Consider the following 72,089-nt stretch of genomic DNA (forward strand, 5'->3'; position numbering starts at 1 on the left):
GGATCTTTCAGCCTCATCCCGAGTGCCAGTGCCCACTTCCAATTTTAAACTGCACTTGGACACAGAGGGCTGTGGGCGGAAGTGGGGCTGTGTGGTGGCAGCTGGCATAGGCCAGACGATGCACGCACTGCCCGCTCACCCCAGCCACAAATACACCTCATCAACACTCACTAACACTATATTGGAGCAGGCGGAGGGAGACTAGGGGTCTTAGCACACCTCTGTTGTCACTTGGCTTCCAGGGGGGCTTGGGGGCAGGGGCTTTTCTGGTTACAATCTCCCTGGGGTCCCTGTGTTCTGGGGCAGCTCCTGAATCTCTAGAACTTGGAGCTCCCTCCATCTTCTACACATCTTTGGGGGCAGATCTGTGGCCCCTCACACTCTCTATCAGACGCTCCCATAGAGAAACCTTACATATACAAGCATGTGTATACACACAGGAGCTCACATGGTGCTCTCATAAGTATGGACTTGGGCATTTTCAACACATGTCTTAAGGCTGTGGTTGGCACTAAATGCACTATGATTTATTATTGTGTGATTGTTCAGTTAAACAATGTTGATTTTATATTTCCTCATCAGGTTGACACAGTGATAGCTTGCTCCTGTTGTATTGTTGTTGTGTCCCTTTTTTTGTTTGTTTTTCTCTTTTCGCAGGTCTAGAAGACGACTCTTGTTTATCATTGATTATTTATTTTGTGCTTCAGCCATTTTTTTTTACTTCAGCCCCTCTATTATTTTGGGTGGATTTATTATTATTATTAATATAAGTATTCCCCCTCCCCAGTTAAAACTTTTTTTTAAATGGACCAAGAAAAGCCAGGAAAGGTGGAGCAGAAAAGGGGAGATCGAAATAGAAGAAAGCTTTGTCCACAGATGTTTGTGCAGTTTGGCCTGTTTGTGATGATGTTGGGAGAACCGGTTTAAGGCGGAGTTTTTGGGCCAGTTGAATAATCGTGCAACGGACAATCGGTGTGCTGGGTTTTTTTTGGGGGGGGGGGGGGGGGGAGAAACAAGCAGCTGCCAGGAACTGATCATAATGGTCAGGTGCTGATTATTAATTTATCAGACTCATATCCTTTAGGGACAGGGAGCAGTGTTACGCAGCGGCACTATACTAATGCCACTTCTAATTATACCCTTTCAGCATACCGGCAATTTTTCCAGGGTACAGTGCATACCGGTAAATTTTCCAGGTTTTCAGTGGTCAAAATCTCTGAGATTTCTTTAAAATATCTGTTTGTTCTCAAACAGCAGTCATCCACAGTCTGGCATACATTCCAGGAAGGGCCACATTTTGCGCAAAAGGCGCATCACAGCTGCGAGGCGCACCGTGCGTCACCAACAGCTTTGGCAGAGGAGAGAAAAAATGGGGAAGCGTTTTCTGACACCGGGCGCATTCCTGCAATGACTGACAGCAGCAGCAGCTGACGCTCCGACAGACAGGTAGATCATGGAGGAGGAGAGGCAAACGGAATATTTTGAGCAAACAAGAAATAAAACGTCAAAAGAGGAGTGCTTCACTTGAAAGTGGGCATGATGCTGGAAAAAATTAACACATTTGTGAGCATAAACATCCAGCTGCTTGTTATTGTTTATCAGTATGTTTACCAATAACCCATTTCCTGATCAAAGAGAAAAGGAGAGACACATTAAGCAACAAGTCAACCAGTTATAACTGTGGCATATGCACGAGGCAAAATGCCCCGAACATCTGGTCACAGACTTTATTTAAACAAAAAGATAAGAAATGGGAGTGACAGCGAGAGAGAGATTGTGTGTGTGTGTGTGTGTGTGTGTGTGTGTGTGTGTGTGTGTGTGTGTGTGTGTGTGTGTGTGGAGTCAACCCTAACCCCATGTCTAATGTCATATGATAACAACATAATGGAAAAGAAAAAAAAACATGGTAACCTAGGAATCCATCTATCTGCAATAGATAATGTTTTTGATGATATTGGGTAATCTCTAATGATATTAGGTTATTTAAGAATCTGCTGGAGAGAGCGAACCAGGTCATTCATCGATGACAATTTAAAAAGGCACAATCAGTACTTTTGAAAGTCTAGGACATCACACATTATCGCTTATGTGCTAATGATAAGGTAAGTCAGAATCATAAAACAAAACATTTATCATCACTCCTAAATTTGACATCTCAACCCTGTTCACTTAATCTCCTAACAGGGTTTACACTCCGCTTAATATTATTTTTGTTTACTCTCATAATCAAGTTTTATTGTTATTTAACAGACGCACAAGCGTCAGATGGTAGCAGATTATTTACAGCAATCAGCTAAATATTTTACTCGGAGAAATGTCAGGCCACACTCTGTGCGTGGATAGTTCAGCGCAGCCTGTCCGTTGTTTGGGTTAAGATAAGGAAACAGTGAGGTTTTGGCACTCGGTCACAGGAAAAAACAACTGAATCTTCAACATTTAAATTCCAAAAATGATACTAAGAAATGGCCGAAACACTCAGTAAGGCCAAATGAACATTCATCATCTAAATCCCATTTATGTAATAAATTTAGGTGTGTAACAAAGACTTTTTAGACTCTATCGTGTTTTCTGGAATCCCCCCATAAATGAATCAAATATTTGGGCATTGACAAAAATTCACTATTTGATGTGTTCAGCAATAAGTCAGAAACTACATAACTTTATTTCTCCAGATTCTAAAGTGTACAAGGTTGAACAAGCTGTGTCAACATTAGCCTAATTTCATCTGGTCCTAAAACATGGGCAAATGTTTATATTCCAGAGAGGACAGGTGAACACAATCAACCGTTCATGTTGGTCCTGAAAGACCAAGACAGGTTCAGAGCGATTGGAGAAAAAGATGTTTGCTTCTGAGTTGATGTTGGAGTCAAAAAACCAGTCAAAATAAGATTCACCGCTGCAGAGGGAGACCACACAGCTCTCATGCAAGGTTTGCCTACTTGCTTCAGCAGCTGCCAGAAGTGTTCTGATTTCTCAGTTTGAAACGGCTAGATTTATTCACTCAAGCAGGGAGGGGACACGTATGTGTACAAGGTTAAATTTGAACAATCCTCTAAACAGCAGACTTGCAGCCTTGAGATATAATTACACAGGATGGGCTACTATCTCAACAGAAAACAAGAACCTATTCAGTTTGAGCCATCTTCTGAATAGCAGACTTGTAGCCTTGAGATGCAGGATGGGCTACTATCTCAACACAAAACAGGATCCTATTCTCACGCTGTGTGCAGAGAAACAACATCCGAGAGGAGGGGTGAGCAGCAGATAACAGGGACATCTGGAGTTTCTGATGAACTGCAGAGTCAGATTCTCATCACACACATTACCAATGATTATATGTTCTCTTGTGTTCATTTAATAGTAACTATTATTAACATTCAGTAGCTTCATACTAAATTTCAAGGTGTGCAAACCCCATTTTTAAATTAAAACAGCAACTTTTTAATGTTTTTTGTATTTTCCTTCAGCAGTTATTTCTCAAAGCCTTTCTGTTTTCTGCTTCAGCTTCTTGGCTGATTGAATAGGATGTGTATGTTTTTCTGATACAACCTTGCTGTTTAACCCGGACACAGAGGAGCGTAAAATTCTGTGTCAAAGCATTTCAAAGTTGCCAATCTGGGAATACATGAAGAAATAAAACAGTTAAAACTTTTTAAATGAAAATTCCCTACGACAGCTTTAATCAACTGTCTCATTTTAATTTCACTTTCAGACAGTTTCTCCCCTTGTTCTGATCACAATTTTCGCTAATCGGAGATCTGAACAAGTTCCTATATTTGACAGACACCAGGAGATTCAGTTCATGACAACTGATATTTTTGGAGTGCTCAAAATAGTTTTCGACTTCAACAGGTGCTGCATACTAAATTTGCTGTTGCCCGGGCTCGATTGTCATTCACTGAGAATTCCCTTGTCTTATTTAAATGTCAGTGTAAGGCAGTGACTAGAATAAGTCACAAGGTGTCGCTGTTGAGCTGGATATATATTGTAGATTTTAGCAATTTTGACCATTTGTCCTCTGCAGGACACCGTAGTTCAGTTTTATCGTTCGCGCGGGCGCCATTTTGGGTTCAGTGTTTACTGTGATTTGTAAAGGCCAGCAGCGGAGTCAGAGTGGTGTTTGCCCCATCATCTAAATAAAGAAAAAAAACGACTGGTCTCTCTATTGTGCACCCCAATCCATTACAAAATTGCACAACGCAGAGTCCGGGGTGTAGGGAGGCCCCTGCACGGGTTGGGTTACATCAGAAACAAAGATTTAAAACAAACAACAACAATAAGGAGATAAAATGCAATTTTACAATAGTCATCAGTTTTTTGTTGGTCTGGAATTACTGTTAAATCACACAGTTAATTTCTCAGTCCAAGAGGTTTCAACCAAATACCTACCTACTTAGACTGTTTTTCCCTAGAAGTACTGTTAAACAATCAATTTCTCAAATCGAGGGATTCCCCTAAACCCCTCCCTTTCAGCCACTAAAAGTGACACAGTCCAGAGTTCAAATTATATTTGTCACCAAAATACCAGGAATTCAATATTTGATCAGTGCTTAACCCCTTTGACGCATGAATTATGAAATCTTCAACCATGATTTTTTAACAAATACTTTCATTCATTTTTCATCTTTGGGTGTGAATGAAACAAATTTCAACAATATTGTTTGTAACATTTAATAATTTGCAAATAATTTATTACATGCCCATTTCCGTGGACAGCGTGCATTCTGAACATGAAATATGTTGGCTGGACTTACTGAAGTCCACATGGAGGGGCTCAAATGCAATAAAGTCTTCAACAGCTGTGCTTAATAGCAAAAACAAATAAATAAACTACAATTCTGAGAACCTGTCCACTGTAATGACCACTTTGCATCAAGGAGTTAATTTCTCATTTTTATGTTCTAGTTTGTTACCTTTGAGGCCTCAACTGATAAGACCTTGTATTAGCTCAGAGCACAGCAGCTGTTGTTTTGGTTATTTTGAGCCTGGCTGTGCTCTCTCGGTTTCACATCTTCAACTCTTTTGTCTCTCCACTGCTCTGTGCTTCCTCGTAAACATAATACATTTGTGACACGTCAGCGGTTATCAAAAACATGTTTTCCATCAATCCTCTGATCATTTTCAGATCGTTCCCACATTTCCTGGATTGACATTTCCATCAATGTTCATTATTTACTCAAAAGGTATTTTGTGAGGTTTATTCCCCATTTTAAATGTCACACCGTCTTTCTTCGGTATGAGATCAGATTTAGGCTCCCGGATTTGCCCATCAACTGTGATCTAACACAGCGAGATCCGATTTACGGCGTGTCCGCCAACTTGTTTAAAAATCTGACCCACCGATACGTCAGACAGATGTTTAAATGAGTTGCAATATCCTTCTTTCTACAAGGATAAGGCAAGTCCAGTCACTCTCTCAGTCATTCGAACAACAGTTTAAGCAGACAACATCTAAGACCAACAAACAACAACAACCGATAACTAGAGTTGCGTTTCTATTCAAGGCAAAACGCTCAAAGGCCAGCCCAAAACCAATTTAACCTCTTAGTTATCACACCGGTCCATTCATTTATCATTTATAACTCTATCACACCAGAGTTGCATTTATAATTTTTGCTAAAATGCTCAAAAAAACAAGCCAATACAGCCTTCGCGGAATCTGTTTAACAGATTTTTCACTCAGTTTTCTGTAAGATAAATCTCAATAGTTATCATGCTGATTTATCAAAACTAGAGTAGCGTAACCAAGCCAATACAGCTTTCCAGGAATCTGTTTACACATCCAAAACAGAGTTGTGTTCATATTTTTGGCCAAACGCTCAAAAGCCAATTTAACCTCTGGTCACCTAGGATTTTCTCTCGGTACCACAAGACAAAACAACAAACAACAAACTTGTCTCACCAAATCTCTCCACTCAGGTCTTGAGTAGTTCATGGATCCGCATTTCCTCCCAGCGATGTCAAGACCCTCACACCGACCCCCCAGCAAAACTCAGCGCTGGAGGAGATTTAGGGAGTCGTCAGTTCTTGGCGCCGCGAGGTGACGGGACCCCGGTTCCAAGGACCAAATTATGTTATGGATTTTATCAGTATGTTTACCAATTACCCATTTCCTGATCGAAGAGAAAAGGAGAGACACATTAAGCAACAAGTCAGCCAGTTATAACTGTGGCATATGCACGAGGCAAAATGCCCCGAACATCTGGTCACAGACTTTATTTAAACAAAAAGATAAGAAAGAAATGGGAGTGAGAGCGAGAGAGAAAAAGTGGTTTTCGTTGAAATTACTGCTTAAAAACCATAACTGCCTTTTTAAGAAAAACACCTGGTGTTATCCTGTGCCTGTCCTCCCGTCTCAACATTTTGACCATGACCTTCCTCAGATCATGCTGTTCTGTGTTATCGGATATACTGCCATGAGAAACAGGATGTTGACTGAAAGCAGCTGGGTTTGTATGAAGGAAATGTGACGTTGTTTTCACTCCCTATGTTAAACAGCTTTCCACCTGACAGAGTCGTTTTGGAATGTGATGTGTGTGCGTTGTTTGTGTCTGTAACTCTGTAACTCGAGAAGGCTCTGCCTTCTTCGTCCTGTCTTTTCAGTAAAACTTACTGTGGGACAAGGAGGGGCAGAGAAGTATGGCGGAGACCCGGAGGGGTTTTTGCCATGTCTTCCCTCCGCTGCTCTGGCCATACAGCGTAAAATGACCTCCCTCCCTCTGTCTTATATTGTCTTTGATTCATAGCCTCTCTCAATCCTTAGTAATATTATTGGAGTGCATTGGTATCCATACATACTTGTCTACGACTGTCTGTTTAGTGATATATACAGCATGTATATATTTACTGTATATATATATACATACATTTATATATACATACATATATATGTTCTGTTCACCGTAAGAGCACGGAGGGCCAAAGGGTTTCACATCCCTCCCCGCTGTCTCCGAGGTGTCGAAGCGACAACCCTCAAAAAACGCGTAGACATCACATCCACCGGATGGAAGTCAATGAAGTCCTAATACGGATAGGAATAAGGTGTGTGTGTGTGTGTGTGTGTGTGTGTGTGCATGCGCACGTCTGTGCGTGTGTGTGTGTGTGTGTGTGTGTGCGCGCGCGCATCTGTGTAGGCCCTACTTGTCTTTGTGGGTTTCAGTGGGCAAATTTTAACCTGTGCTGTGTGAACAGAATTTTTTTTGAAGCAGGGGAACAGGAAAGATGTAAAAACTACCGTTATTAAAGGAAATGTGTGTTAACTTTGAAAATGTGGGTGCAATTTTAATTATTTGTCAAAAGCTGCTTTTCTCTGTGACTTGTTCTGACACCAAAGGTGATGCATGTGCGCATTTAAGTGGGCCTAGCGGAGGAGGGGGAGGAGGGACGTTTGAGGAGGGACCTTGGTACTTTTCAAAAGTTTCTCTCTCACTCCAATACTTTGGAGAGATATATTAAGTACCTGGGTGCTCACCTCAACAGTAAACTGAACTGGTCCAACAACACAGAGGCTCTGTAAAGAAAGGGCCAAAGCCGCCTCCACCTCCTGAGAGGCTGAGGTCCTTCGGAGTTAATTCCCAGCTGCTAAAATTCTTTTATCACTCTGCTGTGGCCTGTTGGGGTGCAGGCAGCTCTGACCGAGAAAGAAAAAGACTGAACAATTTAAAACACAAAGATATTGTGGTTAATTTTCATGCTGAGTTGGTCCTGTATCTTGGAGTGATTTCATTCATTGATGACAAAGTTTAAATTAAAAAAGAGAACAGGTGTATTACAAATTCCATCTTTCAGTTCTTTTTAAAACACAGAAAAGGTTTATTTACCTGCAACGTTTCGTTTGCGGCTGCAAACATCATCAGAAAAAGATTACAATAGAAGATAACGGCATACTCATCTCACATGGCGTCGCATCTCTGTTCACAAAGACACCAACCCAAAAAACCATAGACATAGTGGTTAACAGGATCAAACAGGACAAGATTCTACACAAAAGAACAAACCTCACAACAGATGACATAGCACAACTGATAGGACTGGTAGCTAATTCCACTTACTTCACATACAATGACACAATATTGTCACGATACGGAGATGGTTAGGACCCAAATATGCAGAAACCCAGGATGACACAAGGCTGGGGAAGATGTAAAGTAAAATCCTTTATTTTAGGAGTAACCGAAAAACAAAAGTAATCCAAAAGGCTGGGAGCCAACAGTCCAAAAATCCAGATAGAGATCTGGAGATCCAAAATTACAAGAGGCACGAGAAGACTAGAACCAAGCACTAGAGGCACGAGAAGCCTTGACAGAATTACAACAAACAATGGACCGACAAGACACTGAGACAAGACAGGGCTTAAATACACAGGGAGGATAAGAGGGAGATGAGCTGCAGGTGTGTGGGGTGTGGGAGGAGGACCAGGTGAAGGCAATGACTAATCAGGGGAGAAACTAACTTAACCTAAGAATAAAACCTAATACAAAAGAGCAGGAAACATAACTACAATTCAAAGGGAGGGGGAAAAAATAATAAACACTGATGGGGAAAAACATGCTAAATCATGAAAGGCTGTAACTAAAGGAAATAACTTGAGAAACCTAGAGGGCTGGAGATCTAGGGGACAAATGGGGAAAACATGTGTCTACATGAGGAAGACGCAGACATGACACATGAGGGCGCCAGGACACAGAAGGGAATCTAGAGAGGATGGAGAAACACCAGGAGGCACATGAAGGAAGGGGCAGACGCAGACCATGACAAATACATAAACAACTGGAAGGCTTCGCCATGGGTAACCCGTTATCAGCCACCCTGTGCGATTTTTTCATGGAAGACCTAGAACAACAAGCTATATCCACTGCCCCCCCCCCCCCCAAAACTGCAAAATAAAATTATGGAAACGCTACGTAGACGTCATACTGGAAATCATACCAAAAGGACAAACAGAAACACTAACACAACACTTGAATAACATTGACGACACGGGCAACATAAAGTACACATATGAGTCAGAAACACAAGTCAATATAGCATTTATGGACATGAAAATAACCAGGCAGACCAACGGGACCCTAAACACAAATAGAAAACCAACACACACAGACCAATATCTATTATGGACATCAGAACACCCCACCATACACAAAATGTCAGTCATCAGAACATTTTATCACCGAGCAAACGTGATAACAGAAGAAAGAGACCTTAAACAAGACGACAAACACATACAACATGCTTTAAAGACCTGCAGATACCCGACATGGGCAATAAACAAAGGAAAACAATGAGCAACAATAGAAAGAAAAAACAACCAAAGCAAAGAACCAGCAACCCAGAAAGACAAGAACCAAAACCTGTGACAACCTTACCATACATCAAAGGCATAACAGAAAAAATAAGAGCAACAATAAAAAAACACAACATAATGTCATGTTGGGAGGAGTGGAGATGGTAGACCATGTGTGGTGGGGAGTTCAGGAGGCAGGAGAGCAGGCACGGATGAAAAATAAAAATGGCTTTAATGGTGGAACGGGAGCGACAGGACAAAACAAGCACATGCACATTCAATGATGTGATGAAGACTGGAACAAGGAGGGAGGTATAAATACACAGGGAAAATTAGGAACACATGGGAAGGTTAACGAGGGGCAGGTGAGAACAATAAGGACTAATCAGGGCAGGAGAGAGACACAGTCAGGAAGGCAGGGGCAGATCGTGACAGTACCCCCCCCCCCCCCCCCCCCCCCAGACGCCCACAAGGCCCACAAGGCCACATAACACAGGAGACTAGGGAACACCAGAACACAGGACTCGGGGACACGGGAAACACGAGACACGGGAGAAGGAATACTTGACTCAGTCCGGGGTTGCAGAGAAGGGGTCTCTCGGTTAGGCGGCACAACTCCGGCTTACGAGGGTCTCTTGAGCTAGGACCAGGAAACTCGGACTTGGGAACACAGGAACACTTGACTCAGGGACTCGGGGACACTTGACTCGGGGACACTTGACTCAGGGACTCGGGGACACTTGACTCGGGGACTCGGGAACACTTGGACTCGGGGACTGAAACACTTGGACCCGGGGACTGGAACACTTGGACTCGGGACTAGAACACTTGGACTCGGGGACTGGAACACTTGGACTCGGGGACTGGAACACTTGGACTCGGGTACTGGAACACTTGGACTCGGGGACTGGAACACCAGGAACTGGAACTCGGGACACTCGGACACTGGAAACTCGAACACTTGGTCGGCAGAGCAGGGGCCTCTGAAATAGGCGGTACAACTCTGGCTTGGGAGGGTTCCGTGAGCTCTGGTTTGGGCTGCAGTAGCAGGACTCTGAAAAGGCAGCAGCCAGAAGGACCTGCAGGCGTAGGCCCCGCAGGTGTGGACCAGGAAGTGGATGAAAACTGCAGGAGCGACGTGAGGAAACCCAGCTCGGTGGCAGGTACTCGACATACGGTTGGAGCAGGTGCACATCCCGATTCGCTGGATCACAGGCAGAGGCTCGGGTGAAGGGAAGCAGACTACCGAGAACAGGTAGGATGCGCCGAAAAACAAAACTCCAGGCCAGAATCTCCCTCCGCTGAAACGGGAGAAAAAGAAAAAATAACCCTCCAGAACGGAATGCAATGCTCACCATAGGTCCAGGTTGGTCGGATCATTCTGTCATGTTGGGAGGAGTGGAGATGGTAGACCATGTGTGGTGGAGAGTTCAGGAGGCAGGAGAGCAGGCACGAATGAAAAATAAAAATGGTTTTAATGGTGGAATGGGAGCGACAAGAGAAAACAAGCACATGCACATACAATGATCCGACGAAGACTGGTAAAAGGAGGGAGGTATAAATACACAGGGAAAATTAGGAACACATGGGCAGGTTAACGAGGGGCAGATGAGAACAATAAGGACTAATCAGGGCAGGAGAGAGACACAGTCAGGAAGGCAGGGGCAGATCGTGACACATAAACACACCAACAAAACCATACACAACAGTTAAAAACAGACTAGTGCACCCAAAAGACAAGATACCAGCTGGACTTAAATGTGGAGTCGTTTACGAAATCCCATGCAAACTCTGCAGTAAAACAAACATAGGAGAAACCGGACGCCAACTCAACACACGAACAATAGAACATAGAAGGGAGTGCGAGAAAGAAACAAGTCGAAAACACACAAGAGCAGAAAAACAAGAAGCAGAAAGCACAATAAAGATATCGGCCATAACAGATCACTGCACAAGAGAAAACCATATAATGGACTGGGACAACACAAGGATCATAAACACCGAACAACAAAAATACAAAAGATGGATAAAAGAAGCTATTGAGATAAGGAGACGTGGATGTGGGACCATGAACAGGGACGATGGAGTTTACACGTTGGACCGCGCATGGGACTGCATCATCGGCAGTGTTGGGCAAGTTACTTCAAAATTGTAATGCATTATTTATTACTTGTTACCCTCATTTTAAAGTAATTCATTACATTACAATATTACTGATTTTAAAATGTAAGGCATTACACTACTTTTGCATTACTCTAAGTTACTTTCAACAAAACAACTTCAGTATGAGTTTGGTAATCTGATGCCTGGTGAACTCATGACACATCCGGTGGAAGGAGATGTGGTGTCTGAGCTAAGATTGCTGTTAAAAACAGTTCTTTAGAAGGATTGTTTATGTAATAAATGCAACAACAAACTGTACTCTCAGCACGCTGCCATCTTAGATTAACTGAGCAGGGAGTGAGGTGGTGGGGGCTCCAAGCCTATTTGCCTTGGTCCCCAAATGCCTTGATACGGCCCTGGATGTGGGACTGACTTCTGGGGTGATCTGATTCTATCACATGTATAAATATTAAATGCTTATATATTATTGCTTTTCACTGGTAAAAACGAGTATTGGGGATAAATCTACCTACAATTTTTCTTTTCAAGCACTTTGTTTTGTTTTCTTGATTTTATTTTAATAATTTCCTGCCCTTTCTCTCTCTAACCATCCTGCATGCTGCATGTTCTCTCCGTCTTCCAGAAAACCCGTTTCCTAGACTTCCTACATTCTAACTAATCAGCCAAAGGGATCTTCACATGTGTGGCGCTCCAGCAGCAATGAGTTGAAATCACCAGAGCCCAGATTAACTCAGCTGAGGCAAAGCACGTCGGAAAAGTACAGAATACCAGAGAACATGTGCTGATATGAACGATCGCAGGTGAATTATTTAGTTTTAGTGGAGCGATTTTGTGAATGTTACAGCGGCCGCGTGCAGGACGCAGCTGGAGTATTTGAGCCGTTACCGCTGCGTCCTCTCTGCCTGCAAAGCTGAGTCCATAAATGACGTAATATATGCAGATACTGGAACTTTTTTCGGGTTTCCCGCAATTTGAATTTTTAAGAAACGCAGCTTGATTCTGGGTTTAAAAATGCATTGTAATTACTGCGTTACTGACAATTGTACCGAGTAAATATTACCATTTTCTTTCCCTGTAATGCCTTACATTACCACATTACAGCAAAAAGCAATGCATTATTGTAATTAATTACTTTTGTACCACGTTACTCCCAACACTGATCATCGGTGTGGAGAGAGCGGGCAGCAGAGGGCGACAACGTCCTGCGGATAAACGAAGGAAGTGACGCCACCATCAGCGTCAGCCTGATGATGTTTGCAACTGCAAACGAAACGTTGCAGGTAAATAAACCTTTCTGTGTTTTAAAAAGAACTAAAAGATGGAATTTGAAACTCAACACAGCAAGAACACACCAATGGTGTATTACAAAACAGTCCAAGTCATTGCAGATTCATGCATGCGTCTAAAGGAGATTCCATTACAGTCTAATCTCCCCCGACCAACGCCCAAAGCACAATTTTTATCTTTTGGGGAAACTGTCCACTATCATGTAGGGAGATGAGCAGTGGCGGCTTGTCCATGGGGGTGCTACAGCACCAGTATCACAGGAAGAAGAAGAAGATAGGAATCACAAAATACAAAAACATGAAAATGAAACTAAACAATCTCTACATCATACAGACTATAAATGCTGTGTATAATCTTTATTCAAGTGTAGTTTAAAAATGTTATTTACACTTTTACCACAAACGAATCGTCAAGCGACATATTCCGTGTTCCTCTTGGGTGCAACAATCTCTACCACAGAGCTATGCAAACTGTAGCATGTGCGCTGGATCCCCATCTCCAATACAAAGAATAGGAGAACTTTCGGGCACAGAGGTACAGCGACCGTGAAGACACGTGCAGAAGATCGGCAGGGTAGAATCCCAGCTCAGGTCAAGACAGGACCGGAAATTCTCCACAGTTCACCATCCTTTGTTGTTGTAGAGCAGCTGAGTACACCTCATGGAGAACTGGAAAATGATGGAATGTGGTATCAGAGACTTGAACACTCTCCTGCATGTAAAAAAGTGGATTTTTTTTACTATAACATAGATTGTTACGACTTTTAACCAGCGAAGGTAAGACTGACTTCATGCTTTTAACTTCATGAAATTTGCTTTGTTGGTTTTTATGCTCAACTTGGCATTCCCGGGAAGTAATATATAGCATCCAGTAATGGTCAGTTTTCATCTACAGTTTGACCTTTGATCAGCAATGTTTGGTTTAACAAGTGAATCGTTATCTACTCAGACACAAGGTTCATAAAATAAAGTTAAAGTAATTTCTGCACATAGATATTTTCTTACCCACAAATCAGAGCACCCTGTATCTGAAAGAAGGCGTAATGTTCTGAGGTTTGTTTGTTAACACCTCATTACACGTCACGTCCCAATTGGCCAAGTAAATCATAATATGAGAATATTAAAATAGGGTCACATGAGGAGTGATTCAGCATTCTGTTAGTTTGAGCAGAACTCCGGACTGGCCACCAGGGGGAAACTCTCTAACCATCGCCTCTCTTGACAAGCTTTTGACAAGCTAAAAGCTGCCTACAGCTGACACAGTAAAACAGTTCCATCAGCTACTCAGAAACAGCTGCTCTAGACGCAAACTAGTTCCAACCTGTGTGGCTGGTGACATCTCTGGACTGAAGCGTTGGTTCTGCGGTTAATCTACTGAACCTCGATGCCCAGAGGTCATCTGACCTCCCTGACCTATGGATCCGCGAAGAGGGTCTCCAAAAGGGTGAGGTAGACACAGGCGCGCAGATAGGGTGGGGGATGGGTGGGTGGGGGGGGTTTGGGGGGATTTGTCCCCCCCCAGATTCAGATCGACCCCGATTCATCCCCCCCAACTAAGGCCAGAAAGAAAACAAAATCTGAGGTTAAGCGCTTGAAGCTCCTTTTTCCAATTACATTGAATGCAGCATGACGTAAACAAACACCGACTCCAGAGGCACCAAAGTGGTTGCTGCTAGGGTGCAGGATGAAGCGAAAAAGGCAAGCAACGATTACTGCGTATTTAAAAAAGACCAACAATGTAGTAGGTGGGACCGATCTGTCTGTTTATGCATGTTGGTTCTAGTTTCAGTACGGTGTTGTCAGTGTTGGGACTTACTCGTTATAAGTGCCAAAGCCTCATTGCTGACTTTAACAAGTCTCATCTACAAATATGATCCCTCATGAAGTTACTACTTTACATCAGAAGATAGTGGAGATGTGTAACCTTCAGGCTGAGCAAAATTTTGGAGTTTTTAGATTTTGAAAATCGCCTCCCGTCGTGAGGCTCCCAGTCGGGGAGAGGAGGAGATACGCGCAGCATGAAGAGTGTAAATATTAGATAAAACGTATAATTGCCGGCAGGTCTGGTCTTTGTTGACTGATCACTTTGTCTGGTCATGACTGACTCCGATTATGAAGCAGAATATTGACTCTGGTGAAGAAATTCACTCATCCAGCCGGGAAGATTGACGCTGCTGCAGCATCAGACAGCTGGTGCTGCACGAGAGGTGTGTGGAGTTTACAAGTTCCAAACGTTGGGTTTGATGTTGGTTTAACCTTCTCGGGGACGTGATGGATGTATAAATGATGATAAAAACACCACTAACGTGACAAACGTAGCAACAATGTAAAAAAAAAAAGCCGTAACAAAGAGGCAGATGCCGATGCGTTAGATATGGAAGTCAAAGTGTGCCACATAATCATAAAAAAATTAAAATAGAAAATTTAAAAAGAGATTTATATATTTATATGTAAATAAAAACGTTCCAAATATAATGAAAATTCCTAAATAACATAAAACTACGAAGGAACATCTGTCGGCCAGGCTGAAAAGTTTGGGAACTACTGCTCTAAGTGATAAGTGAATTTCGTTTTTTAAATATATTTTATGTGCAGTTTTTTAGGGGTTTTATGTTTTCTGTAAAGATTGGTATGCTGAAAATCATTTAATGTTTTGCATAAAGCATGAGGTTTTGGTTAGTAATTGATTGGGAGAATAACAAATGACTGAATTAAATAGTGGGGCGCCTCTGTCAGTGCGCCCCAGGGCAGCTGTGGCTACATCGTAGCTCATCACCATCAGTGTGTGAATGTGTGTGTGAATGGATGAATGATACACTGTAGTGTAAAGCACTTTGGAGTCCTTACTCTGAGAGGCGCTATACAAGTGCGGATCATTTATCATTTATAGTGTTGATCAGGCAGAGCTTTGTTGCCAGCGTTCCACTGCATAATGGCTTCAAACACGTATATAAAAGTGTTAGTTTTTACCATAGACTGTAAATACTGGACAAACGGATTCCATTGGCTTCAATAACACGTTTGTTGTCTATAATGGGAGGTGGCCACCACCGCCATTTTGACCGTGTCACAGGTTCCGTCCAGCCCAGACAACTCCATAAAAGGGAAGAGAGGAGGCGCTGAGGGTGTGGCTGTAAGGCTGGGCTCGAGTGACGACACCCAGGCGAACTAGCTACGAGCTAACCTGAAGCTAACCCTGGCTAACCCAAAGCTAAAGCGGAGGTGGGAGCCGAGCTAACGGATGTAGCCACCTAGCTTCAACCCAACCGGAGCTAACTGGAACACCCATCGACCTGAACCTCACACGGAGTTTAGGTGGAGGTTTTCTGCGCCTGTTCGTGAGAAGTACCTGTATTAAAAAAGTTTTAAATCGGTAAGTTTATAATTTATTTCCGTAATGAATACATTTTGCTTTGAGCAAGTTTTCAGTACAGTTTTTTTCGGCGCTATCACTCCTGAGTCGCACCAGCCATTAAATGTATCATGAAGAAGAGAAAATATATTTAAGTCGTATTTTGGGGGGATATTTTATTATCTTTCTTACAAAATCTGAGACCAAGCGTTTCACATTGCAACACAAGCACCGGTAACCATAACAGAATGAACAGCCAGCAGAGGAGAGGATGGCGGTGTTTGAAACCCTCCCGGCCGGCGTGTAGAGCTCATTCCTGGGCTGGAGCCGGCCCTCAGCACCCCGCCACAGGCTCTAACAGATGCTGGCGGTGTTTCATATATTTCCAAAACGTAATACTTGTTTGTATCTTGTACAGCCAACTAGTCTTTATTCTGGACTCAGTACAATTTACCAAAAGTAAAGAGACATTCTACAGATGAAGTAAGCACAAGATAACTTACTGGAAGACAGAGTTATCATCAGAACCAGAACAAGAGAGCCTGATAACAGTCATGTGAAAATAACAGTTAAAAAGTATGTATGTATAATAGAAATAAAAATATATTAGAATTAGTGTAACTCACTGTGATCCAAACAAATCAGCCATAGCTGATTAGTAAATATGACATGAGGTCTGGGAGTTTTTAAGTTTCATTCTTTTATTACATTTTTTTCTTAGATCTATTAAAAGGTCACCATGGCAGCCTGTGTGTCAACGTCAGCTACACAAAGCAGCAAGTGTAAGTACCAAGTACTTGTCTTGACCGCTTCATGAATGGTTTTGTACTTTAAACAGCTAGGCCAAACCTGTTATTTTTTCCTCCATAGCCATTTGGATCATTGGAGACAGCTGAGTGAGGCGTGGTGCCCAGAGAGCTGCAGAGACAACCTTGGCCTCCCTGACGTCTGTGTCTCTTGGTTTGGTTGGGGCGGACCATCGACATACATACATGTGCCGACACTTTGCGCCCTGTTTTATAAACTGTAGTGTTAAAAATAAATGTTTTTGCTCAATTACTGGAATTTCTTTGGTTAAGACAAAAGTGAGGAATAATCATTTACAAGTTATTTGTACAACAGGCCCATTTTAAATCCCAACAGTTTCTTAGCAGACAATAGAAATGTGTTCTTTACTAACTTTACTTGGTTTGAAAATCTTACTAAAATAAACTTGAGTGCCGTATTGCAAAACCCAATCATACTTGTTATGTAAACATTAGCTTTGTAGATATTTTTTACAGATATATATTTGTGTGCAACAAAAACCAAACTTAAATAATTTGTCATTCTTTATTGAAAAACAAAAAAATACAGGTATACAGAAGTGTGGGAAAATGATAATGTGAAAGTATTGTACTATAAATGAAGTGAGATGAGATGAAGGTGAGATGAAGGTGGACGCCAGCGGGCTGGACGCCGGACGAAGAAACCTGGAGACGGATCGCTCAGACAGGAAGGGAAGAGCTTCCTCTTACCTTGATGGAATTAAAGTTAGCCGTCGTCTGAACGCCCAACCGTACGGTCTGAGGTCAAAGGTCACAGGAAACACACACCAGTCAGCAATCATACAGATGCATAAAGATAACTGTAGCCATGGAAACCAGCTGACATGTCCCCACTTTCACCAGCACCTGGTGCCTGCCGGGTCACCTGAATTCCTGTGTGATGTCAGCACGGTCGGCCTGTGACTGCTGCCATCAGAGGTGACCTCTGATCAGCTGAATGAACTCACCTTCCAGGGTGACGCCGTGTTAGAGTCGGCTTCATCCTGTAAACAAACAAACAAATGAGTGGTAACATAAACACCACGTCTGGTTCTGGTGGAGGCGGAGGACAACATGCACCTTTCCAGGAGCAGAACCCAGATGTTTTTGTTGCTACAAACAGAGACGAGCAGAGTTAAACCAGGAAGTGAGAGGGACCAGCTGCTGCAGACAGGTGACGTTCACCTGAGCCTGAACCATAGGAGCCTCCTCAGCCATCAGACCTTCTGACTCCAGTTCAGATGCCACCTTGTTGATGTCCCTCAGGCGGGACTCGTTGGCCTTCAGGTCCTGCAGGACAAAAGCACCTGCTGATTACCTTGTTGCGTTCGGGTTAACAGGTCTGGTGTTAGAACGTGGTGGATAAGATTGTTCTGACGGGCCGAGGGTTCTGAACTCACCCTGCAGGACTGGGCCTGCTCCTTCAGGGCCTGGATGCTGCTGCCGTAAGCCGACAGGTCCGACATCAGGGCCTCGTGCTTCTTCAGGAGAGCCTGTGGAGCAGAACATCAGAACCTTCAGCTCGTCTGACACAAGTGGAGCTTTCTCGCAGCGATGGTCCAATCGGATCCGCCACCGTAAAACAAACCCTGCTCAGTTCACCGCAGACGCAGCTCTGCGGGTGTTTAGTGGAAAAGCGTGAGCCTTCTGCCGGCTGCCACGTGTCATGGCTGCTCTGCAGCGGGAACACACATCACAGCTTGTAAACCGTTTGAAATAAGAGCGACGGGAACACGTTTGTCATCACTTCCTGTGCGAGGCCAGCACTTCTACCCCTAACCCATGAGACGCTCAAACGAGCAACGACGTCTGGATGACAACCGAAGGAAATGACAAATACAGAAACACTAATTATGAAGGACTGGAAAGAGAGCAAAGAAAAGCGATTGGAGTTTCTCAGGAAGGGACTTCCATACCTCGGCCAAGTCCTCGTCTTTCCCTTAGTCTGGACTTCCAACGATGGGCTCCTTCTCCCTCATCCAGGACTCGGCCTCATTAGCATCCGCAAAGTACTGCTGGGCCTGCAGAGAGTCCTCCAGGTCCTGCCTCCTCTGGGACGCCTTGGCCTTCAGCGTGTCCCAACGTCCATGAAGCTCCCACAGTTTAGTCTTCACTTCCTCACCAGCGAAGTGACCTGGACCCAAAAAAAGTGAGCCAGAACCTGCAGACACCTCAGAAACATGTCAGGACCAGACCTGCTCTACCTTCTTCCACCATGGTCTCTCCTTTCTGGGTGACAGCCTTGATGCGAGGTTCATGACCTGTGATCTCAGCCTGCAGAGCCTGGTGCTTCTTCAGCAGGTTCTGGACACCAATCAGGTCCTTCCCTGAGGACACATGTTAGAGTTCAGCATTATGCAGTAGACAGACCAGTTTAACCCAGGGGTTTCTTTCTTCTACAATCTGCTCTTTAACTGTATTCTTTCCTGCTATTTCAGCTGTTAACTTTATTTTTTCTCAAAGTGTTTTTCTCCCCAGAAGAAGCTACAACGACGTTCTGCTGAGCTGTGGTGGCCTCATGGAGGGGGCCATCGACTAGCACACTGCTGCTAACCACTTAAACATTCTCCCTCTCCTGATAGTAACATTTTACTTTCTTTGATGTTGGATGTGGTGCTACTAGTTTACCCGTTTAATTATAGATTCACTAGGATAAATACAATAAAGTTTATCTCTCGCCAAATAGAATATTTACTGTGGCGAGCCCGTGAAGAGGTGTAGGAGAATGCGACAAATTTGTCTGTTAAAAAGTCTGTTATGTACAAAAAACACAATATCATCACACTATTTTGGACCGATACATGACGGTCAGGTCCGGCTTGGGGAGAAAATATGACACGTCTTTCAGGATGGACTTCATCTTTGGTAGCTGGCAAAGCCGGGAAAAGCAGGATCTAACCACCTGGCTAATGTGGGAGTCCATCCGCATCTCTGGGTCCAAAACCACCCCCAGGTTAGTGATGGTTGGCTTCACTAAGCTGCAAAAACAGGGTTGCAGGACAGGACTAACTGCAGTGGGAGAGGGAGGAACAAATATTCCAGTTATAAATATTAAATATTTGAACAAATAAATATTTGTTAAAAGGAAGAAACTGATGATGACTTTAAGATTAGAGGAATGTTCTAGAACGGGTCTGGAACCAACGATGGCCCTTTGGATCAAATTTGGATTAAAAAAATAGCTCATGATTTTATTTATGGATGGAATAAAAATACAGGTTGTAAGCATCTTCTCAATATCTTCATGTTGCACGACTTTCCACAGCAGAAGGACACAAAAACTGCCAGAATTATGATAAGAAAGATTTACGTTTTAATCTCAGAATCCCAACTTTTCCCAGAATCTTCACATTATTCTATGAATTCAGAGAAAATTTACATTTTTCAGAGGTCTCGCTCCCCTGTTGTGGATATTTCTCAAAATTCAACCATTTTTTCTTTTCAAAAGCTTTAGTAAGAGTTTGGACTCTAAACAAGTTTTACTTTGTAGACTGCTTGTCTACACCTTCATCAGATCTGCTCATAATAAAACATTTGGGTTATATTTAATGTCTAGAGAAGATGCTCTTCCTGGGCATTAAGTTATCAAAAACAGATAAAAGTATTTTTTACCATAATTTTAACTGCTATCAGCTGATAAAAATAATAAAAAACAGCCTGATCATTAAAGGGGTGTAAGTGAAACCGCGCGGATCACACAAACCATCATGCTGTCTATATGACTTTGAAAATATATAGTTTAATTACAGTTTGATTTATTTGACATCTGTATAATGTTTATTATTTTGTTTTTCCCCCTAAATGCCTAACGTTTTAGTTTTACATGAATATTAGTCATTCATCACAATACATAAAGTTACACATTTTAAATTTTAATAGGGGAAGACTGCAGGAGGGAGCGGTAAAATACAGAAATCCCCAGCAAAAACAAGAAACTTTACGAGTCTGATGAAACCCGCTGGAGTTCCTTCAGCAGGCCTGGTGGCAGCTACAACGACCCAGTGGCTGTGCTTGGTCAATGTTATCGAGCTCAGTCCGGCTCGGCCGTGAACGAGCCGAGGCGACATCCTGCTCTGCTTAAGAAGAAGTGTTATTTTCCGCTTCAGAAGAAGCGTCCGTGTTTTACGCTTTCTCAGAGACAAGTCACGTTGCTAAGTTGTTAGCGCCGCGCGCTAACACGTCAATAGTGCAGCATAGCCTGCTGGAGGTTTTAAGGGTTCAGATGAAAACACCCTACCACTCAGGCTGCTTACACATCGATATTAAGTTGTCGCTGTTGCGCTCACGCCGTAATACAGTATTAGATGCGGTTAAAGTCAGACATGAAAAACTCCACGAGCGGTCAGACCGCGCAGCAAGTAGGCGCCGGATCGGTCAGGCTGCCCGGCCTGACCGCTGGGGATTACCGGATGGAAGATTGGACACAGAAGTCTCCCTCTTAGCGCTCCGTCATATTTCAACCCATTTTTATCTTAAATGCACTGTGTTTTACCCTATTACCCATCTAAATATGCCCTATTAATTATTTTACCGTATTTTACATTTAAATTTCATGGTTAAACAGTACATGCTACATGTTAAACTGATAGTTAGCTAGCTACTTCGGTAAACTCAGCTAGTTTAAAGGTGGCAGTGACATAAATACGAATATAGATTTTAACTTACCGAAAAAAATGAAGTGGAGACTCCTTGGACGCTCTATTAGTGCAATTAATACCACTGCAAGTCATTTTGTCCAACAATTGCACCAATAATATCCAAAGAAGAATACACAAACACAGAGACTCAAAATGCCGGGGCAGTTTCCAAGCCAGACCGAGGCTGTACTGAGGCCTTTCCACGGAGCTAGCTCTGTGGTCACGTGGGTCTGAGGCGGCGGTCACGTGTGTCGGATGCTCATTAATTATACAGAATTTTAGGCTTTCAATACACTTAAACAGAAGAGTGAGAAAAAAATTCACCCCCCTCAGAGTTGTCATGAGTATAAACTAGATAATTTAGACAAAAAACATGTTTTGGTACCAGGCTGTAAACATGTTTATTTCTGCTGTGAAATCGGCATTTTTAACATGGGAGTCAATGAGGATTTGCTCGCTTCTGGCACCAGCCCCCAGCGGATGAGGGTGGAACTGCAATTTTTCTTACTTCCGGGATGGGACCATTTTTAGAGCGGCATTGTGGGGGCTTGGTTTTTACGTAAACCACTGGATGAAATTACACAAACTGACTGAGCTCTAGTTAAGGCGCTTGCAATAGTTCGTGTATGTGTACGTGTGTGTGTGTGTGTTTGGGGGAGGGTACGTTGGAACTCCACTATGTATTTTAGGTTACTGCTGAGCTGAGCTTAGATTTTAACATGTACTGTTTAACCATGAAATTTAAATGTAATAGGGTAAAACCCAGTGCATTTAACATAATGCTGCACTTTAGAAAATGGGTTGAAATATAACATGTTGGTGTAGCTGTGTTCCGACTATCGGCTTGTGGAGCTCTCGGGAGACCAATGTTTTCCACCCGTTTCTCCCCTCCCCTCAGCTCGCCGCATCTCTCTCTGATTGCGGCTTCTGACTGCTGCGCGGGCTGCCGGCTTGTGGAGCTCTGGGATGGAAACCTTTCCACCCGGTTCTCCCCAGCAGGGGCGTAGCACCAAATTCTGGGCCCTAGGTACAAGTCTTCTAGGTGGGCCCCCATGCTCAATTGTTTAATATCTCTCTTACACATTTTTTGTCATGCTATAAGACAAGATAATAAATATGATCTTAGTTTAACCTCTATATTGAGCAAATACAAATGCCTGCATAATTAAAGTGAAATGCCCAGACTTCACATATAATTATTTTTATTTGCCAACAATGTGTTCAAACAAAAATCCTGGAATTTATTTTCCAGTAAATGCCCACTGACGGGTCTTCATGTTAGCAAAATCACTTATGAGATGTTTAAAGTCCAATCCTTTGGCTAATTGGCTTTCAATAGAAAGAAGAGCTAGGCTGTTCAGTCTATCCTGGGACATTGTTGATCTCAAATAATTTTTCACCAGTTTCAGTTTGCTAAAAGCCCGTTCACCCCCAGCAACAGTCACAGGTAGTGTGCAAAATATCCTCAGTCCAATACAAACTTCTCCAAAAATGCTCTGTAATTGCATCCTGTAGATGGCATTAAGCAGCTCAAGAGGAGACCGAATGTGCGGAAATGTGGCACCATATATTGTTCTCAGGTGTAGCATCTCATTCTCAAATTCAACTGTGAGATCCTTGTAATATTTTCTCATCATTGCCTGCCATGATATCTTCATCTGCTCTTCAGTCATGTCTGTCAGCTTCAGAAAAGGGGATAAATCTGCTGCTAATGATTGCTTGTAAATTGAATAACTTAATTGTATAGTGAGCTCACCTTGTCTCATCTCCTCAGTGCTTTCTGGAGACAATGAGGGCCCTGCTGCATACTGCGTCTAAAGGGCCATGTGGTTCATGATGCTAAGCTTTGCTAATACTGATATATATTGATATATTAAATACATATGACATGAAATAAACCAGGTTCTCTCTGTGAATGTAATGCACTCTAAATTTTATAATCCCTGCATTATCAGTCAAATTATAAGATTGTCCGTTTTCAAGATCAAATATAAAGAAATTTAAAATAGGCTTAAAATATCTAACCAAGTCAATAACAACCCTTTAACACCAGTGTCATCATGCTATACGTAAAACAGTGGCAGCTTCACATTCCTGAGATTACCACAAATCCATCGATACCAAGTTTGTCCTGGTCCATGACTGGGAAGGAGCTGAAATATCCACACAGAGTGAACCTGTTTTTACTGCGAGGTCCGTAGATTAATTGGCGGTGGCCGCCCGCGATAATAATTCTGATTTATATTTATATTTGATCTTGATGGTGAAACTAAAGGCGTTTAACACTGAACACCTAACATGAATGCAGCTTCTGAGAGCTAGCTAATATCAGCTAAAACTGTGTTCTGCTGCTGCTCACCTTCCTTCTTGAATAACCTAGTCAATACTTGCTTCTGTTCAATTAACTTTTTCTCCTTCTTTTCTTTTCTTTTCTTTTCTGGAAGCCAGATTTCCCTTTGTTGGGAAAAGACATGACTGACTCTCCTGCCTCCAGCTCTGGCTGTCGGCATCTGCGATGTCTCATCAGCTGTACATGCGGCTGTGTAGCCCCTGGCCGCAGGTGTGGACTAAACCACTTTGCACATTTTTAAGGGGTGATAGATGCCTCAGAGATTATTCAGTTATTATTTTTAAGGCGAAATTCTGTTTCTTAACCTCTTCATCCAGGTAAAGGGAAGTTTATTAAGACATTAAGTAAGTTGGGGGGAAAAAACAACAACAATAAAACATTTTTATTCAAAGCTGTCTCAGGGCCCCTCCCTGCAGTGGGCCCTGGGTAAACGGTACCCTTCCCCCCCCAGTCCGACGCCCCTGCTCCCCAGCAGCAGCTCTGCGCATCTCAGACCGCAGCGGCGCTTGTCTGCTGTGCGGCTGCCGGCTTTTGGAGGTCTCGGAGACCTCTGAGTTCCACCCGGTTTTACCCAGTGGTCAGCCCAGCTTATCTCTGACTGAATAAAGTAGCTCTGGTGTTGTGCAAAGTTAACTCCGGTTGTAGCTAGGTTGCTACCTCCATTAGCTTAGCTCCCACCTCCGCATTAGCTTTGGGTTAGCTTCAGGTTAGCTTGTAGCTAGTTCGACCGGGTGTCGTCAGTTGATCCCAGCCTTACAGCCCCACCCTCAGCTCCTCCTCTCTTCCCTTTTGTGGAATTGTCTGGGCTTGACGGAACCTGTGACACGGTCAAAACGGCGGTGATGGCCACCTCCCATTTTAGTACAAAAACTTATTATTAGATCCTATGGAAACCCATTGTCCATTTATGTATGTCGATGGGGTAAACACAGCATGATTGCGTCTGATGTGGTTTTGATAAGAACCAACTTCATAATTTAATGCAAACCAAATCAGAACTCAGTTTCTTCAGATACGAGAGGCTCTGATAACATCATATCCACACATCATCACACCTCACACTCCAACCACTTAGATACAGTCATCACATAAAGTGTCGTAGTTGTCATGTTTTTAATTTTTTACAAATAAATTTCTTACCTTTTATAAGCCTGACTGTCTGAATTAATACAAAGTGTGTTTGATCCCTGAAAAAGCAAAGAATCCTAGAATCTTCTGATTAAACATCCAAAGACCAATCAGGTTGATAACCTATATTTATATAGAATATCACATCTTATTGGTCATAAGTAAAGGTAATATATTAAGCTTAAAAGCAACTATATTAACCCCCAATTTCTTACAAATATATGGATAGTGCATCTGAAATCAGCTCAGTCTGTCACGATGCGGCAGGAGGAGGTCGGACTCAAAAGGCAGAAACCCAGAACGGCTCGAGGCAGGAGAGGTTGTAAGAAAAAAATTCCTTTTATTACGGAGGGTGAGCAAAATCCAAAAGGCAGGAAGAACCTGCGAAACTAGAGGGGGACAAAAACAACGCTGACAACATCAATGAACCGACAACACAGCGAGACACAGGCAGGATAAATATACAGACGCTGGGTGATAGGAGGCGAGGGACAGGTGTGAGGGAATTGGGCACAGGTGAAAACAATGAACTAAGGAGAAGCAGAAATAAGCAGGGGAAAAAACCTAATCTAATCCTGAAAACCAAAGCTACTGAAATAACCAAACTAAACTAAACACATAGAAGAAACAAAGGCACAGGGCGATATAAAAATAAAATAAATGATCTAAGTGGGGAAAGGAAACACACACACACACACTAAAGGAGACAGGAGAACTGAAACACTAAACCAAAAGGTGGGGAGAATGGAGAATATGAAGGAAACCAGGAGGGAGCTGGGGACAAAAGGGGCACAGAACATGACACAGTCGTCACAAATTTCAGACCTAATTATTAGAATTATGAGCAATGAGGCTATTTTTGAATACTTTCACGATGTGGACACTTTTCTAATCCGTTTCTCCTGAAACACTTTTGTTTTTGACTAGAAATATTATGAAATAATGATTAAGTATTTACGTTTTTGACACAGAGACTACCGTATTTTCCGGACTACAAGTCACACTTTTTTTGCATAGTCTGGCTGCTCCTGCGACATATACCAAAGTGACTTATATACCAAATTATGTATACCGCGTTGCTGCGGGCCAGCTCCGGCTCAGTAATGAGCTCCCCTGTCCCTCTGGGAGGGTTTGAAACACCGCCATCCTCTGCTGAAGACCGTGGCGCGCTGCTGCGCGTACCGCTGATGCAACAGCTGGTTGTTTATTCTGTTATTGTTACCGGTACTTGTCTTGCAATGTGAAATGCTTGGTCTCAGATTTTGTAAGAAAAATAATAAAATTTCCCCCCAAAATGCGACTTATAGTCCAGTGTGACTTATATATGTTTTTTTGTTCTTCATTATACATTTTATGGATTTTTATCGTGCGGACAGGATAGCAGAACCCTACAAGATGTTGATGGCCTTGCACATGCGCACAACAGCTTCATTGCGCATGCGTGTTCTCAGGATAACTCATGTAGAAGCTAGCAAGCAGCACAGCGAACGACAGGAAAATGTCAGTTTTCCAAAATTTGGCTCAATGACTAAAGTCAGTCATGGGCAATGATTGTGAGGCGTTTTGTCAGGTGTGCCCAAAAGCTATTAATTTGACGTGGAATGGAGTTACGGCGATCAAGTCTCACCAAACATCCAACAATCACCAGCAGTGGATTTGCATGCGGGGCGAGCAGCTCCCCATTTCATTTTTTGGCGATGCGCAGAGCAGCGTTCTTGCTAACTCAAACTCATAAACCATGACAACTACTGGCATGACACCTCGGCGGAAAAGCGGCAGTTTAGCGGCTGCTGCAGACCGACAGCTAACCTTACGTCAACCAGCGTCGGCACTCAGAGCTGAGGTTTTATGGTGCCTAAACACCGCAGCAAAGCATCACTCGTGATTTTCAAATGAAGGTATTGGGGAGCTGTTCTGGAATATGTTTACAGACTCTGAGATAACAAAAAGTTTTTCTTGCGGCAAGGAAAAGACTGCTTACATGATTCGATTTGGCATTGCTCCACATTTTAGGAAGTCACTAGTTAACAGTGTTAATGATGCAGGGCCATTTGTGCTCATGTTCGATGAGTCTCTCAACAAGTCTTTTGCCCCCTTTAACAGTTACATTAAATAGTTGCAGTTGATAAATCCTTAACTTGTTTAGGTAACAACCTTTAATAAAATGACAGTTTTCATTTTGGGGCATATTCAGACCCTACTGCTTCATTTTCCTCTTTTTCCCCTGTCACTGAGAACTGTGTGTCCAAGCTTCTCACATGCAGCCGCCCTACTACATGCCCACTTAACCCTACTCCAACTAAGCTGCTCCAAGCTATTGCTCCCACAGTAGCCGCAGCAGTCACACATGTGATCAATGCATCACTGACATCCGGTACATTTTCCATCTCTCTTAAGCATGCTCAGGTTAAACCGCTGCTAAAAAAAAACCATCTCTTCCTCCAAATCATGTGGAGAACTACCAACCTATCTCTCTCCTCCCTTTTCTGTCCAAAATCATTGAAAGGGTGGCTTTCAAGCAGATTACAGAATACCTCTCACAAAACTGTCTGCTTGACCCTTACCAATCTGGGTTCAAAAAGGGCCACTCCACTGAAACTGCTCTGTTAGCAGTGACTGAATCCTTAAAAGAAGCTAGAGCGACTGGCAAATCCTCAGCGCTTATTCTGCTCGACTTATCGGCTGCATTTGACACTGTCAACCATGGCTTCTTTTTGTCCGCACTCTCTACCATGGGCATCACAGAGAAAGCACACGCCTGGTTTAAATCTTACCTCACAGGACGATCATTCAGCGTATCTTGGCTTGGACAGTCCTCTACCGTGCACCACCTTGCCACAGGAGTCCCCCAGGGCTCTGTACTGGGACCTCTTCTCTTTGCCATATACACCACCTCACTGGGTGAGATCATTCAATCACATGGCTTCTCCTACCACTGCTATGCAGACGACACCCAGCTCTATCTGTCATTTCCACCGGACGACCACACTATCTCAGCACGAATATCAAACTGTCTCTCTGACATCTCAAAATGGATGAAATCCCACCATCTCCAACTCAACCTCTCTAAAACTGAACTGCTTGTCATCCCAGCAAAACCATCCATACAGCACAATATCTCAATCCAGAATGACTTCCTATCTCTGGCTCCTTCAAAGGCAGTTCGAAATCTGGGTGTTGTGATTGATGAACACCTGGCCTTTAAAGATCATGTCGCCTCTGTTGCTCGTTCATGCCGCTTTGCGCTGTACAACATACGAAAGATCAGACCATACCTAACACAACATGCCACCCAGCTCCTGGTGCAATCTACTGTCATCTCCCGCCTCGACTACTGCAATGCCCTTCTAACTGGTCTTCCAGCCTGTACTGTGAGACCTCTTCAAATGGTCCAGAACGCAGCGGCGCGTCTGGTCTTCAATCAGCCTAAAAGAGCACACGTCACCCCTCTGTTCATTGAGCTCCTCTGGCTACCGCTAGCAGCACGCATCAAATTCAAATTACTAACACTAGCATACAAAGTCCGAGATGGTACGGCTCCCATCTACCTGAATCCTCTTGCAAAGGCTTACGTCTCGGCCCGGCCGCTCCGGTCATCACAGGATCGTCGACTAGCAGTGCCTACACCACGCTCAGGACAATCCAGACTTTTCTCATGCATCGTTCCACAAATGTGGAATGACCTTCCTAACACTACCAGAACTGCAGCTTCCTTTTCTATTTTCAAGAAACTCCTGAAGACCCTGCTCTTCAGAGAGCATCTTCTTAACTAGCACCTTGCCTGCACCCGTCCCCCTTCTCTACTGTCCACTCCTTGTTCCCTCCTCTCCATGACTGATGTCAATTTGTTTTTGTTACTATTGTTGTTAGCCTCAAGGGCAAAATGTCGATTATCACTTGTAAGTCGCTTTGGACAAAAGCGTCTGCTAAATACATAAACATAAACATAAACATATTCACACTGCCGTGCAATGCTTTGTGTTGCAGTTGATGTTATTAGCTGCTACGTGTTCCTGTAGCTGTTTCTACAGTTTGAGCAAATGCAATGTCAGAATTCTACTGAAAATAAAACACTGGCTTGTGAAATGTGAAACTCATTGCATTTTGTTTATATCTTGAGAAGACATTGTGTCCCAAGTCCTCTAGAACGAAGTTTGTAATGTTTGTGTCGGATGTCTTGACGGCATCATACTTTTAAGTAAGTAGATCAACATTTTGACTTGAGTGAGGGTCTAGTTACATGCGTGAGTCGGTGCCCAACCCAGGGCCGCTGCGTGATGTCATGTCAGTAGTAAAAAATGTCGTTCAGGTAGTAAAACACATAGTAAAAGGTAGTATATTCAGCTCTAAGTTTCCTGTATAAACCCTGTTGTCAAATTCTGATTTGTCCCAAATTGATAAACAATAGTTAATAAAAGCTAGTTCACTTCCTGAACAAGCGAGTTCTAGCCAGCTTTCCGGTTTGGCCAACGGGGTAAGCAAAGCACAAGGCATCATCCTCTCTTTTGACCCTAAGGTCAAAGCCTTCTTTGCAAGCTGCATCAGATGCAAAATAGATCCGCCAGCTTCCTGTCATCGCATGGAAGATACCTTAAACCAAACAGGTTTGTATATAAGGGTAGACCTAAGTGCTCCGCACACCCAGAAATCCAGCTCCACCGGCAGTCTGTCTTTACCGACTTCTCCGACCCCCTGGATCGCACGAGGACCTTCAACACGGGCTCGTAGACTCAGCACAATCGCGTGGGATGGGTTTTCTTATTAACTGATAGTTTGTTAAACCATACCGTCCGACTGATTTTACAACCCAGACATCACACATTTCTTAGACACTTAATTAGGTTTTGCTACATAACATCTAAGCTTACATTCCGTTATTCCATTCATTAGCTCAGTTATCTTTTCAACCATCCATCGTAATTTGTTCTGTGTCTTCATTAGTTTGTAAATATAGCAATAAATTCATTTCTATAAACTACTGTATATTCTTCGCTCTCTCTGAATCATGAAGTGTGTGTTTCCCCAGCAGTCCAAAGAACCTAAGTTCATATTAAATCAAATATTCAAAGACCAACCAGATTAATAATTCATATTTATATGGAATATCACATCTTATTGATCGTTCAGTAAAAGTAACCACTTCCATCACGCTGCAGCAGACACTACACTAGCTCAGTTCTGGGTTACACACTATACAGTTGAGGAGACGTGTGAAAGGACGATGCTGAAGAAGATGACCTCCATCTTCAAAACCCCTGCCACCCACTTGGTTCCGCTGAGGCGCCCTATGTCCAGCTCCTTCAGAGGCAGACGGAGACGTCCCAGATGAAAAACAGAACACTACCGTTGGTCATTCATACCCTCTGCAGTGAGAGTGTTAAACTCCTCAGTTTAACTGGTACTGGCATTATCCTGGTACACAATATCAATGCAACACTTGGTATGTGTTCAATACTTGTGCAATACTGGATTTACATAGTACGTCTGTCCCTTACAGTATGCTGCATAGTGCTGGAACCCAAGATTTTCATTTTAGTCATGGTGTGTAATGATCGAAGGTTACAATAATAGCTCACTGCCTGTGTGTTTATACATGTACCTTGTTATTATTTTTCTTCAGATTATTCTTCTAAGTGTGTGTGCTGCTGTAACAAGGGAATTTCCCCACTGTGGGATCAAAGTCTATTCTAAAGAGATTATTTTATATTTGTTAATGCAAGGACACATTTGTTCCATTTATCAATGTTAAAATTTTAAAACGGTCTCAACCATATTGTCACGTTGAGCGCAGGTGGTTAGGACCCAAAAATGCAGAACACCAGAATACTCGAGGCAGGTGCGGTTGTAGAAAGTAAATTCCTTTATTTAGGATGATGAACAAAAAACAACGCTGACAACAACAGTGGACCGACAAACACTGAGAGACACAGACAGGGTTATACACACGGGGCTGGGTGATAGGAGACGAGGAGCAGGTGCGTGGGGAATAGGGCACAGGTGAAACTAATGAACTGAGGGAAGAAGCAGAAATAAGCAGGGGAGAAAACCATATCTAAATCCTGTAAGACAAAAGCTACTAAACTAACCTAAACTAAACGTAAACACTGTTGAACAAAGGCACAGGGGAATCTAAAATTAAGTAAACGAATGATCTAGGTGGGGAAGGGAACACACACACACACACACACACACACACACACACACACACACACTAAAGGAGACTAAAGAACTGATATTCTAAACCTATAGAGAACTGCAGTGGAGAGACCAGGAGAACATGAGGGGAACCTGGAGGGAGCTGGGAACAAAAATTGCTGGGGACTACAAGGACACAGAACCTGGGGGACACCTGGAGGGAGAACATGAGGGGGCTGGGGACCAAAGGGACACAGAACATGACACATACTTATTTGGCAAGAGAAAGGTTTGACAAATATTCATTTGTTCTTTCATTTAAGCCAATTTTAATTAAACTAATTAAATAAATGACCACACAATTTGCCCCTGTTCAGTGCCGTAGTCTGAAATGAATCGCTGTATTTGGAAATTGACAGATGTGAGTGCTGAGCTGAGGGCTGAGTGAGGTTCCAAAAGCAGGTGAGTGAAACAAGGAGGCTGGTGAGGACGTTTGAAGTTATTTTTATATAAAGAGCATGCTGACATTGAACCAATGAACTGAAAAGACACACAGGACTGGCAGGGTGACGAACTGGGGATGCAAGTTATTGGGGTAACAAGAGGCAGGAGGGAGAAATTAACATGAACACAACGTTGAACAGAAACTGGGGAGACTAGACAGAATGTGACAGAAATATATCACATTTTTGATGGGAATATATAACATTTTACCTCAACATTAACCCTGCTATGAACTGATTTAGGGTTATTTGTTATCAAAAGAAGAGAGAAGGCTTAGGGAAGGAAGAGAAAGTGATAAAATAACAGGTTCTGTTAAATGTTATTCAAAAAATTAATGAATTGACAGTCTTTGCAGGGTGTGACAAAAAATGTTCAATGTCAAGCTTCTGGGGCTAAGCCCCCTATCTCTCAATCCTAGTGACCTCCCTAGTGTGAATGGTTTTATGCAGCCACAAATCTAAGTTGTGTGTTTATTCATGAAAACTTTGTAGCGTCTAGTCGCACTAATAAGCACCAACAGAGCCAAGCAAGGTCGCCCCCAAGGGGTGGCCATGGCCACCCTTAGAAACTTGCTGAAATGGAAGCTAGATGTTTTGCAGCAAAACCTTATTAAGTAGCTGAGAGATCTTGTGACGTCTGGGTTGTAAAATCAGTTTGACTGTATGGTTCAATAAGCTAGAGATTATTCTTAAAACCATCCGACACCGTCGTGCAAGTCTACGATACCCGTGTTGAAAGCTCTGGGTGGTCCGGAGGGGAGGCAGCCACAGTGGTGAGTTCACCGGATGTCATGGCTACTGGAATCTCAAAGAGTCGTAGCTCCCTTTGAATTCAGATATCACCATCCGTGAGATGCAACCAGGGTCTGCAAATTAGACATTCCACATCTGAGGAGCTGTAGTGTCTGATATCACTCACAAGCGTTGCAGAGCCGCTGTGACCTTGGGGTCCAGATCTTGCAGCCTTGAGGGTTTATGACTCACGCAGGACTTGTAGAATATTGGCTCAAGTTCATCTCTTCATATTGGCACCACAGTGTCAGATTGACTTGTATAAAGAAGTTTGGTCTGCAGGTTAAAAGTTAACTTCTGCCCACGTGATGAAAAACTTGGCCTTTTGGTATGCTAGTTGTCTTTTTGTTTTGTTTTTTCAGGCCAGTGTTCAGTCTGTTGATCACCTGCTGTTGATAAGAAGTTTTCTCCAGTCAGTGTGGAAAGACCAGGGGTCTCATTTATCAAAACGTCCGTACGAATGTTCCTATATTCCTCCCTACAAATGAAATTTAGGATGTGTGCACTCTTTATTTATGAAACCTGCGGTGGCCTCTTGTACACACGTTCTTCAGTCTGATGATAAATCCCACCTGTGCGTACGTACCCAGGGGCTTGTGTCCGTTCACCATCATTTACATACAGAAACGCCCTGAATTAATCATATTTGGTCACGCTACGTCCTCAGCACATGAGGGAATTCCCTGTTTTTCCCCCAAGAAAAGATAAGAAAGACCATTGACAGCGAGATCGGGGCGCAAAAGAACCAAACAAGGCGCAGAGGTTATAAACACGGTCGGGACAGAGGAGAGGATCCTGTCAGAAATAAACAAAAAATGAACTTGATAAATCGTAGAGTAATGGGTTCTCGTTTACATTTAAAGAGTCGTTCTGTTTGGAGTTAGTTTCATTTAGAAATGTTGTCTGAGAGCGCAGCCTCTTCTGAGCTGTCATTCAGTCTGGTTACCTTGGCAACCTTGTATGATCGGGGAGCAGGAGGTGTTCTGGGGGGTTCTTGTAGATATACAGTAAAATACGAACTGAAATAGGATTTGCGAGGTTTGTCTGTCGCGCCACAAAGGGTCCCAAATCACAGCATAGCAGAGGGATTTGTTCCTCACCGAGAACGCGTTCCCTCCAGTGTTCACGCTCTGTTAAATTCTCAAATAACACAGATTAGTCATGATATAATGTCAGATTCCCATCAGTCACATGTGTCTTTTATTAGTTTTAGCACCAATAATGCACTAAAGCCGTTTTTCCAACTACATACTGGGTAAATATAATTTGTGGATGAGGAGCACGCATGGGTGACTGAGATCTTCAGTACTGCAGTTTACCCTTTCTACCACTAGATGCTGCTCCTACGCAGAGCTGTTCTGATATTTAGGAAGAGTTCATGCACAGGTACAAATTGGTAAATACCACACAATGCGTAAATTCATGCCTACGCACGAAATACGCACAGATCTGTGCGTAAGTACGGTTGATAAATGAGGCCTCAGGTGAGCTGCTAACAACAAGCTTTAGTTCCACTAGAAGCACATTCATGCCCAGATGATTGTAGTTTAATTGAATTCAAGTTTATTTATAAAGCGCCAAATCACGACCAGAGTCATCTCAAGTTACTTCACATAGTAAACATTCCAATACAGGTCAGGGGTCTCTTTTATCAAGCATGGCGTAGAATCCTTACTAAACCCGTACTTAAGCCCAGCAAAAAAAATGTACTTACGCCAAGTAGGTTTGTGACCTATCAAACATGGAGTACGCACAACTGCACGCAATCTCCGCTTCATGAATAAGAGACTAACGAGAATGTTCCTCTGTCACGTTTGAGTCAGGAGGAGGTTAGGACCCAAGATGCAGAAACCCAGAATGACCCAAGGTAGGAGCAAAATCAAAGTAAAATCCTTTATTTAGGAAGAAAGTCCAAAATTCAAAAATCCAAAAAGGGCAGGAAGCCAAGCCTAAAGTCAGTAACTCGACGGACAAAAACAAAAAGCTCTTTGATGAGCAAAACCTAGAGTTTCACGAGGAGGAACAGAACAACACTGGCAACGACAATGAACAGACAAACACTGAGAGACACAGACAGGGTTTTATATACACGGGGCTGGGTGATAGAAGACGAGGAGCAGGTGCGTGGGGAATAGGACACAGGCAGGGGTGGACTGGCCAATCTGGCATTCTGGCACTGTCCCGGTGAGCCGCTTAGCCAAGTGGGCTGCTTGCCCAGCGTGCGCCGTCACTACTCCACAGTAGGTGATCTGCAGAACATTAGCTACATGGTAACCCGAAGCTAACAGAGTTTGTCCAGGCGTTTTTGGCAAGAAAAACGCGGTAGAGCGATGACGCAGGAGTTGTTTTACCGCGTTAGCATGTAGCTAATGTCCCGCTGATGTCCGCCCGTGGAGAATGAGCTGATCTGGAAGACCAGGGCTCCCGGTCGCAGCGGTCTGGCCCTGCTTGTAATTTAACTGTCCCAGTCTATATTAGACCTCACATTCACGAGTCCGCGGGTGGCAACACCCCCCACCCACAGCTTTCTCTCAATGGGGAGGGCCGACGATTCGTAAAAATGCCAGGGCCGAATTTTGGTCCCAGTCCTCCCCTGCCTGAAACTATTATAAAATTGTAAAGTTCCTGAATTGTTTTGTAAATGCTATTTTCATCAATAAAAAAATAAATAAAATCTTTACAAGCCCCGCCCCATTCTGCCTTCCTTTCCAATAATACCTTGCTGCAGACGCAGCCCCGACAAACCGCGCCCTGACAGACCACGCCCCTGACAAAACACGCCCCTATGGCCCCTACAAAAGATGCCTGCATGTTCGAAGACAAGAGAACTCGCATGCGTATTGCAACACCAGATGGAAATGACGGTTCAGGTAAAGACAGATTTATATTTTTACAACTTGCGAAGATTTTTTACTTTACATTTGAACGTTTAAGACATAGTTGGATAGATAGCGCATTAGTGATTTTTTTCTGAAACACTTTAATATAAAATTAAAGCTGCAAGCAGCATCGTTCGGCCCTCGCAGCTCCGCGCCGCTCCGGCCTGGCCGGCAGCCCGGGACAACAGGGCACGTCCGCAGAACAGAAACGTCGGCCACCCCGACACCAGAAACCGCTAACAGTCACCTCGTCCGCACCTCACCCTGACTCAGCATACCCTCTGAGCCCACCATTATATTACACGTCTCACCACTAGGGCAAACTCTATCTTTACCACACTGGTGGTGTGATGACACAGATCACCTGTAATGCTTTTCTGACCACGTTTTTTGAAGTTATTGTAGGTTAAAGTTATCTAGGGGGCGCTGTGACCAACTACAGAAAAATCCCATTGAGGTCAGCTTTGGTTGACAAGATGTTTTTCTGTTAATTTGGCATCAATCGGACAAAGCATGGCTTGGGGCTGACAGTTTTAATGACTCTAGGGGGCGCTAGTTCAGAAATAAGGCCACGCCCACAATCTTCAGCTGTCTATTTCTCTTGGGAGTCAGACTAGGATCACTCACCAGAAGTTTCGTAGCGATATCACGAAAACTGAAGAAATGGGACGCAAACGTATTTCCTTGGCGTGATGGCGATTTTCGCCATGCTCCCAAAGCCCCGCCCTTTTTCTAAACCTACCTGTACTGGATAGCAAGTGACCTCAACTTGTCTACTGCTATTTGCCAGAGATTCCTATTGATTGGGTAAAAGGAGTCCAATAGGGAGATGTGAAAAAAAAGAGTGGCGTGGCGAAAGGTCAAAGTTTGAGGCATAGCCACGCCCACACCTTTCAACTTTTGAAAAATCCGACGGTTGAGTTTTTTCCCCTATGTCTTAAGAGTACATCGCAGAAGTTTGAAGGCGATTGGTGAAAAGGGCGACGGAGCATCACTCTCCAAACAACGTGTGCGAAAACCACTAAATCGAGTACTTGGACCAAAATGGCCGACTTCCTGTGTGACTTTGTGCTTGGGTCCGAGAGACTTTTTTGTAGGTCCCTAAACACCACATTAGTGTACCAAATTTCGTAATCCTCAGTCAAAGCATGGCTTGGGGCTATTAGTTTAAATGGTCCTAGGGGGCGCTATTTAAGAGAATAGGCCACGCCCACAAACTTCACCTGTCTATTTCTCTTGGGGGTCAGACTAGGATCACTCACCAGAAGTTTTGTTGCGATATCACGATAACTGAAGAAATGAGAGGCAAAAGTATTTCCATGGCGTGATGGCGATTTTCGCCATGCTCCCGAAGCCCCGCCTTTTTTCGGAACCTGCCAGTTCTTGAGACCAAGTAACCTCAAGTTGTCTACTGCTATTTGCCAGAGAATCCTGGTGATTGGGTAAAAGGAGTCCAATAGGGAGCTGTGAAAAAAAGAGTGGCATGGCGAAAGGTCAAAGTTTGAGGCATAGCCACGCCCACACCTTTCAACTTTTGAAAAATCCGACTGTTGAATTTTTTCCCCTATGTCTTAAGAGTACATAGCAGAAGCTTGAAGGCGATTGGTGAAAAGGGTGACGGAGCATCACTCTTCAAACAACGTGTGCGAAAACCACTATATCGCGTACTTGGACCAAAATGGCCGACTTCCTGTGCAACTTTGCACTTGGCTCCAAGAGACTTTTTTGTAGGTCCTGAGACACCACATTAGTGTACCAAATTTCGTAATCCTCAGTCAAAGCATGGCTTGGGGCTGGCAGTTTTAATGGTCCTAGGGGGCGCTATTTCAGAAAATAGGCCACTCCCACAAACGTCAGCTGTCCATTTCTATTGGGGGTCAGACTAGGATCACTCACAACAAATTTCGAGGTGATATCTCGATAACTGAAGAAATGAGAGGCAAACGTATTTCCATGGCGTGATGGCGATTTTCGCCATGCTCCCGAAGCCCCGCCTTTTTTCGGAACCTGCCAGTACTGGAGACCAAGTAACCTCAAGTTGTCTACTGCTATTTGCCAGAGATTCCTGGTGATTGGGTAAAAGGAGTCCAATAGGGAGCTGTGAAAAAAAGAGTGGCATGGCGAAAGGTCAAAGTTTGAGGCTTAGCCACGCCCACACCTTTCAACTTTTGAAAAATCCGACGGTTGAATTTTTTCCCTTATCTCTTAAGAGTATATAGCCGAAGTTTGAAGGCGATTGGTGAAAAGGGCGACGGAGCATCACTCTCCAAACAACGTGTGCGAAAACCACTAAATCGCGTACCTGGACCAAAATGGCCGACTTCCTGTGCAACTTTGCACTTGGCTCCAAGAGACTTTTTTGTAGGTCCTGAGACACCACATTAGTGTACCGAATTTCGTAATCCTCAGTCAAAGTGTGGCTTGGGGCTGACAGTTTTAATGGTCCTAGGGGGCGCTATTTCAGAAAATAGGCCACACCCACCGGATGTTCGCATCAGTTTTTTTGGGGGGCTGGACTAGGATCACTCACAAGAAGTTTTGTGACGATATCTTTAGAAATGACGAAATGGGAGGCAAACGTAAGGCCACGGCGGTACGCCTGACTTCGCCGCGCCGCCGCAGCCCCGCCCTCAGCAGAAAACTCCCATAAAGTGACACAAAGCAACCTCCACTTGTCTTGAGTTACCAGCTACAAGTTTGTGGTGATTAAGTGAAATGGGGCAATTTGGAACCTTTCACAGTAAAACTTGACCTTTTTGGTCCTAAGGGGGCGGGGCTTGTGTGATGTCATCATGCGACCATTCAATTTACTTTGTGGCTGGATGACGAATGACCACAGAAAGTTTGGTAATTCTATTCCATTCATTTATGAAGTTATAGCAATTTAAAAAATGTTGGCGAGTAGTCAAACTCCGAGGCTTGGCCCCGCCCCTTCAGTATTTACGAAAAGTCAATTTTATTGTGTCATTTTGTTTGCCCATCTCTTCTGAGCAATTTTACACAATTTTTTAGACGATCGTGCAAAAAATGATCGAGCAATCCAATCAGAAACGGACCCTAAAAAGGGCCAAAACGGCAAAAAATCGCCAATTCAACCCAAAATGGCCGACTTCCTGTTTGATATTGACCATGCTTGCAAGAGACTTTTCTGTGCAGACTGTTGAGTACTATAAGTGTACCAAATTTCATAACTGTACGATAAACTAAGCTTTATGGAGAGGGTTTTTTTTCATTTTGTAGGGGGCGCTGTTCAGCCATTTTCTTTGCGATTTTTTTGGGACCTTTAAAATATCAAATTTTTCACCAGGCCTGACAAGTTTGCAAAATATTGTGAGTTTTGGGGTATGTTAAGGTCCCCAAAAAGCCGTTCAAAGGGGGCACGGAATAACAAAAAATAATCAGAGCAAAAACAAGAGGCCTTCGCAGCGCTTTCGCTGCTCGGGCCTAATTAAAGCTGCAAGCAGCGTCGTTCGGCCCTCGCAGCTCCGCGCCGCTCCGGCCTGACCGGCAGCCCGGGGCACCAAGGCACGTCTGGCAGAACAGAAACGTCAACCACCCCGACACTAGAATCCGCGAATGGCCTCCTAGTCCGCACCTCACCCTGACTCAGCATCCCCTCTGAGCTCACCATTAAAATGATTTGTAAGGTTACGGCGTTACGCCAGAATTCACCAAGGCATCAAAGCCCCTCCCTTTCTGGAAAGCTATCAGATCTGAATGGTCAATACAGCATCATGAAGACAGTGCATGACCTTGGTGTCTTGTTGACTAAATTAGAGGGGACAAATATGGGCATTTCAGCATAAAAAAATAGAATTCCTGTAGTCAGGGGGCGGGGCTTAGGTGATGTCAGCTGTCCACATTGTCATTTTTACAGATATGGTCAATTATCACACAGACAAAGTTTGAAAAAGATCTGATCATGCTCATGGGAGTTATTAAGTCAAGTAAAGTAATGGCGAAAGGTCAAAGTTTGAGGCTTAGCCACGCCCACACCTTTCAACTTTTGAAAAATCCGACGGTTGAATTTTTTACCCTACGTCTTAAGAGTATACAGCAGAAGTTTGAAAGTGATTGGTGAAAAGGGCGACGGAGCATCACTCTCCAAACAACGTGTGCGAAAACCACTAAATCGCGTACTTGGACCAAAATGGCCGACTTCCTGTGCGACTTTGCGCTTGGCTCCAAGAGGCTTTTTTGTAGGTCCTGAGACACCACATTAGTGTACCAAATTTCGTAATCCTCAGTCAAAGCATGGCTTGGGGCTATTAGTTTAAATGGTCCTAGGGGGCGCTATTTAAGAGAATAGGCCACGCCCACAAACTTCAGCTGTCTATTTCTCTTGGGGGTCAGACTAGGATCACTCACCAGAAGTTTCGTAGCGATATCACGATAACTGAAGAAATGAGAGGCAAACGTATTTCCATGGCGTGATGGCGATTTTCGCCATGCTCCCAAAGCCCCGCCTTTTTTCAAAACCTGCCAGTACTGGAGACTAAGTAACCTCAAGTTGTCTACTGCTGTTTCCCACAGAATCCTGGTGATTGGGTAAAAGGAGTCCAGTAGGGAGCTGTGAAAAAAAGAGTGGCGTGGCGACAGGTCAAAGTTTGAGGCTTAGGCACGCCCACACCTTTCAACTTTTGAAAAATCCGACGGTTGAATTTTTTCCCCTATGTCTTAAGAGTATATAGCAGAAGTTTGAAGGAGATTGGTGAAAAGGGCGACGAAGCATCACTCTCCAAACAACGTGTGCGAAAACCACTAAATCGCGTACGTGGACCAAAATGGCCGACTTCCTGTGCGACTTTGCACTTGGCTCCAAGAGACTTTTTTGTAGGTACTGAGACACCACATTAGTGTACCAAATTTCGTAATCCTCAGTCAAAGCTTGGCTTGGGGCTATTAGTTTAAATGGTCCTTGGGGGCGCTATTTAAGAGAATAGGCCACGCCCACAAACTTCAGCTGTCTATTTCTCTTGGGGGTCAGACTAGGATCACTCACCAGAAGTGTCGGAGCGATATCACGATAACTGAAGAAATGAGAGGCAAACGTATTTCCATGGCGTGATGGCGATTTTCGCCATGCTCCCAAAGCCCCGCCTTTTTTCAAAACCTGCCAGTACTGGAGACCAAGTAACCTCAAGTTGTCTACTGCTGTTTCCCACAGAATCCTGGTGATTAGGTAAAAGGAGTCCAGTAGGGAGCTGTGAAAAAAAGAGTGGCGTGGCGGCAGGTCAAAGTTTGAGGCTTAGCCACGCCCACACCTTTCAACTTTTGAAAAATCCGACGGTTGAATTTTTTCCCCTATGTCTTAAGAATATATAGCAGAAGTTTGAAGGAGATTGGTGAAAAGGGCGACGGAGCATCACTCTCCAAACAACGTGTGCGAAAACCACTAAATCGCGTACTTGGACCAAAATGGCCGACTTCCTGTGCGACTTTGCACTTGGCTCCAAGAGGCTTTTTTGTAGGTCCTGAGACACCACATTAGTGTACCAAATTTCGTAATCCTCACTCAAAGCATGGCTTGGGGCTGACAGTTTTAATGGTCCTAGGGGGCGCTATTTCAGAAAATAGGCCACGCCCACCGGATGTTGACATCAGATTGTTTGAGGGGCCAGACTAGGATTACTCACAAAAAGTTTCATGACGATATCTTTAGAAATGACGAAATGGGAGGCAAACGTAAGGCCACGGCGGTACGCCTGTCTTCTTCGCGCCGCCACAGCCCCGCCCTATGCCGAAAACTCCCATAAAGTGATACCAAGCAACCCCCACTTGTCTTGAGTTACCAGCTACAAATTTGTGGTGATTAAGTGAAATGGGGCAATTTGGGACCTTTCACAGTAAAACTTGACCTTTTTGCTCCTGAGGGGGCGGGGCTTGTGTGATGTCATCATCCGACTATTCAATTTACTTTGTGGGTGGATGACAAACGACCATAGAAAGTTTGGTAACTCTATTCCATTCAGTTATGAAGTTATAGCAATTTAAATTTTTTTGGCGAGTAGTCAAACTTCGAGGCCTGGCCCCGCCCCTTCAATATATACGAAAAGTCAGAATCCTTGTCTCATTTTGTTTGCCCATCCCTTCTGAGCAATTTTACACAATTTTTGAGTTGATCGTGCGAAAAATGATCGAGAAATCCAATCAGAAACAGACCCTAAAAACGGCAAAAACGGCTAAAAATCGCCATTTCAACCCAAAATGGCCGACTTCCTGTTTGATATTGACCATGCTTGCAAGAGACTTTTCTGTGCGGACTGTTGAGTACTACAAGTGTACCAAATTTCATAACTGTACGATAAACTAAGCTTTATGGAGAGGGGTTTTTTTCACTTTCTAGGGGGCGCTGTTCAGCCATTTTCTTTGCGATTTTTTTGGGACCTTTAAAATATCAAATTTTTCACCAGGCCTGACATGTCTGCAAAATATTGTGAGTTTTGGGGTATGGTAAGGTCCCCAAAAAGCCATTCAAAGCGGGCTAAGAATAATAAATAATTAAAGCTGCAAGCAGCGTCGTTCGGCCCTCGCAGCTCCGCGCCGCTCCGGCCTGGCCGGCAGCCCGGGGCACCAGGGCACGTCCGCAGAACACAAACGTCGACCACCCCAACACCAGAAACTGCTAACGGCCACCTTGTCCGCAACTCACCCTGACTCAGCATCCCCTTTGAGCCCACCATTATATTTTATGTCTCACCACTAGGGAATCCTCTATCTTTACCACACTGGTGGTGTGATGACAGTGACCAACTTTAATGCTATTCTGACCATGTTTTTTAAAGTTATCGAAGGATAACGTTATCTAGGTGGCGCTGTGACCAACTACAGAAAAGTCCCATTGAGGTCAGCTTTGGTGACATTATATAACATTCACCAACCGTTTGTGCCTCATTGGCTAAAGGGCATGATTGTTCATTGCCATATTCAGTTTCGGGCAAATCGGAGGCCGTTTGTGGAAGTTACAGTCAAATGTAAGGTCATGGCGTCACGCCAGCATTCACCATGACATCAAAGCCCCTCCCTTTCTGGAAAGCTATCAGATCTGAATGGTCTTTAAAACATCATGAAGACACTGTATGACCTGAGTGTCATTTTCATTAAATTAGAGGGGACAAATATGGGCATTTCACCATAAAACAATAGACTTCCTGTTGTCAGGGGGCGGGGCTTAGGTGATGTCAGCTGTCCACATTGTCTTTGTCTTGAGATGTGGTCAGTGATCACACAGACAAAGTTTGAATTAGATCTGATCATGCACATGGGAGTTATTAAGTCAAGTAATGTCATGGCGAAAGGTCAAAGTTTGAGGCTTAGCCACGCCCCCACCTTTATACTTATTTAAAATCCGACGGTTGAATTTTTTCCCCTTTGACTTAAAAGTACATAGCATAAGTTTGAAGGTGATCGGTGTAAAGGGCAACGGGCCATCAATGTCCAAACAACGTGTGCGAAAACCACTAAATCGAGTACTTGGACCAAAATGGCCGACCTCCTGTGCGAAATTGCGCTTGGCTCCAAGAGACTTTTTTGTAGGGCCAGAGACCCTACATGAGTGTACCAATTTTCGTAATCCTCAGTCAAACCTTGTCTTGGGGCTGACAGTTTTAATGGTCCTAGGGGGCGCTATTTCAGAATATAGGCCACGCCCACAAATCTCAGATGCCCATTTCTATTGGGGGTCAGACTAGGATCACTCACCAGACATTTTGTGGCGATGTCACGATAATTGAAGAAATGAGAGGCAAACGTATTGCCATGGCGTGATGGCGAATTTCGCCATGCTCCCAAAGCCCCGCCTTTTTTCAAAACCTGCCAGTACTGTAGACCAAGTGACCTCAACTTGTCAGCTGCTATTTACCAGAGATTCCAGGTGATTGGGTAAAAGGAGTCCAATAGGGAGCTGTGAAAAAAAGAGTGGCGTGGCGAAAGGTCAAAGTTTGAGGCTTAGCCACGCCCACACCTTTATACTTATTTAAAATCCGACGGTTGAATTTTTTCCTCTATGTCTTAAGAGTATATAGCAGAAGCTCGAAGGCGATTGGTGAAAAGGGCGACGGAGCATCACTCTCCAAACAACGTGTGCGAAAACCACTAAATCGAGTACTTGGACCAAAATGGCCGACTTCCTGTGCGACTTTGCACTTGGCTCCAAGAGACTTTTTTGTAGGTCCTGAGACACCACATTAGTGTACCAAATTTCGTAATCCTCAGTCAAAGTGTGGCTTGGGGCTGACAGTTTTAATGGTCCTAGGGGGCGCTATTTCAGAAAATAGGCCACACCCACCGGATGTTCGCATCAGTTTTTTTGGGGGGCTGGACTAGGATCACTCACAAGAAGTTTTGTGACGATATCTTTAGAAATGACGAAATGGGAGGCAAACGTAAGGCCACGGCGGTACGCCTGACTTCGCCGCGCCGCCGCAGCCCCGCCCTCAGCATAAAACTCCCATAAAGTGACACAAAGCAACCTCCACTTGTCTTGAGTTACCAGCTACAAGTTTGTGGTGATTAAGTGAAATGGGGCAATTTGGAACCTTTCACAGTAAAACTTGACCTTTTTGGTCCTAAGGGGGCGGGGCTTGTGTGATGTCATCATGCGACCACTCAATTTACTTTGTGAGTGGATGACAAATGACCACAGAAAGTTTAATAACTCTATTCCATTCATTTATGAAGTTATAGCAATTTAAAAAATGTTGGCGAGTAGTCAAACTCCGAGGCTTGGCCCCGCCCCTTCAGTATTTACGAAAAGTCAATTTTATTGTGTCATTTTGTTTGCCCATCTCTTCTGAGCAATTTTACACAATTTTTTAGACGATCGTGCAAAAAATGATCGAGCAATCCAATCAGAAACGGACCCTAAAAAGGGCCAAAACGGCAAAAAATCGCCAATTCAACCCAAAATGGCCGACTTCCTGTTTGATATTGACCATGCTTGCAAGAGACTTTTCTGTGCAGACTGTTGAGTACTATAAGTGTACCAAATTTCATAACTGTACGATAAACTAAGCTTTATGGAGAGGGTTTTTTTTCATTTTGTAGGGGGCGCTGTTCAGCCATTTTCTTTGCGATTTTTTTGGGACCTTTAAAATATCAAATTTTTCACCAGGCCTGACAAGTTTGCAAAATATTGTGAGTTTTGGGGTATGTTAAGGTCCCCAAAAAGCCGTTCAAAGGGGGCACGGAATAACAAAAAATAATCAGAGCAAAAACAAGAGGCCTTCGCAGCGCTTTCGCTGCTCGGGCCTAATTAAAGCTGCAAGCAGCGTCGTTCGGCCCTCGCAGCTCCGCGCCGCTCCGGCCTGACCGGCAGCCCGGGGCACCAAGGCACGTCTGGCAGAACAGAAACGTCAACCACCCCGACACTAGAATCCGCGAATGGCCTCCTAGTCCGCACCTCACCCTGACTCAGCATCCCCTCTGAGCTCACCATTAAAATGATTTGTAAGGTTACGGCGTTACGCCAGAATTCACCAAGGCATCAAAGCCCCTCCCTTTCTGGAAAGCTATCAGATCTGAATGGTCAATACAGCATCATGAAGACAGTGCATGACCTTGGTGTCTTGTTGACTAAATTAGAGGGGACAAATATGGGCATTTCAGCATAAAAAAATAGAATTCCTGTAGTCAGGGGGCGGGGCTTAGGTGATGTCAGCTGTCCACATTGTCATTTTTACAGATATGGTCAATTATCACACAGACAAAGTTTGAAAAAGATCTGATCATGCTCATGGGAGTTATTAAGTCAAGTAAAGTAATGGCGAAAGGTCAAAGTTTGAGGCTTAGCCACGCCCACACCTTTCAACTTTTGAAAAATCCGACGGTTGAATTTTTTACCCTACGTCTTAAGAGTATACAGCAGAAGTTTGAAAGTGATTGGTGAAAAGGGCGACGGAGCATCACTCTCCAAACAACGTGTGCGAAAACCACTAAATCGCGTACTTGGACCAAAATGGCCGACTTCCTGTGCGACTTTGCGCTTGGCTCCAAGAGGCTTTTTTGTAGGTCCTGAGACACCACATTAGTGTACCAAATTTCGTAATCCTCAGTCAAAGCATGGCTTGGGGCTATTAGTTTAAATGGTCCTAGGGGGCGCTATTTAAGAGAATAGGCCACGCCCACAAACTTCAGCTGTCTATTTCTCTTGGGGGTCAGACTAGGATCACTCACCAGAAGTTTCGTAGCGATATCACGATAACTGAAGAAATGAGAGGCAAACGTATTTCCATGGCGTGATGGCGATTTTCGCCATGCTCCCAAAGCCCCGCCTTTTTTCAAAACCTGCCAGTACTGGAGACTAAGTAACCTCAAGTTGTCTACTGCTGTTTCCCACAGAATCCTGGTGATTGGGTAAAAGGAGTCCAGTAGGGAGCTGTGAAAAAAAGAGTGGCGTGGCGACAGGTCAAAGTTTGAGGCTTAGGCACGCCCACACCTTTCAACTTTTGAAAAATCCGACGGTTGAATTTTTTCCCCTATGTCTTAAGAGTATATAGCAGAAGTTTGAAGGAGATTGGTGAAAAGGGCGACGAAGCATCACTCTCCAAACAACGTGTGCGAAAACCACTAAATCGCGTACGTGGACCAAAATGGCCGACTTCCTGTGCGACTTTGCACTTGGCTCCAAGAGACTTTTTTGTAGGTACTGAGACACCACATTAGTGTACCAAATTTCGTAATCCTCAGTCAAAGCTTGGCTTGGGGCTATTAGTTTAAATGGTCCTTGGGGGCGCTATTTAAGAGAATAGGCCACGCCCACAAACTTCAGCTGTCTATTTCTCTTGGGGGTCAGACTAGGATCACTCACCAGAAGTGTCGGAGCGATATCACGATAACTGAAGAAATGAGAGGCAAACGTATTTCCATGGCGTGATGGCGATTTTCGCCATGCTCCCAAAGCCCCGCCTTTTTTCAAAACCTGCCAGTACTGGAGACCAAGTAACCTCAAGTTGTCTACTGCTGTTTCCCACAGAATCCTGGTGATTAGGTAAAAGGAGTCCAGTAGGGAGCTGTGAAAAAAAGAGTGGCGTGGCGGCAGGTCAAAGTTTGAGGCTTAGCCACGCCCACACCTTTCAACTTTTGAAAAATCCGACGGTTGAATTTTTTCCCCTATGTCTTAAGAATATATAGCAGAAGTTTGAAGGAGATTGGTGAAAAGGGCGACGGAGCATCACTCTCCAAACAACGTGTGCGAAAACCACTAAATCGCGTACTTGGACCAAAATGGCCGACTTCCTGTGCGACTTTGCACTTGGCTCCAAGAGGCTTTTTTGTAGGTCCTGAGACACCACATTAGTGTACCAAATTTCGTAATCCTCACTCAAAGCATGGCTTGGGGCTGACAGTTTTAATGGTCCTAGGGGGCGCTATTTCAGAAAATAGGCCACGCCCACCGGATGTTGACATCAGATTGTTTGAGGGGCCAGACTAGGATTACTCACAAAAAGTTTCATGACGATATCTTTAGAAATGACGAAATGGGAGGCAAACGTAAGGCCACGGCGGTACGCCTGTCTTCTTCGCGCCGCCACAGCCCCGCCCTATGCCGAAAACTCCCATAAAGTGATACCAAGCAACCCCCACTTGTCTTGAGTTACCAGCTACAAATTTGTGGTGATTAAGTGAAATGGGGCAATTTGGGACCTTTCACAGTAAAACTTGACCTTTTTGCTCCTGAGGGGGCGGGGCTTGTGTGATGTCATCATCCGACTATTCAATTTACTTTGTGGGTGGATGACAAACGACCATAGAAAGTTTGGTAACTCTATTCCATTCAGTTATGAAGTTATAGCAATTTAAATTTTTTTGGCGAGTAGTCAAACTTCGAGGCCTGGCCCCGCCCCTTCAATATATACGAAAAGTCAGAATCCTTGTCTCATTTTGTTTGCCCATCCCTTCTGAGCAATTTTACACAATTTTTGAGTTGATCGTGCGAAAAATGATCGAGAAATCCAATCAGAAACAGACCCTAAAAACGGCAAAAACGGCTAAAAATCGCCATTTCAACCCAAAATGGCCGACTTCCTGTTTGATATTGACCATGCTTGCAAGAGACTTTTCTGTGCGGACTGTTGAGTACTACAAGTGTACCAAATTTCATAACTGTACGATAAACTAAGCTTTATGGAGAGGGTTTTTTTTCACTTTCTAGGGGGCGCTGTTCAGCCATTTTCTTTGCGATTTTTTTGGGACCTTTAAAATATCAAATTTTTCACCAGGCCTGACATGTCTGCAAAATATTGTGAGTTTTGGGGTATGGTAAGGTCCCCAAAAAGCCATTCAAAGCGGGCTAAGAATAATAAATAATTAAAGCTGCAAGCAGCGTCGTTCGGCCCTCGCAGCTCCGCGCCGCTCCGGCCTGGCCGGCAGCCCGGGGCACCAGGGCACGTCCGCAGAACACAAACGTCGACCACCCCAACACCAGAAACTGCTAACGGCCACCTTGTCCGCAACTCACCCTGACTCAGCATCCCCTTTGAGCCCACCATTATATTTTATGTCTCACCACTAGGGAATCCTCTATCTTTACCACACTGGTGGTGTGATGACAGTGACCAACTTTAATGCTATTCTGACCATGTTTTTTAAAGTTATCGAAGGATAACGTTATCTAGGTGGCGCTGTGACCAACTACAGAAAAGTCCCATTGAGGTCAGCTTTGGTGACATTATATAACATTCACCAACCGTTTGTGCCTCATTGGCTAAAGGGCATGATTGTTCATTGCCATATTCAGTTTCGGGCAAATCGGAGGCCGTTTGTGGAAGTTACAGTCAAATGTAAGGTCATGGCGTCACGCCAGCATTCACCATGACATCAAAGCCCCTCCCTTTCTGGAAAGCTATCAGATCTGAATGGTCTTTAAAACATCATGAAGACACTGTATGACCTGAGTGTCATTTTCATTAAATTAGAGGGGACAAATATGGGCATTTCACCATAAAACAATAGACTTCCTGTTGTCAGGGGGCGGGGCTTAGGTGATGTCAGCTGTCCACATTGTCTTTGTCTTGAGATGTGGTCAGTGATCACACAGACAAAGTTTGAATTAGATCTGATCATGCACATGGGAGTTATTAAGTCAAGTAATGTCATGGCGAAAGGTCAAAGTTTGAGGCTTAGCCACGCCCCCACCTTTATACTTATTTAAAATCCGACGGTTGAATTTTTTCCCCTTTGACTTAAAAGTACATAGCATAAGTTTGAAGGTGATCGGTGTAAAGGGCAACGGGCCATCAATGTCCAAACAACGTGTGCGAAAACCACTAAATCGAGTACTTGGACCAAAATGGCCGACCTCCTGTGCGAAATTGCGCTTGGCTCCAAGAGACTTTTTTGTAGGGCCAGAGACCCTACATGAGTGTACCAATTTTCGTAATCCTCAGTCAAACCTTGTCTTGGGGCTGACAGTTTTAATGGTCCTAGGGGGCGCTATTTCAGAATATAGGCCACGCCCACAAATCTCAGATGCCCATTTCTATTGGGGGTCAGACTAGGATCACTCACCAGACATTTTGTGGCGATGTCACGATAATTGAAGAAATGAGAGGCAAACGTATTGCCATGGCGTGATGGCGAATTTCGCCATGCTCCCAAAGCCCCGCCTTTTTTCAAAACCTGCCAGTACTGTAGACCAAGTGACCTCAACTTGTCAGCTGCTATTTACCAGAGATTCCAGGTGATTGGGTAAAAGGAGTCCAATAGGGAGCTGTGAAAAAAAGAGTGGCGTGGCGAAAGGTCAAAGTTTGAGGCTTAGCCACGCCCACACCTTTATACTTATTTAAAATCCGACGGTTGAATTTTTTCCTCTATGTCTTAAGAGTATATAGCAGAAGCTCGAAGGCGATTGGTGAAAAGGGCGACGGAGCATCACTCTCCAAACAACGTGTGCGAAAACCACTAAATCGAGTACTTGGACCAAAATGGCCGACTTCCTGTGCGACTTTGCACTTGGCTCCAAGAGACTTTTTTGTAGGTCCTGAGACACCACATTAGTGTACCAAATTTCGTAATCCTCAGTCAAAGCATGGCTTGGGGCTGACAGTTTTAATGGTCCTAGGGGGCGCTAATACAGAAAATAGGCCACGCCCACAAACTTAAGCTGACCTTTTCTATTGGGGGTCAGACTAGGATCACTCACAACAATGGTCGAGGTGATATCACGATAAATGAAGAAATGAGAGGCAAACGTATTTCCATGGCGTGATGGCGAATTTCGCCATGCTCCCAAAGCCCCGCCTTTTTTCAAAACCTTCCAGTACTGGAGACCAAGTGACCTCAACTTGCCTGCTGCTATTTACCAGAGATTCCTGGTGATTGGGTAAAAGGAGTCCAATAAGGAGCTGTGAAAAAAAGAGTGGCGTGGCGAAAGGTCAAAGTTTGAGGCTTAGCCACGCCCACACCTTTATACTTATTTAAAATCCGACGGTTGAATTTTTTCCTCTATGTCTTAAGACTATATAGCAGAAGTTTGAAAGTGATTGGTGAAAAGGGCGACGGAGTATCACTCTCCAAACAACGTGTGTGAAAACCACTAAATCGCGCACTTGGACCAAAATGGCCGACTTCCTGTGCGACTTTGCACTTGGCTCCAAGAGACTTTTTTGTAGGTCCTGAGACACCACATTAGTGTACCAAATTTCGTAATCCTCAGTCAAAGCATGGCTTGGGGCTGACAGTTTTAATGGTCCTAGGGGGCGCTATTTCAGAAAATAGGCCACGCCCACCAGATGTTCACATCAGATCTTTTGGGGGGCCGGACTAGGATCACTCACAAGAAGTTTCGTGACGATATCTTTGGAAATGACGAAATGGGAGGCAAACGTAAGGCCACGGCGGTACGCCTGAATTCGCCGCGCCGCCACAGCCCCGCCCTCTGCCGAAAACTCCCATAAAGTGACGCCAAGCAACCCCCACTTGTCTTGAGTTACCAGCTACAAATTTGTGGTGATTAAGTGAAATGGGGCAATTTGGGACCTTTCACAGTAAAACTTGATCTTTTTGGTCCTGAGGGGGCGGGGCTTGTGTGATGTCATCATCCGACCATTCAATTTACTTTGTGGGTGGATGACGAATGACCACAGAAAGTTTGGTAACTCTATTCCATTCAGTTATGAAGTTATAGCAATTTAAATATTTTTGGCGAGTAGTCAAACTTCGAGGCCTGGCCCCGCCCCTTCAACATATACGAAAACTCAGAATTCTCATCTCATTTTGTTCGCCCATCCCTTCTTAGCAATTTTACACAATTTTTGAGACGATCGTGCGAAAAATGATCGAGCAATCCAATCAGGAACGGACCCTAAAAACGGCAAAAACTGCAAAAAATCGCCATTTCAACCCAAAATGGCCGACTTCCTGTTTGATATTGACCATGGTTGCAAGAGACTTTTCTGTGCGGACTGTTGAGTACTACAAGTGTACCAAATTTCATAACTGTACGATAAACTAAGCTTTATGGAGAGGGTTTTTTTTCACTTTCTAGGGGGCGCTGTTCAGCCATTTTCTTTGTGATTTTTTTGGGACCTTTAAAATATCAAATTTTTCACCAGGCCTGACAAGTTTGCAAAATATTGTGAGTTTTGGGGTATGTTAAGGTCCCCAAAAAGCCGTTCAAAGGGGCACGAGAATAATAAAAAATTAAAGCTGCAAGCAGCGTCGTTCGGCCCTCGCAGCTCCGCGCCGCTCCGGCCTGGCCGGCAGCCCGGGGCACCAGGGCACGTCCGCAGAACACAAACGTCGACCACTCCAACACCAGAAACTGCTAACGGCCACCTTGTCCGCAACTCACCCTGACTCAGCATCCCCTTTGAGCCCACCATTATATTTTATGTCTCACCACTAGGGAATCCTCTATCTTTACCACACTGGTGGTGTGATGACAGTGACCAACTTTAATGCTATTCTGACCATGTTTTTTAAAGTTATCGAAGGATAACGTTATCTAGGTGGCGCTGTGACCAACTACAGAAAAGTCCCATTGAGGTCAGCTTTGGTGACATTATATAACATTCACCAACCGTTTGTGCCTCATTGGCTAAAGGGCATGATTGTTCATTGCCATATTCAGTTTCGGGCAAATCGGAGGCCGTTTGTGGAAGTTACAGTCAAATGTAAGGTCATGGCGTCACGCCAGCATTCACCATGGCATCAAAGCCCCTCCCTTTCTGGAAAGCTATCAGATCTGAATGGTCTTTAAAACATCATGAAGACACTGTATGACCTGAGTGTCATTTTCATTAAATTAGAGGGGACAAATATAGGCATTTCACCATAAAACAATAGACTTCCTGTTGTCAGGGGGCGGGGCTTAGGTGATGTCAGCTGTCCACATTGTCGTTATCTTGAGATGTGGTCAGTGATCACACAGACAAAGTTTGAATTAGATCTGATCATGCACATGGGAGTTATTAAGTCAAGTAATGTCATGGCGAAAGGTCAAAGTTTGAGGCTTAGCCACGCCCACACCTTTATACTTATTTAAAATCCGACGGTTGAATTTTTTCCCCTTTGACTTAAAAGTACATAGCATAAGTTTGAAGGTGATCGGTGTAAAGGGCAACGGGCCATCAATGTCCAAACAACGTGTGCGAAAACCACTAAATCGAGTACTTGGACCAAAATGGCCGACCTCCTGTGCGAAATTGCGCTTGGCTCCAAGAGACTTTTTTGTAGGGCCAGAGACCCTACATGAGTGTACCAATTTTCGTAATCCTCAGTCAAACCTTGTCTTGGGGCTGACAGTTTTAATGGTCCTAGGGGGCGCTATTTCAGAATATAGGCCACGCCCACAAATCTCAGATGCCCATTTCTATTGGGGGTTAGACTAGGATCACTCACCAGACATTTTGTGGCGATGTCACGATAATTGAAGAAATGAGAGGCAAACGTATTGCCATGACGTGATGGCGAATTTCGCCATGCTCCCAAAGCCTCGCCTTTTTTCAAAACCTGCCAGTACTGTAGACCAAGTGACCTCAACTTGTCAGCTGCTATTTACCAGAGATTCCAGGTGATTGGGTAAAAGGAGTCCAATAGGGAGCTGTGAAAAAAAGAGTGGCGTGGCGAAAGGTCAAAGTTTGAGGCTTAGCCACACCCACACCTTTATACTTATTTAAAATCCGACGGTTGAATTTTTTCCTCTATGTCTTAAGAGTATATAGCAGAAGCTCGAAGGCGATTGGTGAAAAGGGCGACGGAGCATCACTCTCCAAACAACGTGTGTGAAAACCACTAAATCGCGCACTTGGACCAAAATGGCCGACTTCCTGTGCGACTTTGCACTTGGCTCCAAGAGACTTTTTTGTAGGTCCTGAGACACCACATTAGTGTACCAAATTTCGTAATCCTCAGTCAAAGCATGGCTTGGGGCTGACAGTTTTAATGGTCCTAGGGGGCGCTAATACAGAAAATAGGCCACGCCCACAAACTTAAGCTGACCTTTTCTATTGGGGGTCAGACTAGGATCACTCACAACAATGGTCGAGGTGATATCACGATAAATGAAGAAATGAGAGGCAAACGTATTTCCATGGCGTGATGGCGAATTTCGTCATGCTCCCAAAGCCCCGCCTTTTTTCAAAACCTTCCAGTACTGGAGACCAAGTGACCTCAACTTGCCTGCTGCTATTTACCAGAGATTCCTGGTGATTGGGTAAAAGGAGTCCAATAAGGAGCTGTGAAAAAAAGAGTGGCGTGGCGAAAGGTCAAAGTTTGAGGCTTAGCCACGCCCACACCTTTATACTTATTTAAAATCCGACGGTTGAATTTTTTCCTCTATGTCTTAAGACTATATAGCAGAAGTTTGAAAGTGATTGGTGAAAAGGGCGACGGAGTATCACTCTCCAAACAACGTGTGTGAAAACCACTAAATCGCGCACTTGGACCAAAATGGCCGACTTCCTGTGCGACTTTGCACTTGGCTCCAAGAGACTTTTTTGTAGGTCCTGAGACACCACATTAGTGTACCAAATTTCGTAATCCTCAGTCAAAGCATGGCTTGGGGCTGACAGTTTTAATGGTCCTAGGGGGCGCTATTTCAGAAAATTGGCCACGCCCACCGGATGTTCACGTCAGATTTTTTGGGGGGCCAGACTAGGATCACTCACAAGAAGTTTCGTGACGACATCTTTAGAAATAAAGAAATGGGAGGCAAACGTAAGGCCACGGCGGTACGCCTTACTTCGCCGCCCCGCCACAGCCCCGCCCTCTGCCGAAAACTCCCATAAAGTGACGCCAAGCAACCCCCACTTGCCTTGAGTTACCAGCTCCAAATTTGTGGTGATTAAGTGAAATGGGGCAATTTGGGACCTTTCACAGTAAAACTTGACCTTTTTGGTCCTGAGGGGGCGGGGCTTGTGTGATGTCATCAATCGACCATTCAATTTACTTTGTGGGTCGATGACAAATGACCACAGAAAGTTTGGTAACTCTATTCCATTCAATTATGAAGTTATAGCAATTTAAATTTTTTTGGCGAGTAGTCAAACTTTGAGGCCTGGCTCCGCCCCTTCAACATATACGAAAACTCAGAATCCTTATCTCATTTTGTTCGCCCATCCCTTCTGAGCAATTTTACACAATTTTTGAGACGATCGTGCGAAAAATGATCGAGCAATCCAATCAGAGACGGACCCTAAAAACGGCAAAAACGGCAAAAAATCGCCATTTCAACCCAAAATGGCCGACTTCCTGTTTGATATTGACCATGGTTGCAAGAGACTTTTCTGTGCGGACTGTTGAGTACTACAAGTGTACCAAATTTCATAACTGTACGATAAACTAAGCTTTATGGAGAGGGTTTTTTTTCACTTTGTAGGGGGCGCTGTTCAGCCATTTTCTTTGCGATTTTTTTGGGACCTTTAAAATATCAAAATTTTCACCAGGCCTGACAAGTGTGCAAAATATTGTGAGTTTTGGGGTATGTTAAGGTCCCCAAAAAGCTGTTCAAAGGGGGCACGGAATAACAAAAAATAATAATAATCAGAGCAAAAACAAGAGGCCTTCGCAGCGCTTTCGCTGCTCGGGCCTAATTAAAGCTGCAAGCAGCGTCGTTCGGCCCTCGCAGCTCCGCGCCGCTCCGGCCTGGCCGGCAGCCAGGGGCACCAGGGCACGTCCCCGGAACAGAAACGTCGACCACCCCGACACATGAAACCGCTAACGGTCACCTCGTCTGCATCTCACCCTGACTCAGCATCCCCTCTGAGCCCACCGTTATATTACATGTCTCACCACTAGGGCATACCCCATCTTTGCCACACCGGTGGTGTGATGACAGTGACCAACTTTAATGCTATTTTGACCACGTTTTTTAAAGTTACCGAAGGTTAAAGTTAACTAGGCGGCGCTGTGACCAACTACAGAAAAGTGTTATTGAGGTCAGCTTTGGTGACATTATATAACATTCACCAACCATTTGTCCCTCACTGGCTAAAGGGCATGATTGTTCATTGCCATGTTCAGTCTCGGGCAAATTGGAGGCTGTTTGTGGAAGTTACAGTCAAACGTAAGGTCATGGCGTCATGGCAGCATTCGCCATTGCATCAAAGCGCCTCCCTTTCTGGAAATCTTTCAAGTCTGAATGGTAATTACAACATTATGAAGACAGTGTATGACCTTAGTGTCATGTTCACTAAATTAGAGGGGACAAATATGGGCATTTCACCATAAAACAATAGACTTCCTGTTGTCAGGGGGCGGGGCTTAGGTGATGTCAGCTGTCCACAATGACGTTGTCTTGAGATGTGGTCAGTGATCACACAGACAAAGTTTGATATAGATCTGATTGTGCACATGGGAGTTATTAAGTCAAGTAATGTAATGGCGAAAGGTCAATGTTTGAGGCTTAGCCACGCCCACATCTTTATACTTATTTAAAATCCGACGGTTGAATTTTTTCCTCTATGTCTTAAGAGTATATAGCAGAAATTTGAAGGTGATTGGTGAAAAGGGCGATGGAGCATCACTCTCCAAACAACGTGTGCGAAAACCACTAAATCAAGTACTTGGACCAAAATGGCCGACTTCCTGTGCGACTTTGCACTTGGCTCCAAGAGACTTTTTTGCAGGTCCTGAGACACCACATTAGTGTATCAAATTTCGTAATCCTCAGTCAAAGCATGGCTAGGGGCTGACAGTTTTAATGGTCCTAGGGGGCGCTAGTTCAAAAAATAGGCCACGCCCACAAACTTAAGCTGACCATTTCTATTGGGGGTCAGACTAGGATCACTCACAACAAATTTCGAGGTGATATCACGATAAATGAAGAAATGAGAGGCAAACGTATTTCCATGGCGTGATGGCGAATTTCGCCATGCTCCCAAAGCCCCGCCTTTTTTCAAAACCTTCCAGTACTGAAGACCAAGTGACCTCAACTTGTCTGCTGCCTTTTACCAGAGATTCCTGGTGATTGGGTAAAAGGAGTCCAATAGGGAGCTGTGAAAAAAAGAGTGGCGTGGCGAAAGGTCAAAGTTTGAGGCTTAGCCACGCCCACACCTTTAAACTTATTTAAAATCCGACGGTTGAATTTTTTCCTCTATGTCTTAAGAGTATATAGCAGAAGTTTGAAAGCGATTGGTGAAAAGGGCGACGGAGCATCACTCTCCAAACAACGTGTGTGAAAACCACTAAATCGCGCACTTGGACCAAAATGGCCGACTTCCTGTGCGACTTTGCACTTGGCTCCAAGAGACTTTTTTGTAGGTCCTGAGACACCACATTAGTGTACCAAATTTCGTAATCCTCAGTCAAAGCATGGCTTGGGGCTGACAGTTTTAATGGTCCTAGGGGGCGCCATTTCCGAAAATAGGCCACGCCCACAAATTTTAGCTCTCCATTTCTATTGCAGGTCAGACTAGGATCACTCACAACAAATGTCGAGGTGATATCTCGATAACTGAAGAAATGAGAGGCAAACGTATTTCCATGGCGTGATGGCGATTTTCGCCATGCTCCCAAAGCCCCGCCTTTTTTCGAAACCTGCCAGTACTGGAGACCAAGTAACCTCAAGTTGTCTACTGCTGTTTGCCAGAGATTCCTGCTGATTGGGTAAAAGGAGTCCAGTAGGGAGCTGTGAAAAAATGAGTGGCATGGCAAAAGGTCAAAGTTTGAGGCTTAGCCACGCCCACAACTTTCAACTTTTGAAAAATCCGACGGTTGAATTTTTTCCCCTATGTCTTAAGAGTATAAAGCAGAAGTTTGAAGGAGATTGGTGAAAAGGGCGACGGAGCATCACTCTCCAAACAACGTGTGCGAAAACCACTAAATCGCGTACTTGGACCAAAATGGCCGACTTCCTGTGCGACTTTGCACTTGGCTCCAAGAGACTTTTTTGTAGGTCCTGAGACACCGCATTAGTGTACCAAATTTCGTAATCCTCAGTCAAAGCATGGCTTGGGGCTGACAGTTTTAATGGACCTAGGGGGCGCTATTTCAGAAAATAGGCCACGCCCACCGGATGTTCAGATCAGATATTTTGTGGGGGAGGACTAGGATCACTCACAAGAAGTTTCGTGGCAATATCTTTAGAAGTGACGAAATGGGAGGCAAACGTAAGGCCACGGCAGTACGCCTGACTTCGCCGCGCCGCCACAGCCCCGCCCTCTGCCGAAAACTCCCATGAAGTGACACAAAGCAACCCCCGCTTGTCTTGAGTTACCAGCTACAAATTTGTGGTGATTGAGTGAAATGGGGCCATTTGGGACCTTTCACAGTAAAACTTGACCTTTTTGGTCCTGAGGGGGCGGGGCTTGTGTGATGTCATCATCCAACTATTCAACTTACTTTGTGGGTGGATGACAAATGACCACAGAAAGTTTGGTAACTCTACTCCATTCAGTTATGAAGTTATAGCAATTTAAATTTTTTTGGCGAGTAGTCAAACTTCGAGGCCTTGCCCCGCCCCTTCAACATATACGAAAAGTCAGAATCCTTGTCTCATTTTGTTCGCCCATCCCTTCTGAGCAATTTTACACAATTTTTGAGTTGATCGTGCGAAAAATGATCCAGCAATCCAATCAGAAACGGACCCTAAAAACGGCAAAAACGGCAAAAAATCGCCATTTCAACCCAAAATGGCCGACTTCCTGTTTGATATTGACCATGCTTGCAAGAGACTTTTCTGTGCGGACTGTTGAGTACTACAAGTGTACCAAATTTCATAACTATACGATAAACTAAGCTTTAAGGAGAGGGGTTTTTTTCACTTTCTAGGGGGCGCTGTTCAGCCATTTTCTTTGCGATTTTTTTGGGACCTTTAAAATATCAAATTTTTCACCAGGCCTGACAAGTGTGCAAAATATTGTGAGTTTTGGGGTATGTTAAGGTCTCCAAAAAGCCGTTCAAAGCGGACACGGAATAATAAAAAATAATTAAAGCTGCAAGCAGCGTCGTTCGGCCCTCGCAGCTCCGCGCCGCTCCGGCCTGGCCGGCAGCCCGGGGCACCAGGGCACGTCCGCAGAACACAAACGTCGACCACCCCAACACCAGAAACTGCTAACGGCCACCTTGTCCGCAACTCACCCTGACTCAGCATCCCCTTTGAGCCCACCATTATATTTTATGTCTCACCACTAGGGAATCCTCTATCTTTACCACACTGGTGGTGTGATGACAGTGACCAACTTTAATGCTATTCTGACCATGTTTTTTAAAGTTATTGAAGGATAACGTTATCTAGGTGGCGCTGTGACCAACTACAGAAAAGTCCCATTGAGGTCAGCTTTGGTGACATTATATAACATTCACCAACCGTTTGTGCCTCATTGGCTAAAGGGCATGATTGTTCATTGCCATATTCAGTTTCGGGCAAATCGGAGGCCGTTTGTGGAAGTTACAGTCAAATGTAAGGTCATGGCGTCACGCCAGCATTCACCATGGCATCAAAGCCCCTCCCTTTCTGGAAAGCTATCAGATCTGAATGGTCTTTAAAACATCATGAAGACACTGTATGACCTGAGTGTCATTTTCATTAAATTAGAGGGGACAAATATGGGCATTTCACCATAAAACAATAGACTTCCTGTTGTCAGGGGGCGGGGCTTAGGTGATGTCAGCTGTCCACATTGTCGTTGTCTTGAGATGTGGTCAGTGATCACACAGACAAAGTTTGAATTAGATCTGATCATGCACATGGGAGTTATTAAGTCAAGTAATGTCATGGCGAAAGGTCAAAGTTTGAGGCTTAGCCACGCCCACACCTTTATACTTATTTAAAATCCGACGGTTGAATTTTTTCCCCTTTGACTTAAAAGTACATAGCATAAGTTTGAAGGTGATCGGTGTAAAGGGCAACGGGCCATCAATGTCCAAACAACGTGTGCGAAAACCACTAAATCGAGTACTTGGACCAAAATGGCCGACCTCCTGTGCGAAATTGCGCTTGGCTCCAAGAGACTTTTTTGTAGGGCCAGAGACCCTATATGAGTGTACCAATTTTCGTAATCCTCAGTCAAACCTTGTCTTGGGGCTGACAGTTTTAATGGTCCTAGGGGGCGCTATTTCAGAATATAGGCCACGCCCACAAATCTCAGATGCCCATTTCTATTGGGGGTCAGACTAGGATCACTCACCAGACATTTTGTGGCGATGTCACGATAATTGAAGAAATGAGAGGCAAACGTATTGCCATGGCGTGATGGCGAATTTCGCCATGCTCCCAAAGCCCCGCCTTTTTTCAAAACCTGCCAGTACTGTAGACCAAGTGACCTCAACTTGTCAGCTGCTATTTACCAGAGATTCCAGGTGATTGGGTAAAAGGAGTCCAATAGGGAGCTGTGAAAAAAAGAGTGGCGTGGCGAAAGGTCAAAGTTTGAGGCTTAGCCACGCCCACACCTTTATACTTATTTAAAATCCGACGGTTGAATTTTTTCCTCTATGTCTTAAGAGTATATAGCAGAAGCTCGAAGGCGATTGGTGAAAAGGGCGACGGAGCATCACTCTCCAAACAACGTGTGTGAAAACCACTAAATCGCGCACTTGGACCAAAATGGCCGACTTCCTGTGCGACTTTGCACTTGGCTCCAAGAGACTTTTTTGTAGGTCCTGAGACACCACATTAGTGTACCAAATTTCGTAATCCTCAGTCAAAGCATGGCTTGGGGCTGACAGTTTTAATGGTCCTAGGGGGCGCTAATTCAGAAAATAGGCCACGCCCACAAACTTAAGCTGACCTTTTCTATTGGGGGTCAGACTAGGATCACTCACAACAATGGTCGAGGTGATATCACGATAAATGAAGAAATGAGAGGCAAACGTATTTCCATGGCGTGATGGCGAATTTCGCCATGCTCCCAAAGCCCCGCCTTTTTGCAAAACCTTCCAGTACTGGAGACCAAGTGACCTCAACTTGCCTGCTGCTATTTACCAGAGATTCCTGGTGATTGGGTAAAAGGAGTCCAATAAGGAGCTGTGAAAAAAAGAGTGGCGTGGCGAAAGGTCAAAGTTTGAGGCTTAGCCACGCCCACACCTTTATACTTATTTAAAATCCGACGGTTGAATTTTTTCCTCTATGTCTTAAGACTATATAGCAGAAGTTTGAAAGTGATTGGTGAAAAGGGCGACGGAGTATCACTCTCCAAACAACGTGTGTGAAAACCACTAAATCGCGCACTTGGACCAAAATGGCCGACTTCCTGTGCGACTTTGCACTTGGCTTCAAGAGACTTTTTTGTAGGTCCTGAGACACCACATTAGTGTACCAAATTTCGTAATCCTCAGTCAAAGCATGGCTTGGGGCTGACAGTTTTAATGGTCCTAGGGGGCGCTATTTCAGAAAATAGGCCACGCCCACCAGATGTTCACATCAGATCTTTTGGGGGGCCGGACTAGGATCACTCACAAGAAGTTTCGTGACGATATCTTTGGAAATGACGAAATGGGAGGCAAATGTAAGGCCAAGGCGGTACGCCTGAATTCGCCGCGCCGCCACAGCCCCGCCCTCTGCCGAAAACTCCCATAAAGTGACGCCAAGCAACCCCCACTTGTCTTGAGTTACCAGCTACAAATTTGTGGTGATTAAGTGAAATGGGGCAATTTGGGACCTTTCACAGTAAAACTTGATCTTTTTGGTCCTGAGGGGGCGGGGCTTGTGTGATGTCATCATCCGACCATTCAATTTACTTTGTGGGTGGATGACGAATGACCACAGAAAGTTTGGTAACTCTATTCCATTCAGTTATGAAGTTATAGCAATTTAAATATTTTTGGCGAGTAGTCAAACTTCGAGGCCTGGCTCCGCCCCTTCAACATATACGAAAACTCAGAATCCTTATCTCATTTTGTTCGCCCATCCCTTCTGAGCAATTTTACACAATTTTTGAGACGATCGTGCGAAAAATGATCGAGCAATCCAATCAGAAACGGACCCTAAAAACGGCAAAAACGGCAAAAAATCGCCATTTCAACCCAAAATGGCCGACTTCCTGTTTGATATTGACCATGGTTGCAAGAGACTTTTCTGTGCGGACTGTTGAGTACTACAAGTGTACCAAATTTCATAACTGTACGATAAACTAAGCTTTATGGAGAGGGTTTTTTTTCACTTTGTAGGGGGCGCTGTTCAGCCATTTTCTTTGCGATTTTTTTGGGACCTTTAAAATATCAAATTTTTCACCAGGCCTGACAAGTGTGCAAAATATTGTGAGTTTTGGGGTATGTTAAGGTCCCCAAAAAGCTGTTCAAAAGGGGCACGGAATAACAAAAAATAATAATAATCAGAGCAAAAACAAGAGGCCTTCGCAGCGCTTTCGCTGCTCGGGCCTAATTAAAGCTGCAAGCAGCGTCGTTCGGCCCTCGCAGCTCCGCGCCGCTCCGGTCTGGACGGCAGCCCGGGGCACCAGTGCACGTCTGACAGAACAGAAACGTCAACCACCCCGACACCAGAAACCGCGAATGGCCTCCTAGTCTGCACCTCACCCTGACTCAGCATCCCCTCTGAGCTCACCATTAAATTGAATATTAAGATTACGGCGTTACGCCAGAATTCGCCATGGCATCAAAGCCCCTCCCTTTCTGGAAAGCTATCAGATCTGAATGGTCATTACAGCATCATGAAGACAGTGCATGACCTTAGGGTCATGTTGACTAAATTAGAGGGGACAAATATGGGCATTTCAGCATAAAAAATAAATTCCTGTAGTCAGGGGGCGGGGCTTAGGTGATGTCAGCTGTCCACATTGTCATTGTTTACAGATATGGTCAATGATCACACAGACAAAGTTCGAAAAAGATCTGATCATGCACATGGGAGTTATTAAGTCAAGTAAAGTAATGGCGAAAGGTCAACGTTTGAGGCTTAGCCACGCCCACACCTTTCAACTTTTGAAAAATCCGACGGTTGAATTTTTTCCCCTATGTCTTAAGAGTGTATTGCAGAAGTTTGAAGGTGATTGGTGAAAAGGGCGACGGAGCATCACTCTCCAAACAATGTGTGCGAAAACCACTAAATCACGTACTTGCACCAAAATGGCCGACTTCCTGTGCGACTTTACGCTTGGCTCCAAGAGACTTTTTTGTAGGTCCTGAGACCCCACATTAGTGTACCAAATTTCGTAATCCTCAGTCAAAGCATGGCTTGGGGCTGAAAGTTTTAATGGCTCTAGGGGGCGCTATTTAAGAATATAGGCCACGCCCACAAACTTCAGCTGTCTATTTCTCTTGGAGCTCAGACTAGGATCACTCACCAGAAGTTTCGTAGCAATATCACGATAACTGAAGAAATGAGACAAACGTATTTCCATGGCGTGATGGCGATTTTCGCCATGGTCCCAAAGCCCCGCCTTTTTTCAAAACCTGCCAGTACTGGAGACCAAGTAACCTCAACTTGTCTACTGCTGTTTGCCACAGAATCCTGGTGATTGGGTAAAAGGAGTCCAGTAGGGAGCTGTGAAAAAAAGAGTAGCGTGGCGACAGGTCAAAGTTTGAGGCTTAGCCACGCCCACACCTTTCAACTTTTGAAAAATCCGACGGTTAAATTTTTTCCCCTATGTCTTAAGGGTATATAGCAGAAGTTTGAAGGAGATTGGTGAAAAGGGCGACGGAGCATCACTCTCCAAACAACGTGTGCGAAAACCACTAAATCGCGTACTTGATCCAAAATGGCCGACTTCCTGTGCGACTTTGAACTTGACTCCAAGAGACTTTTTTGTAGGTCCTGAGACACCACATTAGTGTACCAAATTTCGTAATCCTCAGTCAAAGCATGGCTTGGGGCTAATAGTTTAAATGGTCCTAGGGGGCGCTATTTAAAAACATAGGCCACGCCCACAAAATTCAGCTGTCTATTTCTCTTGGAGCTCAGACTAGGATCACTCACCAGAAGTTTCGTAGCATTATCACGATAACTGAAGAAATGAGAGACAAACGTATTTCCATGGCGTGATGGCGATTTTCGCCATGGTCCCAAAGCCCCGCCTTTTTTCAAAACCTGCCAGTACTGGAGACCAAGTAACCTCAACTTGTCTACTGCTGTTTGCCACAGAATCCTGGTGATTGGGTAAAAGGAGTCCAGTAGGGAGCTGTGAAAAAAAGAGTAGCGTGGCGACAGGTCAAAGTTTGAGGCTTAGCCACGCCCACACCTTTCAACTTTTGAAAAATCCGACGGTTGAATTTTTTCCCCTATGTCTTAAGGGTATATAGCAGAAGTTTGAAGGAGATTGGTGAAAAGGGCGACGGAGCATCACTCTCCAAACAACGTGTGCGAAAACCACTAAATCGCGTACTTGATCCAAAATGGCCGACTTCCTGTGCGACTTTGAACTTGACTCCAAGAGACTTTTTTGTAGGTCCTGAGACACCACATTAGTGTACCAAATTTCGTAATCCTCAGTCAAAGCATGGCTTGGGGCTAATAGTTTTAATGGTCCTAGGGGGCGCTATTTCAGAAAATAGGCCACGCCCACCAGATGTTCACATCAGATCTTTTGGGGGGCCGGACTAGGATCACTCACAAGAAGTTTCGTGACGATATCTTTGGAAATGACGAAATGGGAGGCAAACGTAAGGCCAAGGCGGTACGCCTGAATTCGCCGCGCCACCACAGCCCCGCCCTCTGCCGAAAACTCCCATAAAGTGACGCCAAGCAACCCCCACTTGTCTTGAGTTACCAGCTACAAATTTGTGGTGATTAAGTGAAATGGGGCAATTTGGGACCTTTCACAGTAAAACTTGATCTTTTTGGTCCTGAGGGGGCGGGGCTTGTGTGATGTCATCATCCGACCTTTCAATTTACTTTGTGGGTGGATGACGAATGACCACAGAAAGTTTGGTAACTCTATTCCATTCAGTTATGAAGTTATAGCAATTTAAATATTTTTGGCGAGTAGTCAAACTTCGAGGCCTGGCTCCGCCCCTTCAACATATACGAAAACTCAGAATCCTTATCTCATTTTGTTCGCCCATCCCTTCTGAGCAATTTTACACAATTTTTGAGACGATCGTGCGAAAAATGATCGAGCAATCCAATCAGAAACGGACCCTAAAAACGGCAAAAACGGCAAAAAATCGCCATTTCAACCCAAAATGGCCGACTTCCTGTTTGATATTGACCATGGTTGCAAGAGACTTTTCTGTGCGGACTGTTGAGTACTACAAGTGTACCAAATTTCATAACTGTACGATAAACTAAGCTTTATGGAGAGGGGTTTTTTTCACTTTGTAGGGGGCGCTGTTCAGCCATTTTCTTTGCGATTTTTTTGGGACCTTTAAAATATCAAATTTTTCACCAGGCCTGACAAGTGTGCAAAATATTGTGAGTTTTGGGGTATGTTAAGGTCCCCAAAAAGCTGTTCAAAGGGGGCACGGAATAACAAAAAATAATTAAAGCTGCAAGCAGCGTCGTTCGGCCCTCGCAGCTCCGCGCCGCTCCGGCCTGGCCGGCAGCCCGGGGCACCAGGGCACGTCTGGCAGAACAGAAACGTCAACCACCCCGACACCAGAAACCGCAAATGGCCTCCTAGTCCGCACCTCACCGTGACTCAGCATCCCCTCTGAGCTCACCATTAAATTGAATTGTGAGGTTACGGCGTTACGCCAGAATTCGCCATGGCATCAAAGCCCCTCCCTTTCTGGAAAGCTATCAGATCTGAATGGTCATTACAGCATCATGAAGACAGTGCATGACCTTGGTGTCATGTTGACTAAATTAGAGGGGATAAATATGGGCATTTCAGCATAAAAAAATAACTTCCTGTAGGCAGGGGGTGGGGCTTAGGTGATGTCAGCTGTCCACATTGTCTTTGTTTACAGATATGGTCAATGATCACATAGACAAAGTTCGAAAAAGATCTGATCATGCACATGGGAGTTATTGTCAAGTAAATTAATGGTGAAAGGTCAAAGTTTGAGGCTTAGCCACTCCCACACCTTTCAACTTTTGAAAAATCCGACGGTTGAATTTTTTCCCCTATGTCTTAAGAGTATATTGCAGAAGTTTAAAGGGATTGGAGAAAAGGGCGACGGAGCATCACTCTCCAAACAATGTGTGCGATAACCACTAAATCACGTACTTGCACCAAAATGGCCGACTTCCTGTGTGACTTTGCGCTTGGCTCCAAGAGACTTTTTTGTAGGTCCTGAAACACCACATTAGTGTACCAAATTTCGTAATCCTCAGTCAAAGCATGGCTTGGGGCTATTATTTTAAATGGTCCTAGGGGGCGCTATTTAAGAAAATAGGCCACGCCCACAAATTTCAGCTGTATATATCTCTTGGGGGTAAGACTAGGATCACTCACAAGAAGTTTTGTAGCGATATCACAATAACTGAAGAAATGAGAGGCAAATGTATTTCCATGGCGTGATGGCGATTTTCGCCATGCTCCCAAAGCCCCGCCTTTACTCGAAACCTGCCAGTACTGGATACCAAGTGACCTCACGTTGTCTACTGCTATTTGCCAGAGATTATTGGTGATTGGGTAAAAGGAGTCCAATAGGAAGCTGTAAAAAAAAAGAGTGGCGTGGCGAAAGGTCAAAGTTTGAGGCTTAGTCACGCCCACACCTTTCAACTTTTGAAAAATCTGACGGTTGAATTTTTCCCCCTATGTCTTAAGAGTATATAGCAGAAGTTTGAAGGAGATTGGTGAAAAGGGCGACGGAGCATCACTCTTCAAACAACGTGTGCGAAAACCACTAATTCGAGTACTTGGACCAAAATGGCCGACTTCCTGTGCGACTTTGTGCTTGGCTCCAAGAAACTTTTTTGTAGGTCCTGAGACACCACATTAGTGTTCCAAATTTTGTCATCCTCAGTCAAAGCATGGCTTGGGGCTGACAGTTTTAATGGCTCTAGGGGGCGCTATTTAAGAAAATAGGCCACGCCCACAAACTTCATCTATCTATTTCTCTTGGGGGTCAGACTAGAATCACTCACCCGAAGTTTCGTAGCGATATCACGATAACTGAAGAAATGAGAGGCAAACGTATTTCCACGGCGTGATGGCGATTTTCGCCATGCTCCCAAAGCCCCGCCTTTTCTCGAAACATGCCAGTACTAGAGACCAAGTAACCTCAACTTGTCTACTGCTGTTTGCCACAGAATCCTGGTGATTGGGTAAAAGGAGTCCAGTAGGGAGCTGTGAAAAAAAGAGTGGCGTGACGACAGGTCAAAGTTTGAGGCTTAGCCACGCCCACACCTTTCAACTTTTGAAAAATCCGACGGTTGAATTTTTTCCCCTAAGTCTTAAGAGTATATAGCAGAAGTTTGAAGGAGATTGGTGAAAAGGGCGACGGAGCATCACTCTACAAACAACGTGTGCGAAAACCACTAAATCGCGTCCTTGATCCAAAATGGCCGACTTCCTGTGCAACTTTGCACTTGGCTCCAAGAGACTTTTTTGTAGGTCCTGAGACACCACATTATTGTACCAAATTTCGTAATCCTCAGTCAAAGCATGGCTTGGGGCTGACAGTTTTAATGGTCCTAGGGGGCGCTATTTCAGAAAATAGGCCACGCCCACCGGATGTTCACATCAGATTTTTTGAGGGGCCAGACTAGGATCACTCACAAGAAGTTTCGCGACGATATCTTAAGAAATGACTAAATGGGAGGCAAACGTAAGGCCATGGCGGTACGCCTTACTTCGCCGCGCTGCCACAGCCCCGCCCTCTGCCGAAAACTCCCATTAAGTGACGCCAAGCAACCCTTACTTGTCTTTAGTTACCAGCTACAAATTTGTGGTGATTAAGTGAAATGGGGCAATTTGGGACCTTTCACAGTAAAACTTGACCTTTTTGGTCCTGAGGGGGCGGGACTTGTGTGATGTCATCATCCGACCATTCACTTTACTTTGTGGGTGGATGGCGAATGACCACAGAAAGTTTGGTAACTCTATTCCATTCATTTATGAAGTTATAGCAATTTAAAATTTTTTGGCGAGTAGTCAAACTTCGAGGCCTGGCCCCGCCCCTTCAGTATTTACGAAAAGTAAATTTTATTGTCTCATTTTGTTCGCCCATCCCTTCTGAGCAATTTTACACAAATTGTGAGACAATCATGCGAAAAATGATCGAGCAATCCAATCAGGAACGGACCCTAAAAACGGCAAAAACTGCAAAAAATCGCCATTTCAACCCAAAATGGCCGACTTCCTGTTTGATATTGACCATGGTTGCAAGAGACTTTTCTGTGCGGACTGTTGAGTACTACAAGTGTACCAAATTTCATAACTGTACGATAAACTAAGCTTTATGGAGAGGGTTTTTTTTCACTTTCTAGGGGGCGCTGTTCAGCCATTTTCTTTGTGATTTTTTTGGGACCTTTAAAATATCAAATTTTTCACCAGGCCTGACAAGTTTGCAAAATATTGTGAGTTTTGGGGTATGTTAAGGTCCCCAAAAAGCCGTTCAAAGCGGGATAAGAATAATAAAAAATAATTAAAGCTGCAAGCAGCGTCGTTCGGCCCTCGCAGCTCCGCGCCGCTCCGGCCTGGCCGGCAGCCCGGGGCACCAGGGCATGTCTGGCAGAACAGAAACGTCAATCATCCCGTCACCGGAAACAGCAAATGGCCTCCTAGTCCGCACCTCACCCTGACTAAGCATCCACTCTGAGCTCACCATTAAATTGAATTGTAAGGTTACGGCATACGCAAGAATTCGCCCTGGCATCGAAAGCCCCTCCCTTTCTGGAAAGCTATCAGATTTGAATGGCCATTACAGCATCATGAAGACAGTGCATGACCTAGGTGTCATGTTGACTAAATTAGAGGGGACAAATATGGGCATTTCAGCATAAAATAATAACTTCCTTTAGTCAGGGGGCGGGGCTTAGATGATGTCAGCTGTCCACATTGTCATTGTTTACAGATATGGTCAATGATCACACAGACAAAGTTCGAAAAAGATCTGATCATGCACATGGGAGTTATTAAGTCAAGTAATGGCGAAAGGTCAAAGTTTGAGGCTTAGCCACGCCCACACCTTTCAACTTTTGAAAAATCCGACGGTTGAATTTTTTCCCCTATGCCTTAAGAGTATATAGCAGAAGTTTGAAGGCGATTGGTGAAAAGGGCGACGGAGCATCACTCTCCAAACAACGTGTGCGAAAACCACTAAATCGCGTACTTGGACCAAAATGGCCGACTTCCTGTGCAATTTTGTGCTTGGCTCCAAGAGACTTTTTTGTAGGTCCTGGGACACCACATTAGTGTACCAAATTTCGTAATCCTCAGTGAAAGCATGGCTTGGGGCTATTAGTTTAAATGGTCCTAGGGGGCGCTATTTCAGAAATTAGGCCACGCCCACATATTTCAGCTGTCTATGTCTCTTTGGGGTCAGACTAGGATCACTCACCAGAAGTTTCGTAACGATATCACGATAAATGAAGAAATGAGAGGCAAACGTATTTCCATGGCGTGATGGCGATTTTCGCCATGCTCCCAAAGCCCCGCCTTTTTTTGAAACCTTCCAGTACTGGATACCAAGTGACCTCAAGTTGTCTACTGCTATTTGCCAGAGACTCCTGCTGATTGGGTAAAAGGAGTCCAGTAGGGAGCTGTGAAAAAAAGAGTGGCGCGGCGACAGGTCAAAGTTTGAGGCTTAGCCACGCCCACACCTTTCAACTTTTGAAAAATCCGACGGTTGAATTTTTTCCCCTATGCCTTAAGAGTATATAGCAGAAGTTTGAAGGCGATTGGTGAAAAGGGCGACGGAGCATCACTCTCCAAACAACGTGTGCGAAAACCACTAAATCGCGTACTTGGACCAAAATGGCCGACTTCCTGTGCAATTTTGTGCTTGGCTCCAAGAGACTTTTTTGTAGGCCCTGGGACACCACATTAGTGTACCAAATTTCGTAATCCTCAGTCAAAGCATGGCTTGGGGCTATTAGTTTAAATGGTCCTAGGGGGCGCTATTTCAGAAATTAGGCCACGCCCACATATTTCAGCTGTCTATGTCTCTTTGGGGTCAGACTAGGATCACTCACCAGAAGTTTCGTAATGATATCACGATAAATGAAGAAATGAGAGGCAAACGTATTTCCATGGCGTGATGGCGATTTTCGCCATGCTCCCAAAGCCCTGCCTTTTTTTGAAACCTTCCAGTACTGGAGACCAAGTGACCTCAAGTTGTTTACTGCTATTTGCCAGAGACTCCTGCTGATTGGGTAAAAGGAGTCCAGTAGGGAGCTGTGAAAAAAAGAGTGGCGCGGCGACAGGTCAAAGTTTGAGGCTTAGCCACGCCCACACCTTTCAACTTTTGAAAAATCCGACAGTTGATTTTTTTCCTCTATGTCTTAAGAGCAGATGGCAGAAGTTTGAAGGAGATTGGTGAAAATGGCGACGGAGCATCACTCTCCAAACAACGTGTGCGAAAACCACTAAATTGCGTACTTGGACCAAAATGGCCGACTTCCTGTGCAACTTTGCACTTGGCTCCAAGAGACTTTTTTGTAGGTCCTGAGACACCACATTAGTGTACCAAATTTCGTACTCCTCAGTCAAAGCATGGCTTGGGGCTGACAGTTTTAATGGTCCTAGGGGGCGCTATTTCAGAAAATAGGCCACGCCCACCGGATGTTCACATCAGATCTTTTGAGGGGCCGGACTAGGATCACTCACAACAAGTTTCGTGACGATATCTTTAGAAATGACGAAATGGAAGGCAAACGTAAGGCCATGGCGGTACGCCTGACTTCGCCGCGCCGCCACAGCCCCACCTTCTGCCGAAAACTCCCATAAAGTGACGCCAAGCAACCTCCACTTGTCTTGAGTTAACAGCTACAAGTTTGTGGTGATTAAGTGAAATGGGGCAATTTGGGACCTTTCACAGTAAAACTTGACCTTTTTGGTCCTGAGGGGGCGGGGCTTGTGTGATGTCATCATCCGACCATTCAATTTACTTTGTGGCTGGATGACGAATGACCACAGAAAGTTTGGTAATTCTATTCCTTTCAGTTATGAAGTTATAGCAATTTAAAATTTTTTGGCGAGTAGTCAAACTTCGAGGCCTGGCCCCGCCCCTTCAACATGTACGAAAAGTCAGAATCTTTGTCTCATTTTGTTCGCCCATCCCTTCTGAGCAATTTTACACAATTTTTGAGACGATCGTGCAAAAAATGATCGAGCAATCCAATCAGAAACGGACCCTAAAAAGGGCCAAAACGGCAAAAAATCGCCATTTCAACCCAAAATGGCCGACTTCCTGTTTGATATTGACCATGCATGCAAGAGACTTTTCTGTGCGGACTGTTTAGTACTATAAATGTACCAAATTTCATAACTGTACGATAAACTAAGCTTTATGGAGAGGGTTTTTTTTCACTTTGTAGGGGGCGCTGTTCAGCCATTTTCTTTGCGATTTTTTTGTGACCTTTAAAATATCAAATTTTTCACCAGGCCTGACAAGTTTGCAAAATATTGTGAGTTTTGGGGTATGTTAAGGTCCCCAAAAAGCTGTTCAAAGGGGGCACGGAATAACAAAAAATAATCAGAGCAAAAACAAGAGGCCTTCGCAGCGCTTTCGCTGCTCGGGCCTAATTAAAGCTGCAAGCAGCGTCGTTCGGCCCTCGCAGCTCCGCGCCGCTCCGGCCTGGCCGGCAGCCCGGGGCACCAGGGCACGTCCGCAGAACACAAACGTCGACCACCCCAACACCAGAAACTGCTAACGGCCACCTTGTCCGCAACTCACCCTGACTCAGCATCCCCTTTGAGCCCACCATTATATTTTATGTCTCACCACTAGGGAATCCTCTATCTTTACCACACTGGTGGTGTGATGACAGTGACCAACTTTAATGCTATTCTGACCATGTTTTTTAAAGTTATCGAAGGATAACGTTATCTAGGTGGCGCTGTGACCAACTACAGAAAAGTCCCATTGAGGTCAGCTTTGGTGACATTATATAACATTCACCAACCGTTTGTGCCTCATTGGCTAAAGGGCATGATTGTTCATTGCCATATTCAGTTTCGGGCAAATCGGAGGCCGTTTGTGGAAGTTACAGTCAAATGTAAGGTCATGGCGTCACGCCAGCATTCACCATGGCATCAAAGCCCCTCCCTTTCTGGAAAGCTATCAGATCTGAATGGTCTTTAAAACATCATGAAGACACTGTATGACCTGAGTGTCATTTTCATTAAATTAGAGGGGACAAATATGGGCATTTCACCATAAAACAATAGACTTCCTGTTGTCAGGGGGCGGGGCTTAGGTGATGTCAGCTGTCCACATTGTCGTTGTCTTGAGATGTGGTCAGTGATCACACAGACAAAGTTTGAATTAGATCTGATCATGCACATGGGCGTTATTAAGTCAAGTAATGTCATGGCGAAAGGTCAAAGTTTGAGGCTTAGCCACGCCCACACCTTTATACTTATTTAAAATCCGACGGTTGAATTTTTTCCCCTTTGACTTAAAAGTACATAGCATAAGTTTGAAGGTGATCGGTGTAAAGGGCAACGGGCCATCAATGTCCAAACAACGTGTGCGAAAACCACTAAATCGAGTACTTGGACCAAAATGGCCGACCTCCTGTGCGAAATTGCGCTTGGCTCCAAGAGACTTTTTTGTAGGGCCAGAGACCCTACATGAGTGTACCAATTTTCGTAATCCTCAGTCAAACCTTGTCTTGGGGCTGACAGTTTTAATGGTCCTAGGGGGCGCTATTTCAGAATATAGGCCACGCCCACAAATCTCAGATGCCCATTTCTATTGGGGGTCAGACTAGGATCACTCACCAGACATTTTGTGGCGATGTCACGATAATTGAAGAAATGAGAGGCAAACGTATTGCCATGGCGTGATGGCGAATTTCGCCATGCTCCCAAAGCCCCGCCTTTTTTCAAAACCTGCCAGTACTGTAGACCAAGTGACCTCAACTTGTCAGCTGCTATTTACCAGAGATTCCAGGTGATTGGGTAAAAGGAGTCCAATAGGGAGCTGTGAAAAAAAGAGTGGCGTGGCGAAAGGTCAAAGTTTGAGGCTTAGCCACGCCCACACCTTTATACTTATTTAAAATCCGACGGTTGAATTTTTTCCTCTATGTCTTAAGAGTATATAGCAGAAGCTCGAAGGCGATTGGTGAAAAGGGCGACGGAGCATCACTCTCCAAACAACGTGTGTGAAAACCACTAAATCGCGCACTTGGACCAAAATGGCCGACTTCCTGTGCGACTTTGCACTTGGCTCCAAGAGACTTTTTTGTAGGTCCTGAGACACCACATTAGTGTACCAAATTTCGTAATCCTCAGTCAAAGCATGGCTTGGGGCTGACAGTTTTAATGGTCCTAGGGGGCGCTAATACAGAAAATAGGCCACGCCCACAAACTTAAGCTGACCTTTTCTATTGGGGGTCAGACTAGGATCACTCACAACAATGGTCGAG

At 44.4% G+C, this 72,089-nt stretch overlaps 1 protein-coding gene across 1 annotated transcript; it reads right to left on the reverse strand.

Annotated features, from left to right (window-relative positions):
- Positions 1–17,406: 17,406 nt before the first annotated feature.
- Positions 17,407–21,645, reverse strand: LOC129156184 (spectrin alpha chain, non-erythrocytic 1-like). The gene is made up of 8 exons (XM_054735793.2): positions 21,517–21,645; positions 19,056–19,178; positions 18,768–18,985; positions 18,252–18,344; positions 18,037–18,141; positions 17,932–17,964; positions 17,820–17,855; positions 17,407–17,610 (listed from the first exon to the last, which is right to left on the reverse strand). The coding sequence occupies exons 4-8, from the start codon at positions 18,315–18,317 to the stop codon at positions 17,533–17,535; spliced, it is 318 nt and encodes a 105-aa protein (XP_054591768.1). The 5' UTR covers positions 18,318–18,344; positions 18,768–18,985; positions 19,056–19,178; positions 21,517–21,645; the 3' UTR covers positions 17,407–17,532.
- Between the last annotated feature and the right edge of the window lie 50,444 nt (positions 21,646–72,089).

The sequence above is a fragment of the Nothobranchius furzeri genome, chromosome 9, assembly GCF_043380555.1.
Source record: "Nothobranchius furzeri strain GRZ-AD chromosome 9, NfurGRZ-RIMD1, whole genome shotgun sequence".
NCBI classification, from domain to species: Eukaryota; Metazoa; Chordata; class Actinopteri; order Cyprinodontiformes; family Nothobranchiidae; genus Nothobranchius; species Nothobranchius furzeri.

What these genes read in the sequence shown, in the direction of transcription:
- LOC129156184 (XM_054735793.2), bottom strand. Translation starts at nt 18,317, where the DNA reads ATGTCGGACCTGTCGGCTTACGGCAGCAGCATCCAGGCCCTGAAGGAG. An exon ending in CTCCTATGGTTCAGGCTCAG is followed by an intron (nt 17,965 to 18,036) that starts GTGAACGTCACC and finishes CTCTGTTTGTAG; the next exon opens with CAACAAAAACATCTGGGTTC. An exon ending in ACACGGCGTCACCCTGGAAG is followed by an intron (nt 17,611 to 17,819) that starts GTGAGTTCATTC and finishes CTTTGACCTCAG; the next exon opens with ACCGTACGGTTGGGCGTTCA.